Genomic DNA, 70375 nt, shown 5'->3' on the forward strand with positions numbered 1-70375 from the left:
TTAGTCCCTCTCTGGTATTTCCCTGTCCCTCTTGAACTGGGGAGCCCAGAACTGGACACAAACTCCAGCTGAGGCCTCACTAGGGCAGAGTGGAAGGGGAGGAGAACCTCCCTGGACCTGCTGGCCACACTCCTCTTAGGAGTTTGCTTTCTGAAAAACATTGTTAGCAAAATGGTCCTTTGGTCTTAAGCTGATGTGATCTTATGTGTGCTCTGCTCATAAAGGACAAGATAGTGTCTGCAACAGCCAGCCTGACAGTTTCATCTGAGCACCCAGCTTGTTCCTCCCTCTTGTACACTATCACCAGGGACAGCACTGGGACACCTTCACCAGGCTGCCTTCCCCTGCCCAGGACTGACCAAACCCCAATTAACTGTGTCTGCCCAAATTATCATTAGGAGAAATGCTGACAGTTCACTTGGCTTCTAAACCCAATGAGGGTTCCTTGACGTGATCCAGCTAAACAGTGTGAAAAATCCTCTTCTGTCTTTAAGTGGTTCAAATTCCACCACTAATTAAGTTCCTGTTAATGATGCTTTTGGCTGTTTAGTTCCTGCAGCAGGGTTAAACAGTCCCTGAGCCTCTTGGTTTAATTGACTCTGCTAGCACAGCTAAAGCAGCTAGAGAACAACCAACACACACTTTGAGCCTTCTGGTACACACTTGATCCTCTAAATGAGCCTGATGTTCACAGGATCACAGCTCACAGGATGTTAGGGGTTGAAAGGGACCTCCAGAGATCATCCAGTCCAACCCCCTGCCAGAGCAGGACCACAGAATCCAACACAGGTCACACAGGAACACATCCAGATGGGGTTGGAAAGTCTCCAGAGAAGGAGACTCCACAACCTCTCTGGGCAGCCTGCTCCAGGGCTCTGTGACCCTCACAGTGAAGAAGTTCTTCCTCATGTTGGGATGGAACCTCTTGTACTATAGTTTCCATCCATTGCCCTTTGTCCTATCCCAGGGTGCAACTGAGCAGAGCCTGTCCCTGTCCCTCTCCCCTCCCTCCTGACCCCTAGCCATCAGATATTTACAAACATTTATTAAATCCCCTCTCAGTCTTCTCTTCTCCAGACTAACCAGCCCCAGGGCTCTCAGCCTCTCCTCACCAGGCAGTAGACTCTCTCCAGCAGATCACTGTCCCTCTTGAACTGGGGATCCCAGAACTGGATGCAATATTCCAGGTGTGGCCTCACCAGGGCAGAGTAGAGGGGGAGGAGAACCTCCCTGCATCTGCTGGACACACTCCTCTTGATGCACCTCATGTTCCATGGCTCTAAGCAAGCCAGACCATGCTGCTGCCTCATGCAGAGCTCAGAAGAGTCCCCTGTGAATGCCTGGCTCCAAAAAAAAAAAAAAAAAAAAAAACAACCCTGCAATGCAATAAAATGTATGGATTGATTGTGAGCTTCCAGGCTGAGCTCTAGACAGGAAGTGGTTTTGGTTTTCTGCAATGTCAGATGGTTTTGCCAACACAAACTGAACCCAAGGTGTCCCAAAGCCTGTGATTAAGTCAGGATGGTGCTATCAATGCTGGGCTTGAGACTGACAAAAGGCTCTTTTTAGCATGCTACTGTTCCACTGTTTTTCCTTCTCTAAACTGATTTACTGATGTGAGTCTCAGAACCAATTCAGACAGACTTAAGGCTGCTCCACACACTGCTTTTTATTTATTTTGTTTTACCCCCAGTGCACAGGAGAAATGATCAGCAATTCTTTGATGTAAAGAGAGGACTGAGCTGATGATCACAACAGATGTGTTAGAGGAACTTGACCACTTTTAGAATCTCAAGGAGGTGGAGATGCTCCAGGACCTTGGAGATGTTCATTAGATTAACATGACTGGACTGGGACTGGGATTGGAAGTGTTCAAGATCAGGGTGGACAGGGCCTGAGCAACCTGGGGTACTGGAATATTCTGGAGTGTGTCCAGAGAAGGGCCACAAGGATGAGCAGAGGGCTGGAGCTGCTCTGCTCTGGAGACAGACTGAGAGAGTTGGGGTTGTGCAGTCTGGAGAGGAGAAGGCTCTGAGGAGACCTTCTTGTGGCCTTCCAGTATCTGAAGGGGGCTATAAGAAAGCTGGGGAGGGACTTTTGAGGGTGTCAGGTAGAGATAGGACTGGGGGGAATGGAACAAAACTAGAAATGGAGAGATTCAGATTGGATGTTAGGAAGAAATTCTTCCCCATGAGGGTGGTGAGACACTGGCAGAGGTTGCCCAGGGAGGTGGTGGAAGCCTCATCCCTGGAGGTTTTTGCAGCCAGGCTGGAGGTGGCTGTGAGCAACCTGCTGTAGTGTGAGGTGTCCCTGCCCATGGCAGGGGGGTTGGAACTGGGTGGTCCTTGAGGTCCCTTCTGACCTAACCCATTTTGTGATTCTATGATTTCTATTATAAGGAAAGGCTGAGAGCCCCGGGGTTGTTGAGCCTGGAGAAGAGCAGCCTGAGAGGGACTCAGCAAGAGCTGAAAGGTGGAGATCATGAGGATGGGGCTGGGCTCCTTTCAGTGGTGGCCATTGAGAGGAAAAGGGTCAACAGGTACAAACTAGAGCACAGGAGGTTCGACTTGAATTCAAGGAGATGATTTTAAGGCCAGGCTGGATGTGGCTCTGAGCAACCTGCTGTAGTATGAAGCATCCCTGCCCATAGCAGGGGGGTCAGAACTGGATGATCCTCGAGGTCCCTTCCAATCCCAAAAATTCTATGATGCTAAACTTAACTTTAAGGTGCAGGAGCCCTGGAGCAGGCTGCCCAGAGAGGTTGTAATCTCCTTCTCCGGAGAGATTCCAAACCCCCCTGGCCATTGTGATCCTGGGCAAGCTGCTGTGGGTGACACTACTTTAGCAAGGGGATTGGAACAGGTGATCTCCAGAGGTCCCTTCCAAACCCTAACATGCTGGGATAAGCAAATCTCTTGGGCAGTCCTCATGGCTGGGTGAGATGGAGCTGTGCTCTGTACCACTGCAGAGGAGTTTTTCATTACAGGACAGCCCTCCTTGAGGCTCCTTCTTTCAGCCTTGGGCTGGTCCCAGTGAGACACTGCTGCAAACCAGTTGCATGCTGGAAGTGCTCCCATACACAATTCACAGACTTTGGGATATGTTTGCTCAACCTGTCCACTGAGGGACCTGTGCTGTCTGGTGAAGGCAGCCAGGCTGCTCCAGCAACCCAGGCCTCTGCCTTTTGTAAGCCTTTGACACAGAAACTCAGCAAACCTTCTGATTCTCCAAATCCTCCTGGATGTTAAACAGCACCAAAGCTGGCAGGAAACAAGGGGCAGTGAAGGTTGGGAAGGATCAGAAGCATTTTCCTGGTGCTGGCTTCAACCAGACTTTGAAATGACATCAGGAAACATGACAGAGCTGCTAGCAGCTGGCACAAGAAATGCCTAGTGCAACAGGAGCTGCTGTGCTCAGAACCAGGCAGACTGAGATGATGGAAAGGTCTCTCACATCCCAAGGATATTCTGGTGTCCATGAGTGGGTATAAATAGAGCTTGAAGAGGGCAAAGACAGCACCTTGGCAGCATTCCCTGGCATCTCCTCCAGCTGATGTAAAGCAGTGTGCTGCCTGGCCCTGGAGCAAGGAGGGAATCCCAGGTGATGGATGTGTGGCATTCCTCCAGCAGCCTGTGACTGCAGCCTGTCCTGCCCCACATGGCTCCTGCTGCCTTGCCTGCTTTTCTTGTTGCCTTGCCTGCTTTTCTTGCTGCCTTTGGCCACAACAACCCCAAGCAGCACTACAGGCTGGGGACAGAGTGTCTGGAGAGCAGCCAGGCGGAGAGGGACCTGGGGATGCTGGTTGATAGCAGGCTGAACATGAGCCAGCAGTGTGCCCAGGTGGCCAGGAAGGCCAATGGCATCCTGGCCTGGATCAGGAATAGTGTGGCCAGCAGGTCAAGGGAGGTTATTCTTCCCTTGTGCTCAGCACTGGTCAGGCCACACCTTGAGTATTGTGTCCAGTTCTGGGCTCCTCAATTTAAGAGAGCTGTTGAGGTACTGGAAGGTGTCCAGAGAAGGGCAACAAAGCTGGTGAGGGGTCTGGAACACAAACCCTATGAGGAGAGGCTGAGGGAGCTGGGGGTGTTTAGCCTGGAGAAGAGGAGGCTCAGGGGAGACCTCATTGCTGTCTACAACTACCTGAAGGGAGGTTGTAGGCAGGTGGGGGTTGGGCTCTGCTCCCAGGCAACCAGCAGCAGAACAAGAGGACACAGTCTCAAGCTGTGCCAGGGGAGGTCTAGGCTGGATGTTAGGAGGAAGTTCTTCACAGAGAGAAAGATTGCCCATTGGAATGTGCTGCCCAGGGAGGTGGTGGAGTCACCATCACTGGAGATGTTCAAGAGAAGCCTGGATGAGGCACTTAGTGCCATGGTCTGGTTGATTGCTTAGGGATGGGTGATAGGTTGGACTGGAGGATCTTGGAGGTCTCTTCCAATCTGGTTGATTCTATCCAGTACAGAAAGCCTTGGTTCCTGCTGATTTGAATGACACCTCCAAACCTTGCAGGACTGGGAGCCTGGAGACTGGGCTAGGCACTGTTACATCTGCATAAATCAAAAGCTGGGCTGTGCTTTAGCTCTCCTGCAGACAGTCATGAAGATAATTACTCACTTGCATCAGTCCAACCAAGTCACTGCTGCTGCTGTCCCCAGTGGTGGGCCCAGAATGACAGCAATAGGCAGCATGCTCATGCATCAGCCCAGATCCTTTGGCTGCCATTTGCTTTCTGTCTGTTCTCTCCTCCATCAAGTCATGGACTCCAGCTGAGGATCGCTCTCATCCATGTCTCTGCCCAAAGGATTTCTGGAACATTTCTGCTGGTGAAAGTTATTTTACAAAGATGTTCTTCTTCTTGACCAGAGAGTCTTTGTTGGTCCTTTCCATGGAATCCTAGCATGGTTTGGGTGGGAAGGGACCTTAAAGCTCATCCAATCCAATCCTCCTGCAGTCAGCAGGGACATCTTCAACCAGAGAAGGTTGCTCAGAGCCTCAAACAGCCTGACCAGGAATGGTTCTTTTAAGCATGGTTTAATGGCCATGGTGCTCTTAGGTTGATGGTTGGACTCCATGATCTTAGACATCTTTTCCAACCAAAACAATTCTATGATTCCATGATTCTACCAACTCTCTGGGCTGTCTGAGCCTCTATATCACCACTATTTGCCTTGATCCAGCTGCTGTGTTGGCAGGAAAAGATCTGCCTGCACAGTGACCTTCATCTTTGCCAGTCATGACTCTTATACTGCTGTTTACCCACATATAACCCAGGCCAAGCTGCTGCTGCTGGTGGCACCATGCAAGTGGAGAAAGTCGAAGCATGGAGGGAGGACATAGGGCAGCAAAGTTGGTGAAGGGTCTGGAGAACAGGGCTGGTGAAGTGCAAATGAGGGAGCTGGGGATGTTCAGTCTGGAGAAGAGGAGGCTAAGGGGAGACCTTCTGTCTCTCCACAGCTCCCTGAAAGGAGGTTGCAGTGAGGTGGGGGATGGTCTCTTCTCCCTAGGATAAGGTGATAGAAGGAGAGGAAATGGCCTGAAATTGTGCCAGGGGAGGTTTAGGTTGGAGATTAGGAAAAATTTATATGCTGCAAGAGTGGTCAGAGGTTGGAACAGGTTGTCCAGGGAGGTGGTGGAGTCCCCATCCCTGGAGGGGTTCACGAAATGTGTGGCCATGGCACATGGGGCCAGGGTTTAGTGACCATGGTGGTGCTGGGTTGAAGGTTGGACTGGATGATCTTAGAGATCTCTACCAACCAAAACAATTCCATGATTCTATGATTCTATGACATGAGCTCCATAGGGTTTTGCAGGTGGTCAAAAATGAGAGAAAGGAACAATGGCTAGGAGGCAACACAGTCTGAGGGGGAACACAGGATCAGAGGATGTTAGGGGTTGGAAGGGACCTCTGGAGATCATGGAGTCCAACCCTGCTGCCAGAGCAGGACCATAGAATCCAACACAGGAAGATGTGGGCCAGGGTGAAGATGGCAAATAAAAAATAATCCCTCTGAAAGAAGTGTGACCAATAAAATACACAAACACTGCCTGGCCATAACCAGCATTTCCTATTCCCAGCAGCAGAGCAGAAGGACATTTGCCAGCCCTTTGCAGCTTCAAGGATAAACAGTAGCTCTTTGATCATGAGCTGGTGGAAGGGCTGGGTGTAAAGCCATCATCTCTCCCCACTCCTTCACCCTTTATATCATTTGGTTTATGCTTTACACTGAGCCCAATGCTGTAAATATCTTTTTCCCAGTCCAGTGCTGGGGCAGTAAATGTCTTCCTGGTGATGAAGAAGTCAGAGAGAGTCTTCTTCACTCCCAATAACACCCTGAAATAGAAGCACACTGGGGATAAAAGACCAGAACTGCAGCTCTGACTGAAGCTTTTGTCACCATTTCTCTGAGCACTTGGAAAATGGAGGCTGTGAATCCAACTCAAAAACACTCACAGGGGAAGATCAAAGGAAGCCAGAGAAAGATAAAATAAAAATTGCTGAGCATTTTGCTCCACCTTGGAGTTTTCTCTGAGACTGGAGGGCCAGAAAGTTGTGTTTACTACAGCTACCAGGTTTGTTTACAATGCAATCAACATCAACAGAAAACTACTCAGAATTTGGCTGTTTGTCCCTTCCTAGCCCTCTTCTGGCTCAAGTAGTGTGGCCAGGAGGAGTGGCTGACACCCTGTCAGGCTGTGCTGCTATTTAGCCAGACCTGGCCAGGATGGAGAGTTGGGCAGAGGAGCTCCTGAAGTTCAGCAAGGGCAAGGGTAGAGTCCTGCCCCTGGGGAGGAACAACATCCTGCAGCAGTACAGGGGAGGGCTGACCTGCTGGGAAGCAGCTCTCTGGAGAAGGATCTGGGAGTGATGGAGGACAACAAGCTCCCCATGAGCCAGCAATGTGCCCTTGTGGTCAAGAAGGCCAATGGTCTCCTGGGGTATATTAAGAAGAGTGTGGCCAGCAGGTCAAGGGAGGTTCTCCTTTCCCTTTACTCTGCCCTAGTGAGGTCAGGTCTGGTGTCCTAAGTCCAGTTCTGGGCTCCCCAGTTCAAGTGAGACAGGGAACTGCTGGAGGGAGTCCAGCAGAGGCTGTGGAGATCCTGAGGGAACTGTGAAAAGGAAAGGCTGAGAGCCCTGGGGGTGTTGAGCCGGGAGAAGAACAGCCCCAGAGGGGATCTGAGCAATGCTCAGCAAGAGCTAAAGGAGCTGTGGGGGGCAAGAGGCTGGGGCCAGACTCTTCTCAGTGGTGCCCAGTGGCAGGACAAGGAGCAATGAGCACAGACTGGAACTCAGGAGTTTCCATCTGAACAGGAGAAGAAACTTCTTTGGTGTGAAGGTGCTGGAGCCCTGGAGCAGAGGTTGTGGAGTCTCCTTCTCTGGAGAGATTCCAACCCCACCTGGCATTGTTATCCTGGACAAGGTGCTGTGGGTGTCCTGCTTTAGTAGGGGGCTTGGACTGGATGGATGTCCAGAGGTCCTTTCTACCCCCTCCCATGATGGGAATTCTGTGACATAACCACATGCCTCCATCCCTTCTAAGAATTATTTATGATCCAGGTCTAAAAGTGCTGTAGGCATTGTTTAAACAAAAATCTCCTATTTTAAATGCTCTCTGCTTGAACTTCACTGGAAGTTTGCAAATGCCTTCAGATCCCTGAAGTCTGGTTTCTTGTCTCCCACACAAAACCTTCCCATTGTTGTGGGTTGTGGCAGTTTAGGCTGGGTGCCCCCTGCCACTGCTGCATGAGATACACCTCTGGTGTCCTGGGTGCCCACCCAATAGGGGTGGACACAGGAAACGGCGTATTTCTACCCATAAATCCTGCACCCTATAAAGCCATCTTCAGAGTCATCCTCTTCCTCTTTCTTCCCTCTCTGCTCCCATGGGAGATGTCCTCTCTTATCGGGTAATGCCGGGGGAGTATCCTCAAGGCCTCTTAGGCCTGACTAGGCCTAATGCCAGGAGGAGAATGGAGGGGGGGGCAGTCTCAGACCTGGCCAGCCTGAGACTTGCCTAGCAGCAGGAGGGGGAAGAAAGAGCCCTGAGGGATTGGGTAGACCCTCAGGTGGGAGGAGGGAAGGATTGGGAAACCTCTGGGTACTATGTAAGGAACTCTGTATGTTTTAGGATGTTCTTTTCCACTATGCTTTGTAGTTTGTAGTTTTTTCTGTATTTTCACCAATCGCTTTTCCATTTAAACTTTTCCATCACTCTCCAATCCGTTTGCGTGTGTCATTCTTTTGTCCCTCTCGGGGCAAGAGATGTTCTGGCTGGCCTCAAACCAGCACATGGGTCATTTCCACGGAAGCACCTTAGGGACCAGCTTGGTTTGATTTTTTCACCCCTCTGGCTCGTTGCAGTATGAAATTTATCCAAAGATCTGAACTGCAGTAATGGTCTGCTGCTTGGCAAGCGGGAAATGGCAAACTAAAAGAGTGGCTGGCACAAGGAAAACAAAGGGGGGGAGTAAAATGCCAAATGAAAACGAAGCATGCCTGTGCCATTGAAACAAAAATGTCATCTTGCTGTTGGCTTTTCCCATCTCAGCTTCCTTTCCCTGAAATGCTTTTGCATACAGTGACAGAGAAAGAATCTACACTGATGTAGCTGATGGCAGCAGACTTGTTTGTCTTGTGGCAAATGAGAAGTTGCCACCTCTGCCAGCTCTGGTGCTGCCCAGAGGTATGTGGTTCATAGAATGACATGGAACTGGTTTTGGTTGGAGAAAACCTCTAAGATCATCAAGTCCAACTGTTAACCTAACACCACCATGGTCATTAAACCACATCCCAAAGTGCCACATCTATGCATTTTTTGGGCACCTCCAGGGATGGTGACTCCACCACCTACCTGTACAGACTCAGGTGGCTGAAGTACCTGGAACAGCAAGGACAAAAGATGCTCAGCTTTGGGTAACTTCTCCTCAGGGTTCTTCTGTGTTGAAAAGGTCTTGAAAGCTGTGGTAGGTGGCTGCTCTGTTCTCCATGCCTCTGCTTCAAGGGGTTCCCACTCCTGCTGTTGACTCTGCTCTAAGAGCCTTCAAGGGGCAGTAGAAGTGGATGTAAAATTTTGGTCCATGGATAGAATCACAGAATGGTTTGGGTTGGAAGGGACCTCCAAAGATCATCCAGGCCAACCCCTCTGCAGTCAGCAGGGACATCCTCCACTAGATCAGGTTGCCCAGAGCCTTCTCGAGCCTTACCTTGAATATCTCCATGGATGGGACCTCAACCACCTCCCTGGGCAACCTGTTCCAGAGTTCCACCACCCTCATGGTGTAGAACTTGTCCCTAACATCCAATCCAAATCTGCTCTTCTCTAGATTGAAGCCATTGTCCTTTGTCCTATCACTGTAGGCCTCTGGGAACAGCCTATCTCCATCTTTCTTGTGGTTCCCCTTCAGGTACTAAAAGGTTGTTATTATGTGTCCCTGGATCCTTCTCTTCTCCAGGCTGAACACCCCCAGCTCCCTCAGCCTGTCCTCGAAGCAGAGCTGCTCCAACCCCCTGAGCATTTCTGTGGCCCTCCTCTGGACCTGCTCCATCAGCTCCATGTCCTTTCTGTGCTGAGTACTCCAGAGCTGGATGCAGCACTCAGGTGGTTGAATCCCCATCCCTGGAGGTATTTCAAAGAGGCAGAGATGTGGTGCTGAGGGCCATGGTGTAGCAGCAGCCTTGGCAGAGTTAGGGAATGGTTGGACCGGATGATCTTGAAGGGTTCTTCCAACCCAAACGTTTCTATGATTCCAGCAGGAGCTAGGTGGAACCAGGATCTTCTGCTGACCATCCAGCAGTGTGAAGAAAGAGAGGACCTGGGAGTTAAAACAAGCACTTTTTTAGGAAGGAGACATGGAGGGGAATGTTTTGGGAGGAGATGCAGAGCCCTTCCCTGTGCCAGGACACACGAAGCCTACCACAGGGGCTCTGCAGTGCGGCCAGGCTGTTTCTGGCCATTAATGGTTTGCCTGTTGACGTTGCAAGCAAAGCTGGGGAAGAGCTTTAAATGCATATTTTCCTCTAGAAAGATTGCCCCCAGTGTTTGCATTTTCAGGAGGCCTGGGGGGGGAAAAGAAATGATGTTTCATATTTTACGAATAAACACTCTTTTTACAGAGCTACAGACACAGACCTGCAGTGCCCAGTGCAGCCTTCGCCTCTCGCCCTGTTTTCCAAGCTTTAATGTTCCTTGCCTGCCACAAGCCCTGCTAGTGAAAATATTCACCTGAAATGTATTTATCTTCCTTTGCTAATTAACAGCAAAATGACACAGAGAAACTTTATGTTTTCCTCAGCAAGAACAGCCATAGAGAGTTCATTTATGGAGGGCTCTGAATGATCCCCATTCATGGCAAGCAAGAAATGTCTTGCACCAAGAAATCCTTGTGTGCATGGCAGAGAGCAGGAGAAACCTCATCAGAGACAGGTCTGGAGGTAAAAATCTCCCAGATTTGATGCTTTTATTTTCTTTTATTCCCTAATAATCATAAATGTCTAGGTGTGGCTGTCCTACATATCTGGGGAGCAAAGGTAGTTCTGTGCCCACAAGCACAGGAGGACATCACCAAATGGTATTTATAGATATCAGCACTCATCTAAATCCAGGGACAAATAAACAGATCCATGAAAAGCAGGGATGGAGGGGAGGGAAGTGTCTGCATGGATGTGCAGACATCTGTATTTACAGACAGGGGCCTCCAACCCAAACCAGGCTGTGTTTCTGTGATCATGTTTAGAGGTGGCACTTCGGGACGTGATCTACTGGTCACAGAGGTGTGGAGTAGAAGGTTGTACTTGATGTCCTTAGAGGTTTTTTCCAACCTTAATGTTTCTATGATTCAATAAATGTGACCAGCAGAATGAGGGAGGGAATTGTCCCTCTCTGGTCTGCTCTCGTGAGACCAAACATGGAGCCCTGCATCCAGTTCCGGGGCTCCCAAGACAAAAAGGATATGGAAGTGTTGGAGTGGGTCCAGAGCAGGCCATGAAGATAATCAGAGGCTGGAGGACCTCTGCTGTGGGGACAGGCTGGAAGAGATGGGGCTGTTCAGCCTAGAAAAGAGAAGGCTCAGGGGAGACCTTAGAGCAGGCTTCCAGTACCTGAAGAGGCTAAAAGAGAGCTGGGGAGGGACTTTGGACAAGGGCTGGGAGTGACAGAATGAGAGACAATGGCTTTGAGCTGGGAGAGGGGAGATGGAGACTGGAGATGGAAGAAGAAATTCTTTAGGATGGGAGTAGTGAGACACTGGAACAGGTTGCCCAGGGAGGTTGTGGATGTCTCCTGCCTGGAGGTGTTCAAGGCCAGGCTGGATGAGGCCTTGAGCAACCTGGGCTGGTGGGAGGTGTCCCTGCCCATGGCAGGGGGTTGGAACTGGATGATCATCAGGGTCCTTTCCAACCCAAACCATTCTATGATTCTCTGTCAAAGCATTTACACATCAAGTTTTTATACCATGCTCTGCATGGCTCTTTTATATTACTCCATGAAGATAAGTCTTCAGTTTTCACATCCTGAATGGTAGTCACCAAGGTTGGGAAAAGGTCTCAATGACAGCAAGAGGGGAAATGGGAGCAGGAAAAACAAAACAAAATGAAACAAAATGAAACAAAGCAAAGCAAAACAAAACAAAGCAAAGCAAAGCAAAACAAAACAAAACAAAACAAAGCAAAGCAAAGCAAAGCAAAGCAAAGCAAAACAAAACAAAACAAAACAAAACAAAGCAAAGCAAAACAAAACAAAACAAAACAAAGCAAAGCAAAGCAAAGCAAAGCAAAGCAAAGCAAAACAAAACAAAACAAAACAAAACAAAGCAAAGCAAAACAAAACAAAACAAGACTAAACTAAACTAAACTAAACCAAACTAAACCAAACCAAACTAAACCAAACCAAACTCAAATGGGATCCCAAACTCCCTCAAGTGGGAGCAAAACAAAAAAAATCAAAGGGGAGGAAAACAAAGTCCTCAAATGGGAAGGAAAAACCAAAATCCTCTGGAGCATCTGCTCCTTCTGGCTAAAAAATTCCAGCTAGCTCCAAAGATGGTGGAAAGGCTGCAATTGAGGATGTGCACCTTGGGAGACAGCACTAGGACAAATCCATTCTGGTTTTGCATGAGGACACACCACCTTTTAATGTTTCAATTACCACTTTGAACGTTGAAAGAGTTAAGAATGGCCTGGCAGCTTCTGTGAGGACAGGTTCTTTCTTCCCTAATCAAAAAGCTTCTCTCCACAGGAGCTCTCAGGCTCTGTTGAAGCACTTTTGGAGTGGAAAAAAAAAAGAAAAAGAAAAAGAAAAAAAGAAAAAGTGGCTCTGGCTAAGGGAAGCAAAAGTAGGCTTTGAGTTAAAGGGAGTTTGCAACAACACTGCACTAACACAATACAGATTAAATGGATGAGGGCTCCAAGGGGTGTGTGGCTGGAAAGGTGAGCAAAGACTAATCCACCAGAGGTGAAGGGCTTTAACCAGCTGACTAGAGTGGAATAGCAAGTGACTAGATTGGAAAAAAAGATATCAAAAAACAGGAAAGCAAACAGATGCCCTGCTTTGTGATGAACCCAGCATTAAATTCATCTTCCTCTGGTGCCAAATCTCCCTGCAGCTCTTCCAGAGAGAGCACGCTGGCTTTCTGCTCGCTTGCAGCAGCATCAGCCTCGTTTGTTGATGTAGATGATTGGTGTTCGGTGGCAGGGGTTGCATCTCCCTCGTGTGTACAGACCTGAACGCTGCACCGGGAGGAACCGATCAAACTCCCGATCTGCCTGGCTAGCTCCAGTTTCAGGCTACGGAGTCCATCCTTTCCCTCCCTGCTCCCCTGCACGGGGGGCACAGCCTCACAGAGAGCTAACTGTTTCCTGCAGGAAGAAATTTGTTCTGCATCCTGCTCTTCCTCCTGTGCCTCTCCGAGCTTTGCTCTCCTTTTCCTCTCCTCCAGCCAAGCATTTGCCTGCAAATGAAACCAAGCAAGCAAAGTCCTCCAATCCCACAGGCTGGTTGCCAGCCCTGCCCTTGGCAGAGGTGGGGACTGAGAGGTGATTTGTGTGATGCTGCTCTCGTCCCCCCACCCTCCCCGACTTTCTCCCACCACCACCCCTCCCTGAGCTCTGCTGGAGGAAGGACACGAGGCTGACACACCGCAGAACGTTTGCTTACTGTGGCCAAGTCCAGGGTTTGCTGGTGATTGGCAGGTCAGCCCCAGTTCCCCAGGGCTGGTTTCACTGGTCCCACTGTTAAGGTCCCACATCCCCTTCATACCACAGCAGTTTGGGGCTCTTTATAGCTTCCCATCCCCTTAGCCCAGCAATGAAGCCATTGTGGAAGGGATGGGGGCTGGCAAGGCTGGACATCCTCCTCCTCCTCCTTCACACCTTCCTGCAATATTTTCTCCTGGTCCTTCTTGCTTGTCCCTCTCCCCTTGGTGCCCCCCCTGCCCTCCCCCACCCCCCCATCAGTTCACACGTGTCAGGGGCTGGCTCCATGCCTCCCTGAGGAAGGGCAGGTTAATACCTCTGGGCCAAGGCTCTTGCTGGCCACTCTGCAGCCAGCCTCCAGCTCCTCCGCAGCCATGGACAGGATTTTCTCTGCCTTGCTGCTCTCTTTGCTGCTTCTCCTCCAGAGCTATGGAGCTTATGGGGCACCTCCACAGCAGAGAGGTAAGTGTGGAGCTCGGCAGTGGGATGTACGCTGTTGGTCCTTCACCTTCTTGCCACCAAAGAGCTTGGGGACTGGGAAGGAGATGGCAGAAGAAGAAATGCCCAGCATCAGTCAGGGAAGCAAAGGAGCTTTCTGAAATGCTTTCCCAAGGCAGCAGAACCTGGAGGTTGTATTTGCTTCTGCCTCTTACACTGTGTTAGAGAATGGTGGGAGGGCTGCATGGAGGTACAGCTAAGGTGCCATCAGGTCAACCCTAGCTTCCAGCATAGCAACAGCCTTGCTGCTTTTGGCTGGAGGAAAGCCAGGCAGAAGTACTCTTCTCTGCCTTCCAGACCTGCTTCTTCCCTCCTCAGCACTTCAGAAGGCTGGTTTTGCCTGGAGCTCAAGGAGGAGCTGGCCAGACATCTCATGATCTGGTTAACCTCACTCAGACCTTCCAGGTCTGTGTCAGGCTGCTGAGGATGGACCTTTCTAAGGTTTTACTTCATCCATTCTTGAGCAAAATCCTGCTCTGTTTGCCCTTCCAAGTGGGATGGGAGACAAGCTCCCTGCTCTTTGGTCTCTCACTGCTGGTTTGCAATGCAAAGGGAAGGGCTGGAGGGTCTGGTAGCAGGCAGCATCTCTCCTGTGCCAAGGGCAGGATGATGCCAAGGGCTCCATCTAGCCTGAGGAGCTCACTGCAGGAGAGGTGGCCAAGGCACACAGTCCTGCTGAACTTTTAAAATGTTGGAATGATCTTCTGATGATGCATAATGCATCCACCTGTGCAGGCTGAGAGCTGTCAAACAGGCAGGACAGGGACTGCAGTGTTCACTCTGCTCACCAAGGGGACTTTGCTGCTGGACTGAGCAGCTTATCCTTAGCCATTTGGAAAGGGCTAGAGTTATCTTTGCTGCAGAACCACTGAGTGCTACCAAAGTCAGGAAGCTGAACAGAGCAGTTTTTCAACCCAGCCCTGCTGTGAGCAATCACTGCTTCTAAAATAAACACCTTTGAGTTCTGAGCTCCCAGGCAGGTCTCCTGATCCTTTCGTGACTGTGGCAGAGATAACCCTCAGAGATACCAAAGCCATGCCTGGAGTTCAGCTGCTCCTGAATAACTTCAAGTGTGGACATGCTTTTTAAAAACAGAGCAGGATTTTATTTCTGGGTTAATTCATCTTGCCAATAAACTCTGCTGAGTCAAGGTGGCATTCAGATCAAGCAAGCCTGACTGTCACCTCCTGGAGATAACCAAGGTCTGGCCTGCAGACCCTGATGTATGCACAGTGACTGTGACCAGGCAGGCTGAAAGCCTAAAGCTCCCACCTGAGGTCTTTTTTCTTCATTTCCTTAGAATATACTTCACACTCAGAAAACCCAGAGGTTAAAAATGTTATTCAGGGCAAAATCACACAGCTTCCAGGCAAAAAAAAAAAAAAAAAAAAAAAAAAAAAGGTGTACTTCAAAATATCTATTGGATCCTATTCTTCCTAGGGTAAAATAAAAAAAAAAAAATCACTTTTTTTCCTTGGTTTGTCACTGAATACTGAGATGATTCATTAGCTACAGTGGCAAAGGGGAATCTGCTTTAGTTCTGGAGGAACTGATTGCAGGACTTTGAGCTTTTCTCTGTTCCTTCATTTCTCACCTGTAAAATGGGCAGAACCAACTGCTGGCAAAGGGATTTGCAGTGCTGTAGGTGGCCTCCCAACTGAATTTTTCCTTCCTCTGCAATGAATTGTGGAGATAAAATGAACTCCACTCATATGGGGAAAGGTTATCACAGAACTGTAGCCTTTGGAAGGGACCTCTGAGGAGGTCCAACTCCCTTGCTAAAGCAGAGGCAATCACAGCAGCTTGCCAGGGTCACAATGTCCAAAGGGTTTTGAAAATCTCCACAGAAGGAGACTTCACAACCTCTCTGGGCAGCCTGCTCCAGGGTTCCAGCACCCTCACACCAAACAAGTTTCTCCTCCTATTCAGATGGAATCTCTTGGGTTCCATTTTGTGCCCATTGCTCCTTGTCCTGTCCCTGGGCACCACTGACAAGAGCCTGGCCCAGCCTTTTGCCCCCACCCTTTAGCTCTTGTTGAGCATTGCTCAGATCCGCTCCGGAGCTGCTCTTCTCCAGGCTCACCAGCCCCAGGGCTCTCAGCCTTTTCTCCTTACAGAGATGCTCCAGAGCCCTCAGCATCTTTGTGGCCTCTGCTGGACTAAACAACCCCAGGACTCTCTTCACAAGGGAGATGCTCAAGTCCCCTAAGCACCCTTGTGGCTGTCCCTTGGACTCTTTCCAGCGGTTCCCTGTCTCTCTTGCACTGGGGAGCCCAGAGCTGGACCCAGTCCTCCAGATATGGCCTCATCACAACATAGTAGAGGGGAAGCAGAACCTCCCTCGACCTGCTGGCCACACTATTCTTAATATACCCCAGGAGACCTTCTTGGCCACAAGAGCCACATTGCTGGCTCATAGTGATCCCACAGTCCCCCAGCACTCCCAGCTCCTTCTCACCAGAGCTGAGTTGTTTTGCATTTTGGTGGAAACCAGAGCATCTGACCCAGCATCCAGTGCCTGCTTCCCTTCTGCCCATCATTTAGAGAGACCTTTTTGGGAGCCAAAAGCAGATTCAACATTAGCATCACTCAGGAAACTAACCTGGTTATATTCTTTATGGATCTATCACAGGGTATTTGTTTTCATCTGCCTGAAAGACTGAAAGCTTCATTAGATTTCACACTGAGGAGCAGCTATAATATTTATGTCATAATTTGGAACAGATTTGTTGGCCCAAAAGCTCACATTTAAAAAAATCTATCTGAGAAAAAAAAAAAAAAAAGAAAAAAATCTCCTTTATGATCTAACCTACATCATCCCTCTCCCTGGAAATCAGATATTAACAGAGCCCCTGGTGCCCTTACAGAGACAAGCTAAATGATGGGAAAAAACATGAGAGAACAGAACACTCTGGATCTGGGGTGGAGGGGGAAGAAGTAGGACAATTCATTTAGAAAGCCATAAAAAAATATCAGCCCTTTTTATGTTTCACCACAGTTGAAAATGAAGATGGAAGCCAGCATGAAAATGGGAAATTAAACCCCAAATCACTCTGCTCTTTGCATTGTTAATGCTTCCTGTTTACAGCATTTGCTTTCTGCAGTGGCTATTCATGTCTGACTATGGGCTGCTGGAGATTAACTATCAATTACATGGTTCTACATCTCTCCATTGTCCTCCCCCCCAGCAGCTCACACAAATAAAGCAGAGCTGCTCTTTGCTGCTGGCTGTATTTCACCATTAGTGCCCCTGGCTGGAAAACATGAGAGCAGATGACGTTGTGTGGATTGGTTCAGTTGGGTATCTTGAAGCAAAACTGATTGCCTCATCCAGTCTTATTTTAAACACCTCCAGGGATGGTGAATCCACCACCTCCCTGGGCAGCACATTCCAATGGCCAATTACTCTTTTTGGAAAGAACTTTCTCCTCACCTTGAGCCTAAACTTTCCCTGGTGCAGCTTGAGACTGTGCCCTCTTGTTCTGTTGCTGGTTGCCTGGGAGAAGAGACCAACCAGTCTCCAACCTCCTTTCAGGTAGTTGTAGAGAGCAATGAGGTCTCCCCTGAGCCTCCTCTTCTCCAGGCTCCTCAGCTCCCTCAGCCTCCCTGGGCAGCCCATTCCAATGAGCAATCTCTCTGTGAAGAATTTCCTCCTAATATCCAGCCCAAGCAGCTCGAGGCTGTGTCCTCTCGTTCTGTCACTGGTTACATGGCAGAAGAGACCAACTCCTACCTGGCTATAACCCAAAACATTCTATGATTCTTTCCCTCCTAGGATACCTTTCTCTTCTTTGCCTGTTACTTTTCTCCTCCTGCCTTCCCTTTGCCAGGCACCCTGTGCAGGACCAAACCCACCGACCTGGTGTTCATCATCGACAGCTCTCGCAGCGTGCGCCCGCAGGAGTTTGAGAAGGTCAAAGTCTTCCTCTCCAGGGTGATTGAGGGGCTGGATGTGGGCCCCAACTCCACCCGGGTGGGTGTCATCAATTATGCCAGTGCTGTCAAGAATGAGTTCTCCCTCAAGACCCACCAGACCAAAGCTGGGCTGCTGCAAGCGGTACAAAGGATAGAGCCGCTCTCCACTGGCACCATGACCGGTCTGGCCATCCAGTTTGCCATCAGCCGAGCCTTCAGAGACTCTGAAGGGGCCAGGGTGAGGTCTCCCAATTTTAATAAGGTAAGGACATGGACTCTTTCTTGGATACTCCTTTCTTCCTTGTGACTCCTTGTGGAGTGGTTGGGAAAAAATCGGGAAAGGAGGAATCTCCATCCCTGGAGATATTCAGCTTGAGGCTCAATGGAGCTCTGGGTGACCTGATCTACTTGAGGATTTAGAGTGGATATCAGGAAGAAGTTCTTCACTGTGAGGGTGGTGGAACACTGGAACAGGTTGCCCAGGGAGGTGGTTGAGGCCCCATCCATGGAGATATTCAAGGTGAGGCTTGGTGAGGCTTGATGGGGCTCTGGGTGACCTGATCTAGTTGAGGATTTAGAGTGGATATCAGGAAGAAGTTCTTCACTATGAGGGTGGTGGAACACTGGAACAGGTTGCCCAGGGAGGTGGTTGAGGCCCCATCCCTGGAGATATTCAAGGTGAAGCTTGGTGAGGCCCTAGGCAACTTGATCTAGTTAGGGATGTCCCTGCTGACTGCAGGGAGGTCAGACTGGATGAGCTTTGGAGGTCCCTTCTGGCCTGAACCATTCTATGATTCTATCATTCAGTGTCCCTGCTCACTGCAAGGGGGTTGGACTGGAGGACCTTCAGAGGTCCTTTCCAACCTGAGGGATTCTATGATTCTATGAAAGGTGATTTTCTCAGTGCTTTGAGTGTGTGGGGACATGTGGGACTTTATTTGCAAAGGTGACAAACCTCTCAGAGGTGGAAACCTTCCTCCTCTCTTTGTTCTTGGGACCAAAGCTCAGCTTTGGGAAGAGCTGACTGAAAGTCATCAGGGCAAATTTCATCTGCAGCTCTTCTCTCTGCCTGGAGTGTTTGTCCTTTGGGGCACAGCTCCCTGCTTGCAGGTCTCCTGCAACAGCATGGCACCATAGATGATGCTTTCAGCCAGGTGTGCTGGGTGTGAACAGTGCTGTCCTTCCCAAAACAAGTGATAAAAATGCTTCAGAACCCACCCCAGTAAAACACAAGGCATCCTTCTGAAGGCCTGCTTTGATGTGGCCCTCTTCATTTGCAGGTATAAAGCAAAGTGCTGTTTCAGGTCCTCCTCTGCTCTTCCAGTGTTGCAGGGGTTAGCTGATGGTGATGTTCTCCATTTGGATATTGTCTTGTACACAGACTTGATTGGCCATTGAGCATTCAGGGCTGGGGTATGAGATCAGCTGAACCAGGTGGTTGCAACGAGCCTTGCTGTTCCTGGCCCATATTTGTTGTTAGTCCTGAAAAACTGATACCCCCAGAGACCTCATTCACCCTGTTGGATTTGACCATGAGCACAACCAAACCTCAGGCCAGTGACCATGATCAGGAAAACTCTCTTCTGAGCATGCAGAGAATGCATATTCTTGCCAAGCTGTGTTTTGGCTGACCATTGTGATGAGCCATCAGGACTTCATCATCACTCAAGCTTAGGTGTGACCTGGAGTAAAATAACAGAACAGGCTGCCCAGGGAGGCTGTGGATGTCCCCTCCCTCGAGGTGTTCCAGGCCAGGTTGGAGAGGCCTTCCAATGTCTGAAGGGGGCTCCAAGAAAGCTGGGGAGGGACTTTTTAGGGTGCCAGGGAGCTATAGGGGGGATGGAACAAAACTAGAAGTGGGGAGATTCAGATTGGATGTTAGGAAGAAGTTTTACACCACGAGGGTGGTGAGAGACTGGCAGAGGTTGCCCAGGGAGGTGGTGGAAGCCTCATCCCTGGAGGTTTTTGCAGCCAGGCTGGATGTGGCTGTGAGCAACCTGCTGTGGTGTGAGGAGTCCCTGCCCATGGCAGGGGGGTTGGAACTGGATGAGCCTTGAGGTCCCTTCCAACCCAAACTATTCTGTGGTTCTACGAAGAGCACAGCTCTGGCATGGGAAGTCCAAGACCTAACTGCAGTGGACTGTGTTCAAAAGGAGTAATTTTGGTTGCTTGTCAGATTCTTTGAGGCTCACTGAAAGAAATCATTGCCCAGTTGCCAGGTGTTTCCAACACAGTTATTATCACTAGTGTTTAGCAAAGAGCCTTAAGCTCCCGTAGGTGCAAGACTCATGTAGTAATAGTTCTCTGAACAACCTCAAAGAGATTAAGTGTGCAAGCAGCCTTCAGCTCACATTTCCTGTTCTATGAAGGTTCAAGCACCTGCCTCTTGCTGCCAAGGTTTGTTTTGCTTTCCCTGCCTTTCCCAGCAGCAGCAGCAGCAGCAAGTCTGCTGTAGGGTCCCAGGAGGTACAGCAGCACTGCCTGCTCCCACCAGGCTCTGGAAAAGCCTCATGGCTCAGAGAGCTCAGGGCTGCCCACTTTCTCCATGGATGACTTCACAGAGGAGCTATTTCAGATGTTGCATGGAAAGAGATGTTTCCTCCAGTGAAACTGCTCCAGGGAAGCTGGTGGGAATCACAGGATGACAGAATGTTAGGGGTTGGAAGCGACCTCTGGAGATCATCCAGTCCAACCCCCCTGCCAGAGCAGGATCACCCAGGGCAGGTCACAGAGGAACACATCCAGGCAGGTTTTGAATGTCTCCAGAGAAGGAGGCTCCACAACCTCTCTGGGCAGCCTCCAGCGCCCTCACAGGGACTAAGTTTCCCCTTCTGTTCCTGTGGCACCTCCTCTTCTCCAGCTTGCCCCCGGTGTCCTTTGTCCTCTCCTTGGACATCCCCGAGCAGAGCCTGGCTCCATCCCTACACATCTTTATCATCAGCAGTGAGGGCAGACCTCAGGCTCCTCTGCTCCAAGCTCAGCCTGGCCTCACAGGGAGATGTTCCACTGCCTTCAACATCTGTGTGGCTCTGCACTGGACTCTTTCAAGCAGTTCCCTGAGGTCCTTCTTGAACCAGGGTACCCAGGAGGTGACAGGTCTTCAACAGAGCTCTTCTGCCATCTCAACCTGGCCAGAGCACCCCACAGGGGAAAACCATGAGCTGAGTGGGAGCTGCAGGTGTCCTGTGAGCAGGATCACTCACAGCCACACACAAACAGGGCATTTCTGCCCAGAAGGAAAAATAAAAATTAAAAAACAGTAATGGGCAATGTCTGGTTTTGATGAGTGCTGTTTAGCACAAAACCAGGCAGCTGAACTGAAACCAATAACAGAATAATTAAGTGGATGATAATAATCTGTGTCTGCTTTTCAGACGTTTTTATGCTGATTGAAATGAAAAAAGAAATGTTCAATAAGAAATAAAATACCACCAAAAATGCCAGCAGCTTGGATGAGAGACAACAGAAATATTTTAGTTCTGGAGCACTGACAGGCAAAAAAAAAAAAAAAAAAAGAGAAAAAAAAAACATTTTATTTCTAAGCACTTTCAATGTGGCCTTGCAAAAGAAGTTTATTCCTTATCTCACTCCATTAATTGTGGGGATAGAAGCTCCAAGAGGGATTGAGGTTCACCTGCAACAAGTGACAGGGCAAGAGGAGGAAACAGCCTCAAGTTGCAAGGAAATCACAGAATCAATAAGGTTGGAAAAGACCTCAAGGATCATCAAAGTCCAACCTGTCACCCAAGACCTCATGACCACTAAACCATGTCACCAAGTGCCACGTCCAATCCCCTTTGAAAAGTTCAGGTGAGGAAAGATTAGAAAATTTTTCCTAATATTAGGAGAAATTTCTTGCAAGAAAGAGTCCAGAGTGGCCTTTGGGACTTGACAACTGAAGGTTGGTACTGGAGTGGAACTCTCCCCCAAGCTCCATCCCTTCTACTCTCATAGATCCAGATTTACTTGCAGGGAAAAGGAGTCAGGGGCACCATGGTGGCTGAAGATGTTCTTCTCTTCCTGAGACTTGTCCTGTGAGCAAAGGAGGGTGGCAGAAGAACAGCAAAGGGAGCTGACACTGCTCCAGGTATCTCCACCTTCAACATGAGGAGCTCACTGCTGGAAGAGTAATTTGTGCTTCTCCATGGCACCACTGATCCCACACTGAGCATAACTCACACTCTCACACTCACACTCAACTGACACAGCTCCAGAGTCCTCAGGTCTCTGAGCTGGGGGAAATCAAGAAACAGGAAACCTCCAGCCAGTGATTGCCCCTGGAATGGTACTTGGATTATGGTCATGGATCCTAGAGAAGGGCTCTGCTGCCCACTCTCATTGCATTTCACTGGGCTTCTGGCTTCACTGGGCCACATCTCAAATGGAACAAATAATGAGAACTTTTCCACCCACTGTCCTCCAGACCAGCAACTCAAGCAATTCACAGCCCTCAGACACCTCAATCTATTACTTTATTTTCTCCAGTCTTCACCTAAATCCTCTAAAGCCTATTTGAAGACAAGGTGACCATGCCTAGGTCAGGGCTGGGACACAGCCCTGATTTGCACAACGCTGTTACCACACTCCCAGCGTTGCTCTCTGTTTTTTCAGCCCAACGCAGCCTGACACCTTGCATGCAGCACTGCCCAGAGACATTTTCACTGAGCTGTCTGTGGGAATGCTGGCTCTTTAGCTAACAAATCCCTTCCACACCGTTGAAGTCACCCCTTTCCTCATGCTCTGTTTTCCTGCTCCTGTCTGCTCTGCAGCTGGGCTGCCAGACAACTCACTCAACATGCTCCTGCAGTCCTTGTGGCTTCCTGTCCTCTCAGTGCACACAAGAGCTGCTGTGTCCTTCTAGTCCACCAAACAAACCCTCAGCTTGACTATCCAAACACTTGGAAAAGAGATCCAACTGATTGATGCAGTGGCATGGCTGAAGCAGCAGTGTGTCCTGTGGACAGTGGCAGAAAGAATCACAGAGTCAGAACAGTTTGGGTTGGAAGGGACCTGTAAAGGTTGGCAAATGCAATCCACCTGCAGCCAGCAGGGAGTTCTTCAGTAGATCAGGCTGCTCAGAGCCCCAACCAACCTGACCTGGAATGGTTTCAGGGATGGGGCATCTCCCACCTCTCTGGGACAGGCTCTCACCACCCTCTGTGTAAAAAAATTTCTTCCTTCCATCTACTCTAAATCTCCTTCTTTTAGTTACTCTAAAGTTTCTTTGCCTTCCTGAAACCTTATTTCTGTTTAAAAAAAAAAAAAAATCTTCCTTCCATCTACCCTGAATCTGCCTCTTTTAGTTGCTCTAAAGTTGCTTTGCCTTCCTGAAACCTTATTTTCTGGACATCTGAAAAAGCAGAACCTTATAGGTCTTGTTCATTATTTATCTTAGGCATTAAAAGAAGAAGAAAAGAAAAATCTCTGCAGGCTTTTCCTTCTTTCCTTCCACTTTGGACCTGGTCAAAGAGACAAGAATCACACGTCAAGGTTGGAAGGGAGCTCTGGAGGTCATTTTGCCCAGGGAGGTTGTGGCTGTCCCCTCCCTGGAGGTGTTCAAGGCCAGGCTGGATGAGACCTTGAGTACTGTGGACTGGTGAGAGGTGTCTCTGCCCTTGGCAGGGGGTTGGAACTGGATGAGCTTTGAGGTCCCTTCCAGTTTGAACCATTCTGTGATTGTTTGGTTGCTCAGGACCATGTCCCTATGACTTTTGAATACCTCCAAGGTGAGAGACTCCAAAACCACCTTCATTCCTTTGTTCAATGGTTACTTTTTACTTCTTTTTTGCCTTGAAGTCCAACAAACATTTCCCTTCTGTGTCCCTCATGCTGCTCAGGGTGGCCTCTTCATCTGCCTGGGAGAACAGGTCACTCAACAGCTTAGAATCATAGAATCATAGAATCAACCAGGTTGGAAGAGAACTCCAAGACCATCCAGTCCAACCTATCACCCTGCCCTAAGCAATCAACCAGACCATGGCACTAAGTGCCCCATCCAGGCTTTTCTTGAACATCTCCAGTGACAGTGACTCCACCACCTCCCTGGCCCATCCCAATGGCAAATCTCTCTCTCTGTGAAGCTTCCACAAACACTGGTCACAGTCCTTGCTCCTGCACACAAGAGAAGTCCAGCAAGACCTTGTGCCATGATTGGCAGTGATGTGGGACTCTGCTCCAAACATCACAAGATCCTTTGGTCTGGCTGAGCTCTCTGCTGCAAATGTCACCCCAGGACAGGGGAAATCACTGTTTGTAGCTGTGGGAGCTGAGAGCAGAGTCTGTTTATACCTTTATCAAAACCTACAGGGGTGCCCAATTACTTTTATCTTTCTTTAGGAGGAACAACAAACAGACTGTCAAGTTGCTGAGAAAATCAAGGGCTGATTCAGCTCCCAGCCCAATTCCCCTTTCAGTGCTGCTACAACACTCATGTCACACACTGCATAATGAGACACCACTGCCTCATTAGCTGCTGGGTTGCCTGCACATGGCAGCCCTGGGATCCAAACACCTAGGGATGCCCATGAATCCTCTGGGGTCTTAGTTAACCACGAATAAATTGTGTCATGAGAACATGGAGGGATTTTAATGGGAGAGAAGTGGCACACAGAAGGATGCAGAAAGGAATTCACAGGGAAAATGAAAGGTGGTGGTGGTGGTGGTGGTGGTGGTTAAAAGTCAAAGTTTTGACTGATCTGGACAGGCTGAGAGCTGGGTGCAGGCAAACCTCATGGAGTTCAAATAGGACAAGTGCAGGGTCCTGCATCTGGGGAGGAATAACAACAGGCACCAGGACAGGTTAGAGGCTGCCCTGATGGAAAGCAGCTCCACAGAGAAAGACCTTGGAGTGCTGGTGGGCAGCAAGTTCTCCATGAACAGCAATGTGCTCTGGTGGACAAGAGAGCCAATGGGATCCTGGGATGCATCAAGAAAAGTGTGGCCAGCAGGGCTAGGGAGGTTCTTCTCCCCCTCTACTCTGCCTGGAGAGACCATACCTGCAATACTGTGTCCAGTTTTGGGGTCCCCAGTTCAAGAGAGACAGAGACCTGCTGGAGAGAGGGCAAGGAAAAGCCATGAGGATGCTTAGGGGACTTGAGCATCTCCCCTGTGAAGAGAGACTGAGAGCCCTGGGGCTGTTTAGTGTGGAGAAGAGAAGACTGAGAGGGATCTGATCAATGTCTATCAGTAGCTGAGGGGTTGGGGGTAAGTGGAGGGGACCAAGGGGAGTTGGACTCAATGATCTCCTGAGCTCCCTTCCCAGCTCCAATGTACTGTGATACTGTGACCTTGAGAAGCAAAACATTTCTGAGTTCTCTAGACCCTGTTCAGCTGTTTGAGAGCAGCAGAAGTGTTCAGCCCTTCTTAATTCTTCCCCCCATGTCTACCTGCTGAGCCCAGCACAAACCCTCCACAGCAGAGCCCTGCCAGCCTCTTCCAGGATGCAGAGGTTTCTCCTTTCCTCTGACCTGTCCCTTGCTCTTTACCAAACAAGGCACATCCCAGGACTCCCAGCTTTTGAAATGGGACACGGTCACAACACAGAGAATTACAGAGATCCTGGGACTGCAAATAATCTGGAGGTAGGTTTAAGAAAAAAAAACTTAAAAAAAAAAAAGAGGCCTTTTTCACTCTGGAACTCTGCCTCAGGCTGGCAGGAGGTGAAATGTCTAGAGGGAGAATCCTAGGGAGAAAAAAAAAGTAGGATTTAGTGATTATCAAGATAACTTCATATGCTAGCAGGATCATTTTGTACTTGTTCTATTTCTTGCACTCTTTCTGCAAGCTCCTGGTCCTGGTCCTGGTCACAGAGAGGTTTCTGTGCTTGGTCTGACTCGCTGCTGTGTTCCTCTCATCCATGGGTTCAATGCTTCATTCCTGATGTCTGATCCAGAATCTTTGTCCCCAGAAGTTTTGTTCTCTCCAGCAGCAGGTCAGCAGCAGCAGGAATTTTGAGTGCTCTGTAGGAAGACTTTCCCACAGATCCCTTATGAAGATCTTTCCTATCAGATCCAGATGTGGATGCTGCTACCAAACACCTCCCAGGTCATAGCCATAGATTCCTATCTGGGGCTCAGGCCTATGTGAAGGAGCCACCATGATGTGAAGAAGAAAAGGAGTTGATTAAAGGTGGAGAATCACTTCTCTGAGACAGAGCAATGCCAGGAGAACACTCAGCACCTCCATCTTGTGCCAAGCACTGCAAGAGCTGCACGCTGCTGCTGACAGAAGCCTGCTCATGGGGTGGTGTTGCTCACAGAAGCTACTTGATCATACATCGTGTTCCCTGACAGCTTGGCTTTTGAGAAGCCCTAATTGTCAGCCCCCACCTGAGAGCTGCTGGCTGTGTGCAGAGCTGAACCAAGGGCTCTCTCTCCTGGCAGAAAGCTCCATTGCATGGCTGGCTCTGCTCCCTGCCTCAGCTCTGCTCCTTGCCTCAGCTCTGCTCCAGCAGCACCAACCCAGAGTGCTCCTTTTGGGCCAGCTTCTACTCTCCTGTTCATTCCCCTTTACAGCACACACTGGCATCAGCCACAGCTGACACTTTTCCTTATTTTGGACACAAGCAGAAGAGAAATACTTGGATTGTTATTGTGTTTTTAGCTTTTTTCAGCAGCCAGGAACAGATTTGTGGTGCTGCTAGGAAGGCTGATTTTGTCGCCCTTAGGAAGTGCAGATAAAGAGCTGAACTTCCAGTCCTGAACTTCCAGACCTGAGAAACTCCACCTTTTTCCTGCAGAGAAGGAAAGCTCCCCAGGGGACAGCAGATTGCTTCAGTATTGCAGTCTGATTCTGGGGCAGAGTGCAGCATTCAGCCACCTCTCAGCTGAACGGTGGGCAGGGAGGGAAAGAGGAACTTCATCTGTGTGGCCACCAGCTCTTGGATGCATAGGACAGAGAATCCCACTCCTGACCTTATCCAAGATGAGCTTTTTCATCCTGGGATGTAAAAGACATCAGACTGTCCTAGCTGAGCAGCTGGGGGGAGTCTGACTTCATCTTCAGAAGGATGGAGAGCATGCATGGGCTAAAGGAGAAGAGTAACTCTTGCTGTATTGACCAGACGCTGGTTCATCCTGACTCACTGTTGCCAGACAGACTTTTGTGGCCTTCCAGTATCTTAAAAAGGTCTAGAAGAAAGCTACTGAGGGACTTTTTAGGTAGTGATAGGACTCGGGGGAATGGAGCAAAACTAGAAGTGGGTAGATTCAGATTGGATGTTAGGAAGAAATCTTCCCTATGAGGGTGCTGAGAGACTGGCAGAGGTTGCCCAGGGAGGTGGTGGAAGCCTCATCCCTGGAGGTTTTTGCAGCCAGGCTGGAGGTGGCTGTGAGCAACCTGCTGTGGTGTGAGGTGTCCCTGCCCATGGCAGGGGGGTTGGAACAGGCTGAGCCTTGAGGTTCCTTCCAGCCCTAACAATTCTGTGATTCTGCCTTTTTTTTGTTTGTTGTTTCTTTAATATCTGTGTTACTGAGGGTGTTTGAGTGCATTGTGGAGGGTTTTTGACAGTATACAAAATGGTAGGGGTTGGAAGGGACCTCTGGATGTCATCAAGGCCAACCCCCCCTCCAAGGCAGGTTCATATAGAGGAGGTCTCAGAGGAACACATCTAGGAAGGTTTTGAATGTCTCCAGAGATGGAGAGTCCACAACCTCTCTGGGCAGCCTGCTCCAGTGCTCTGTCACCCTGAAATTAATGAAGTTCCTCTTCATGTTTAAATGGAACTTCTTGTGTTCAAGTTTGTCCCCCTTACCCCTTGTCCTACCACTGGACACCACTGAAAAAAAAGTCTGATCACATCCTCCCAACACCCACCCTTGAAGTATTGATCAGCATTGATGAGACTCCCTTAGCCTTCTTTTCTCCAGACTAAAAAGCCCCAATTCTCTCAGCCTTTCCTCATCAGAGGTGTTCCAGTCCCCTCAGCAGCTTTTTTTCCCTGCTCAGCTGCCCCTGCTGATTCGGATTCTGTTGATTCTGTTTCTCCACACTGCATTACATCCCAGACAGTTGCTCTGGAGCTGACATTGGTGTCACAAGAGAAGAGTTGTAAGGACAAGTGGCAAGAGCAGATGAATGGGTACAGCACAAACATTTAGGGTTTGTGACAATGTCATTTAGCTGAAGAAAAACAAAAAGGAAAATGGGCAAACTAGCAACAGGAGCAGGACCCTTGGAGGCTTTCCACTGGTTGAGGGCACCTTCTAATCCAAAGTGAAATCCAGTTCCCACTTTAACCAGCTGTCATTTTAAGGCTGATGTCAGGAGGAGCAGGATTGAAACTCTGCTGCTTTTGGTGGAACAAGGACTCAGAAATCATGGCAGACACTGACACAGAGTGTGACCTCTGGTAGACCTCCCCCCCCTCTCCTTGCTTCAGCTTCTCCAGGGGAAAGTTTCCATCTCCTGATGTTTCCCAAGACTCTTCAAAGTCCTATACAGAGTTAGAGTTGTCCTGAGCAAGGCTGGGGGTTCCTGAAGGTCGTTAAGAGTTTGGTTTGAGCATCAGTTTGCATCTGAAGAGTGTAACCTTTACTTTGGTTCCCTCAGGGCCAAGATGCACCAGTTGTGCCTTAATTAAATCAATCTGCTCCCTGGCAGTTTAACTTTTCCAGCTCAGCAAGAAACAAACATTGACAGGCAGCTGATGTGAGCCAGCTTGTGCCCAGGTGGCCACCAACACCCTGGTTTGAATCAGCCACAGTGTGGCCAGCAGGACCAGGGCAGAGACTTCCCCCCTGTACTGGGCACTGGTGAGGCTACTCACCAGTGACTACTGGGTTCAGTTTTGAGCCCCTCACTTCAAGAAGGATATTGAGGTACTGAAGCAGGTCCAGAGAAGAGCAACAAAGATGGGGAAGGGTCTGGAGAAAAGGGCTGGTGAGGAGCAGCTGAGGGACTTGGGGGTGTTCAGCCTGGAGAAGAGGAGGCTGAGGGCAGACCTCATTGCTCTCTACAGCTCCCTGAGAGGAGGCTGCAGTGAGGTGGGGGTTGGGCTCTTCTCCCAAGGAAAAAGTGACAGGACAAGAGGAAGCAGCCTTAAGTTGCACCAGGGGAGGGAGCTGGAGAAGAGGAGGCTGAGGGAAGACCTTCTGGCTCTCTACAACTCTCTGAAAGGAGCTTGAGGCCAGGTGGGGATTGGTCTCTTCTCACTACTAACAAGTGAGAAAATGAGAGGAAGTGGCCTCAAATTGCCCCAGAGGATGTTTAAGTTGGACAGCAGAAGAAACTTTTTCACTGCAAGGGTTCTCAAAGCCTGGCACAGGATGCCCAGGGAGGTGGCCGAATCCCCGTCCCTGGAAGTGTTTCAAAGGCACAGAGATGTGGTGCTGAGGGCCATGGTTTAGCCCCAGCCTTGGCAGAGCTAGAGACTGGTTGGACTGGATGACCTGAAAAGTCTTTCCCAACCAGAGCGATTCCATGCTCCTACCACAAACCCCCCACCAAAGACCGGCTCAGGTGGCAGAAGGGCATTCCCTGCCAGCATTCCCTTTTCCCACCCTTCCAGACCCCTAGCATCTCCTTCACTCCCCCAGCAGCAGTGAGCCCAGCACCCCCGGGGGCTCACCGCTTCGCCCAGCACCCCTGGGGGCTCACCGCTTCGCCTGTGCTGTGTCGGTGCAGGTGGCGATCGTGGTGACGGACGGACGCCCCCAGGACGGGGTGCAGGAGGTGTCTGCCCGCGCCAGAGCCGCTGGCATCGAGCTCTTTGCCATCGGGGTGGGCAGGGTGGACATGCACACGCTCAGGCAGATGGCCAGCGAGCCCCTGGACGACCACGTGGACTACGTGGAGAGCTACAGCGTCATAGAGAAGCTGACCCACAAGTTCCAAGAGGCTTTCTGTGGTAAGTCCTGGGCCACAGCACCCCTTGGGGGTCCTAGCAGGGAGGGTTTTAAATCTGTCTTTAAGTTTCCCTCACAAAGTTCGGGCAGAGAAAGTGAAAGGATGTAAATAAGTCACTAGTGGGTTTAAGGAGGGAAAATAATGATTATTCTGAACACTGTCATTGGAGAGAGAGGAATGTTTGAGAATCACTACTCAAAACCAAGGTTGGGCAGTGGGGCAGCCTCAGCTTGCTCTGCTTCTCTATCCTTCTGCCTTGGGAAGATAACACAGCTGCATACTGCTCTGCATACTGCCCTGCATACTGCCCTGCATGCTCTCTGCTTCCCCACTCTCTGCCTTCTGCCAGGGAGGTCTGGGGGGAGTCCTTCTGGCTGGTGGGGGAGGCCCCATGGGGAAGGAAAACAGCCCCTCAAGGGGAGGGGGAAGCCAGGGAGCTTGGTTGTGTTTTTATCGAGGGGAGGGGGAAGCCAGGGGGCCTGGTTGTGTTTTTTTCTGTTGATTGCACATGTTTGTAAATGTTGTGAGCAATGTCTGTTTGTACCTAGTCACTGCATTTCATCAGAGATTGTAGTCTTGCCTGTAAATACAGCTTCCATTTGCTGCCAGCCTGAGCTAGCCTGGTTGCTGTCAGTGTGGGAGGGGTATTTCAGCTCTCACACTGTGACACTAGCCAAGAGCTACAAGTGGCTGCCAGCAAGCTTCTCATGTGGAAGTTGCAGGTGTGATTGTCCTTCATCCCTCTGCTTCCTCTTTCCAAGGGCTTGGGTCTGCAGGCTTGATCTTAGAAGTTCTTCACAGGCAGAGAGATTGCCCTTTGGAATGGGCTGCCTGGGGATGGGGTGGGGTTGGCATCCCTGGAGGTGCTTAAGAAAAGACTGAATGAGGCACTTGGTGTCATGGTCTAGTTGATTAGTTAGGGTTGGATGAGAAGCTGGACTTGGTGATTTTGGAGGTCTCTTCCAACCTGGTCGATTCTGGGATTGATTCTCTGTGGCAGAAAAATGCTCTCTGAATTTGCCTTTCAAGGATTTCAGGTTCTGGTTAGGGAATTTAAAGTTTTAGATACAGAAGTCTCCAGCCCTCTTTGGCACAGAAGAGTTTGTAAATGGGGGTCACCATGTGCTCCCTGAAGCATTGAAAAAGGATCATAGAATCAGTCAGGGTTGGAAGGGACCACAAGGCTCAGCCAGTTCCAACCCCCCTGCCATGGGCAGGGACACCTCACACTACATCAAGCTGGCCAGAGCCTCATCCAGCCTGGCTGCAAACACTTCCAGGGATGGGACCTCAACCACCTCCCTGGGCAACCCATTCCAGGCTCTCACCACTCTCATGGGGAAGAACTTCTTCCTAACATCCAATCTGAATCTCCCCATTTCTAGTTTTGTTCCATTTCTCCCCCACCCTATCACTCCTTAACACCCTAAAAAGTCCTTCCCCAGCTTTCTTGGAGCCCCCTTCAGATACTGGAAGGCCACAAGAAGGTCTCCTCAGAGCCTTCTCCTCTCCAGACTGCACAACCCCAACTCTCTCAGGCTGTCCTCAGAGCAGAGCAGCTCCAGCCCTCTGCTCATCCTCATGGCCCTTCTCTGGACACCTTCCATCATGTCCATATCTCTTTTGTAACAGAGGCTCCAGAACTGGACAGAGAGCTCCAGGAGTGGTCTCACCAGAGCTGAGCAGAGGGGGAGAATCCCCTCCCTGGCCCTGCTGGCCACACTTCTCCTGCTGCAGCCCAGGCTCTGCTTGGCTCTCTGGGCTGCAAGTGCTCACTGCTGGCTCCTGCTGAGCTTCTCCTCCCCCAGCACCCCCAAGTGCCTCTCCTCAGGGCTGCTCTCCAGCCAGTCCCTGCCCAGCCTATATCAGTGCCTGGGACTGGCCTGACCCAGCTGCAGGACCTTGCCCTTGGTCTTGTTGAACCTCATGAGGTTGTCTTGTGCCCAGCTCTCCAGCCCATCAAGGTCCCTCTGGATGGATCCCTTCCCTCCAGCTTGTCAGCTGCACCACACAGCTTGGTGTCATCAGCAGACTTGCTGAGGGTGCACAGAACCTGGAGAACACAATCTTTACATAGCCAAAATCATTCCCTTTGTGTTTAAGCCTTTCTGGTCAGTTCTGAGGAGCAGACTTGTAATTTCCTCACTATTCTTTTCTTCTGAGCTCCCAGTTAAGCAAAGGATGGCCTCACTGCCCTGATAGAGGCTGAACTGCCCATGCCTGATGTGCTGTTTTTTTGCAAGCTGGGAAGCTGTCCTGGCTGGTGCAGTATCTGCACATTTCTGCACAGCACACAAAAAGATTCATAGATTTATTGGTGCATGGAATGGGTTGAGTTGGGAGGGACCTCAAAGCTCATCCAGTTCCAACCCCCTGCCATGGGCAGGGACACCTCCCTGGGTGCTCAAGACCTCATCCAGCCTGGTCTTGAACACCTCCAAGGAGGGGACATCCACAACCTCTCTGGGCAACATGTTCCGGTGCCCCCACTGTCAAGAATTTCTTCCTAATCTCCAGTCTAAATCTGCCCTCCTCAAGCTTCAGTCCATTCCCTCTTACCCTGCTGCTCCAAACCCTTATCAAAAGTCCCTCCCCAGCTCTCCTGGAGCCCCATCAGGGACTGGAAGGCTGCTCTAAGATCTCCCCAGAGCCATCTCTTTTCCAAGCTGAACAGCCCCCACTCTCCCAGCCTGTCCCCACAGGGGAGGTTCTCCACCCCTCTGATCATCTTCATGGGCTGCTCTGGACCCAGTCCAACAGTTGCAGGTCCTTCTTATGCTGGGCACACCATAACTGGAGGCAGTGTTGCAGGTGGGGTCTCAACAGAGCAGAGCAGAAGAGAAGAATCCCCCCCCCCCCTCACCCTGCCTGCAATGTCCCCTCCTACATGAAGGGCTGAATGAAGTGAGAAAGCTTTATTGCTTTCCTCCACCAGCCTGTGGGAGGTGGTCTATAAATACCCACTTCATGTGTCAGCAGGAGGGGTCTGGGGGCTTCACACACCCATCCCATGCAAGCACAGACGTGTGGCAGCACCTCTGAAGAGCTGTGACTGAGCAGGGTGCCTGCAGCAGGGCACTGCAACCACATACTCACACAGAGGGATCTGTGAAACTCCCTGAGACCAGTTCCTTCAGGAGGTGTAAAATTTCCTGACTCAGCTCTCAGGTTGAAAATGATGAGGGGTGAGCAGCTTTTTGTCAAGGAAGATTTACTCCTCCGGAGGAAGAAGGAAAATGTTGAATATAAAGTGAGTCATAGATTATCATAGAATCACAGAATTGTCAGGGCTGGAAGAGACCTCAAGGATCAGCCAGTTCCAACCCTCCTGCCAAAAGCAGGGACACCTCACACTACAGCAGGTTGCTCACAGCCACATCCAGCCTGGCTGCAAAAACCTCCAGGGATGAGGCTTCCACCACCTCCCTGGGCAACCTGTGCCAGTCTCTCACCACCCTCATGGGGAAGATTTTCTTCCTAACATCCAGCCTGAATTTCCCCATTTCTAGTTTTGTTCTATTTGTAATGGATTGTTATCAGGTGACTCCATGCTTGAAGCACATGGGAGAAGGGAACAAATGCTTCATGCTACAGGGGGGAGATAGAGACAAAACTGGAGAAGGTGGAATCCAAGCCATGAATATTTGTGGGAGTTTGTGTTGGCTGCCCTGGAGTCAGGAGTCAGCCAGAGATGGAGAAGCCTGACAATGTTTTGGAAGCTCTGGGGTTGGTGTCATTCAAAAAGATAAAGAGGAGGAGGGGAAAAAAATCCTTTCTGTGCCTTGCTTTTCAAAATCACACCATGCAGATGACAAAGCTCTCCCCATGGCAGAGCTGCACGCAAGGGAAGTACTGTGCTGAGGATTGTGAGCAGAGGACAGCAGCACGCCAGCTGCCAAGTGAGCTGTTATTGCTCTCTGCAAGCAGCTGCACAAAACCCTCCTTGGAGCTGTAGCCAGGCACCACCTGCTCTGGCACAGCTTGGTCTGTGGCTACTGACAGCAGTGGAAGCTCTGCAGCACTGGCCAAGCTGTTCCCCATCATGCTCTGACACATACACACATGGGGGAAAGGGAAGCCCTTGGCCATCCAGCCACTAGTTAGACTGATGAGATCTCTGCAGGCTTTGGAGAACTCAACCTGAGAGCCATCTGCATGGTCAGTGATACCCCAGGGGCTACAGACCTGCTGGAAAGATCTATCAGTGCTGGCACAACATCCACACATGAACTGGGGAGAGGCCTTGGGCAGCCTGGGCTAGGGGGAGGTGACCTTGCCTGGGGCAGGGGGTTGGAACTGGATGATCTTGAAGGTCCCTTCCCACCCTACCCCTTCTGTGAATCTATGAAGTACAAAGTACACAGAACAGAGCACAAATGGCTTGAAATAATGAAGAGAAACTTCTCAACTCCAGTGCCTGAAGGGGGCTACCATCAGGCTGCAGAGGGACTGTTTGCAAGGGCTTGTAGCACTGGACAAGAGGCAATGGTTTGAAACTAGAGCAGGGGAGAACTAGATTGGATGTTAGGAACAAGTTCTGCACCATGAGGCTGGTGGAACTCTGAACAGGTTGCCCAAGGAGGTAGCTGAGGCCCCATCCTTGGAGATATTCAAGGTCAGGCCTGCTGGGACTCTGAGCAACCTGATCTAGCTGGGGATGTCCCTGCTGACTGCAGGGGGATTGGCCTGACTGACCTTTGGAGGTCCCTTCCAATCCAGTGCATTGTGTGATTTCATTCCCTGATTCTACCCTTGAAAGACTTTGCCTCAGCTCCCATTGCTGTGACAGAACTCAGTGCTCAGTTCTCTGCACAGCTTTCCCTGGTGTTTGTAAGTGGATTTGCTTCAGCCACTTCTGTTCACTGCTGAGTTTCTTCTCCACCATCATTGCTGTGGCTGTGACAGAGCTGTCAGTCACTGAATGCTGCTGGCTTGGATGGCTGCAACTCAGCTTCTGTTTGCTCAGCAGCTCACAAGTTAGATCCAGGTTCAGATCAGCAGGCAGAAATGTTTGTAGAGAGCCAGCCTGAAAGCTGCAAGTGCCAGGGTGGCTCTGAAGTGAATTCCAAGCCTGTTTTCACATGAATCCCATCCAGGGAAGACAACTGTACATGGAGCTGAGCTCAATAATCATAATTGGGGATTAGGATCTACACATCATCCACAGATCTCCATAGCTGGGAAAAAAAATGGGCACCGGCCAGCCGATATGGTGTGTTGGAAAGTGAACCTCATCCAGTAGCTTTGAAGAGTGAAGTATATTGTGATGCTCAACAGGCAGAAGGGGGTTGCCCTCAGTATAGAGACTACTTCTAGTCCTGGCTGTGCCTTGGAGTCAGGGGAGGTGAACATTTCTCCTTGTGCCTCAGTCACTATCCAAGAGTAAGGACCAAGAGTAAAGCCTGGATGAGACACTTAGTGTCATGGTTTAGTTGATTACATGGTGTTGGGTGGTAAGTTGGACTTGATGAGCTCAAAGGTCCTTTACAGAATCACAGAATCAATCAGGTTGGAAGTGAGGAAGAAGTTCTTCCCCATGAGGGTGGTGAGAGCCTGGAATGGGTTGCCCAGGGAGGTGGTTGAGGCCCCATCCCTGGAGGTGTTTGCAGCCAGGCTGGATGAGGCTGTGGCCAGCCTGCTGTAGTGTGAGGTGTCCCTGCCCATGGCAGGGGGGTTGGAACTGGCTGAGCCTTGTGGTCCCTTCCAACCCTGACTGATTTGAGAAGGGCAACGAGGCTGGAGAGAGGCCTTGAGCACAAGCCCTATGAGGAGAGGCTGAGGGAGCTGGGACTGTTTAGCCTGGAGAAGAGGAGGCTCAGGGGTGACCTCATTGCTGTCTACAACTCCCTGAAGGGAGGTTGTAGCCAGGAGGGGGTTGGTCTCTTCTCCCAGGCAACCAGCACCAGAACAAGAGGACACAGTCTCAAGCTGTGCCAGGGAAACTTTAGGCTGGAGGTGAGGAGAAAGTTCTTCACAGAGAGAGTGGTTGGCCATTGGAATGTGCTGCCCAGGGAGGTGGTGGAGTCACCATCCCTGGAGGTGTTCAAGAGGGGATTGGACGTGGCACTTGGTGCCATGGTTTAGATAGTCATGAGGTGTAGGGTGACAGGTTGGACTCGATGATCTTTGAGGTCTCTTCCAACCTTCTTGATTCTATGATTCTATGATTCTATGATTCAATGATCTCCAGGGATGGTGACTCCACCACCTCCCTGGGCAGCACATCCCATGGCCAATTACTCTTGCTGGGAAGAACTTTCTCCTCAGCTCCAGACTAAACTTCCTCTGGCGCAGCTTGGGACCGTGTCCTCTTGTTCTGGTGCTGCTTGCCTGGGAGCAGAGCCCAACCCCCACCTGGCTACAGCCTCCCTTCAGGTAGTTGTAGACAGCAATGAGGTCTCCCCTTGAGCCTCCTTTTCTCCAGGCTAAACATTCCCATATCCCTCAGCCTCTCCTCACAGGGCTGTGCTCCAGACCCCTCCCCAGCCTCATTGCCCTTCTCAGGACACATTCAAGTCTCTCAATGTCCTTCTTAAACTGAGGAGCCCAGAACTGGGCACAGGACTCAAGGTGTGGTCTAACCAGAGCTGAGCACAGGGCAGGATGACTTCCCTGCTCCTGCTGGCCACACTATTGCTGATGAAGGCCAGGATGCCATTGGCCTCTTGGCCACCTGGGCACACTGCTGGCTCATGTTCAGCTGCTGCCAACCAGTACCCCCAGGTCCCTTTCTGCCTGGCTGCCCTCGAGCCACTCTGTCCCTAGCCTGTAGCACTGCAGGGGTTGTGGCCAAAGTACAGAACCTGGCACTTGGACTTTTTGAGTGCCATACTGTTGGACTCTGCCCATTTATCCATCCATGTCCCTCTGCAGGGCCCTCCTACACTCTAACAGATCCACCCCTGTCCCCAACTTGGTGTCATCTGCAAAGTTACTGATGATGGGCTCAATCCCCTTGTCCAGATCATCAATAAAGACATTAAACAGGATTGGGCCCAGCACTGATCCCTGGGGGACACCACTAGTGACAGGCTGCCAGCTGGCAGTGGCACCATTCAGCACCACTCTCTGAGTTAATTCTGTGACTCTCTGACCTCTGCTGCTTTGTTGTTCTGCAGGGTGGATTTAGCTGTCACTGAGTGCATGTGACAAATGTCATGCTTTGTGCAGGGGCTGAGCAGGGGCTGGGTTGGGAAGCTCTGGCACAGTCTCTGATTTTAATCTGCACCTTCTCTTGCAGTGATGTCAGACCTGTGTGCCACTGGAGACCACGACTGTGAGCAGATCTGCATCAGCAGCCCAGGAGCCTACAAGTGTGGGTGCAAAGAGGGCTTCACACTGAACAGTGATGGGAAGACCTGCAGTGGTATGTCAGGGTCTGCATCTGCAGTGCTGGGGTGGGGATAGGACTGGGACAGGGGAGGCAGAACCAAGAGTTGTTGTGAAAGCATCAGTGGCAACTGTTGTTGAGTTTTGATTGACAAGGGACCTTGACAGGCTGGAGAGCTGGGCACAAGCCAACCTCAGGAGGTTCAACAAGAACAAGGGCAAGGTCCTGCAGCTGGGTCAGGCCAGTCTCAGGCACTGATATAGGCTGGGCAGGGACTGGCTGGAGAGCAGCCCTGAGGAGAGGGACTTGGGGGTGCTGGGGGAGGAGAAGCTCAGCAGGAGCCAGCAGTGAGCACTTGCAGCCCAGAGAGCCAAGCAGAGCCTGGGCTGCAGCAGGAGAAGTGTGGCCAGCAGGGCCAGGGAGGGGATTCTCCCCCTCTGCTCCACTCTGCTGAGACCACTCCTGGAGCTTTGTGTCCACTTCTGGAGCCTCTGTTCCAGGAAGGATCTGGAGGTGCTGGAAGGTGTCCAGAGAAGGGCCCTGAGGATGAGCAGAGGGCTGGAGCTGCTCTGCTCTGAGGACAGACTGAGAGAGTTGGGGTTGTGCAGTCTGGAGAGGAGAAGGCTCCAAGGAGACCTTCTTGTGGCCTTCCAGTATCTGAAGAGGGCTACAAGAAAGCTGGGGAGGGACTTTTTAGGGTGTTAAGGAGTGATAGGGTGGGGGAGAAATGGAACAAAACTAGAAATGGGAAGATTCAGATTGGATGTTAGGAAGAAATTCTTCCCCATGAGGGTGGTGAGACACTGGCACAGGTTGCCCAGGGAGGTGGTGGAAGCCTCATCCCTGGAGGTTTTTGCAGCCAGGCTGGATGTGGCTGTGAGCAACCTGCTGTAGTGTGAGGTGTCCCTGCCCATGGCAGGGGGGTTGGAGCTGGATGATCCTTGAGGTCCCTTCCAACCCTAACAATTCTATGATTAAACCTTTTTCAGTGGGCATAAAATGACAGCAGGGTGATGCTTTCCCACCTAATTAACTGGGGGCTTAAGTGGATGTCTTGTGTTGCCCTCTTCTCATCTTTTGCTTCAGCTTGCAGTGGTGGCTTAGGATCTGCCCTGGACCTTGTGTTCCTGATTGATGGCTCCAAGAGTGTGAGGCCTGAGAACTTTGAGCTGGTGAAGAAATTCATCAACCAAATCGTGGACTCTCTGGAGGTATCAGAGAAACAAGCCCAGGTTGGCCTGGTTCAGTACTCCAGCTCTGTCAGACAGGAGTTTCCACTGGGGCAGTTCAAGAACAAGAAGGACATCAAAGCAGCAGTCAAGAAAATGTCCTACATGGAGAAAGGAACAATGACAGGGCAGGCTCTGAAGTACCTGGTTGACAGTTCCTTTTCCAACATCAATGGAGCCAGGCCTGGGGTCCCCAAGGTGGGAATTGTCTTCACTGATGGCCGCTCACAAGATTACATCACTGATGCTGCTAAGAGAGCCAAAGACTTAGGTAGGTCTCCTGAATTCCCCCTTGGAGCAGGCACTGCATCTAGTGTCAGCCCAGGTGTGACTCTGTGTGGTGGGTTGAAATTTCACAGTATCATGATCATCAGAGGTTGGAAGGGGCCTCAAGAGATCGTCAGGTCCAACCCCCCTGCCAGAGCAGCATCACCCAGGGGAGTCTGCACAGGAATGCATCCAGGTGGGGTTGGAAATTTTCCAGAGAAGGAGACTCCACAATCCCCCTTGGCAGCCTTTTCCAGGGCTCTGTCACCCTCACTGTAAAGAACTGCTAAATCCTTCATTCCTGACTTCAGTCTCCACCACTAGATGGGACTAAGGGCTAGCACATAACAATAGAGGTCAGGAAGGAGCTCCTCAGAAGCTGATCTTCACAAAGTGAGTTGTGATGCTCAGCTCTTCTAAAACTAAAGGTCTTTAGAGCCTGCAGCTAGAGAATTTATTCCTCTCTGAGGACAAAACTTTCTGCCTTGTTTCTTCCTTCTCTTTTGTCCCTGCATAGAGATCTCCAACACCTGCTCCTAAGTAATGGCAGAAGGATAAATAACAAGATGCTTATAAAAGTCAACTCCAGACATGTTCCTGGAGTTGAACTTTGGAAACAACAAATATTGGATCATAGAACTGTTTTAGTTGGAAGGGAAATTCATACTGGAGACAAGGAAGAAATCCCTTAGAGTGAGTCCAGTTCTGGTGACCTCAACACAAGAAGGACATGGAACTGCTGGAGTGGGTCCAGAGGAGGCCATGAAGATGATCAGAGGGTTGGAGAACCTCTCCTATAGGGACAGGCTGAGGGAGTTGGGGCTGTTCAGCCTGGAGAAGAGAAGGCTCCAGGGAGACCTCAGAGCAGCCTTCCAGTTCCTGAAGGGGCTCCAGGAGAGCTGGGGAGGGACTTGTGACAAGGGCTGGGAGTGCCAGGATGAGGGACAATGGCTTTGAGCTGGGAGAAAGGAGACTGAGAGTGGAGATTAGGAAGAAATTCTTAAAGTGAGGGTGGGGAGACACTGGCACAGGTTGTCCAGGGAGGTTGTGGCTGTCTCCTCCCTGGAGGTGTTCAAGGCCAGGCTGGATGAGTCCTGAGCAAGCTGGGCTGGTGGGAGGTGTCCCTGCCCATGGCAGGGGGTTGGCACTGGATGACTTTTAAGGCCTTTTCCAACCCAAACCATTCTATGAGTCTATGAATCATCGACTCCCACTCTCAATCCAGCCCCACCACAGCCACTAAAACATGTCCCAAAGTGCCATGGCCTGAGGTTTTCTGAACACCTCCAGGGATGGGGAATCCACCACTTCTTCGAGCAACCTCTCCCAGAGGTAGAAAGACAATGCAGAAAGGGAAGGAGGAGAAAGCATTAGCAGTGTCTAGCCATGCACCAGCACTGACAGACACTGGGGAGCAGGAGTTACCTGGTGTCCCCATTCCAGCTAACAGGAGAACATCAGTTCAGCCCAACAGGAGCAGGGTGAAGCCAGAGGTGGCCAATCAATCTCTTGGCAGTGAAGCAGAGTACCTGGGCACTCCTTAGCTCACAGCAGGGCTTGCTCTTGACAGATTGTGTGAGCTGCAATTTCAAAAAGAGATTCAGCTACAGTTTTGCTGAACCACAGGTCTGCCTGGCACTGGGGTTCTGCCTGGCACTGGGGCTTTGCCACCACATGGGTTGATGAATGCTGGCTCCAGGCTGCTGTGAAGCTTGGAATCATAGAACCGTAGAATTGTCAGGGTTGAAGGGACCTCAATGTTCAGCCAGTTCCAACCCCCATGCCATGGGCAGGGACACCTCACACCACAGCAGGTTGCTCACAGCCACATCCAGCCTGGCTGCAAAAACCTCCAGGGATGAGGCTTCCACCACCTCCCTGGGCAACCTGTGCCAGGCTCTCACCACCCTCATGGGGAAGAATTTCTTCCTAACATCCAATCTGAATCTCCCCATTTCTAGTTTTGTTCCATTCCCCCCAGTCCTGTCATTCCCTGATAGCCTAAAAAGTCCCTCCCCAGCTTTCTTGGAGCCCCCTTCAGTTCCTGGAAGGCCACAAGAAGGTCTCCTCAGATTCTTCTCTTCTCCAGACTGCACAACCCCAACTCTCTCAGTCTGTCCTCATAGCAGAGCAGCTCCAGCCCTCTGCTCATCCTGGTGGCCCTTCTCTGGACACCTTCCAGCATGTCCAGATCCCTTTTGTAACAGAGGCTCCAGAACTGGATGCAGTACTCCAGGTGTGGCCTCACCAGAGCTGAGCAAAGGGGGAGAATCCCCTCCCTCTCCTGCTGTGCCACACTTCTCTTGCTGCAGCCCAGGATGTGATTGGCTTTCCAGGCTTCCACTATTTGCTGTTGCTCTTTGTAGCTCTCCTGTTAGTGGGCTGCATGCTCCTGTCAGAGGATTGTGATGATCTCTCCTTTCTTGTGTCTCCAAACCACTCTCCTCGTGCTGCTAGTGTCACTGTCTGGATAATTCTAGTAAGGCTTCACCTGCAAAAATATTTTTGCTCCCCCCTTGTTTGACCTGGCTGAAAGAAGTCTCTAACAGTAGAGGGTATGGGGATTAATTTCCCTGTGAACACAGAATCAGAGAATGGTTTGGGTTGGAATGGACCTTAAAGATCCTCCAGTTCCAACCCCCTGCCATGGGCAGGGACACCTTCCACTAGCCTAGGTTGCTCAAAGCCTCACCCAGCCTGGTCTTCAACATTTCCAGGCTTGGAGTCCCCTCAACTTCTCTGTGTGACCTGTTCCAACCTCTGCAGAGCTTGGTGAGGATGGGGATGGTCCAGAAGATGAGCAAACTGTTTGGGGGTTGGTATGACAGCAGCAAAATGCTTCCTGGCTGCCCAGCTGACAGATTCCTGTTGCTCACAGGCTTTAAGATGTTTGCTGTGGGAGTTGGCAATGCAGTTGAGGATGAGCTGAGAGAAATTGCTTCAGAACCAGTAGCTGAGCACTACTTCTACACAGCTGACTTCAGAACCATCAGCAAGATTGGGAAGAAGCTGCAAATGAAAATCTGCATTGGTGAGAGTGGGGACTTGGGGGAAGGGGTTTGGGGGGGAGTTGGTCACTGCATTTGAAAGTTGAAGGACAAAAATGTCCATTCAGGTGGATGTCACAAAAAGCTTTCTGTTCTCAGTGGATTGAGCTGGCAGAGCACATGGAAGGAGCATGAGACATCAATATTTTGGGTGGTTACCTGCTCTGCCCCCTCAGCCATCTCCCCCTCTCATAAACTGCCTTCTCCTTCCCTTTTTCTCCACCTTTCTCCCTTTCTCTACCTTCCTCTTCCAAAATTATTAAATCAGGCCCTGAGAAGAGTCAGAAGTGACATAAGGACAGAAGAGATGCTCCTGAGAGAAGCTAAGGGTTGATTCATTTGGCTTAATCTGACAATCATCACAAAACTGGAGAGCTGACTGGAAGCTGGCTAACCACTAGCTGCTCCCACAGCCAAAGAGGCAGCAGAGAGGAGACACATTTCAAGTGGAAATAAGCATCTGGTACCTTCTGCAGGACTTGTAGGTGTCTACATTTGTGCACCATGAAAGCTGAGTTGCTCCTGTTTTGATAGCCTAGTGAAGGAAAGGCCTCAGTGGGAGGCAGGCACGAGGAGAAGGGGTAAAGAATAAGACCAAATGCAAAGAATATTGATCTGTAAATAACCTGAGTCTAAAATAGAACTAACACAGGCAATTTAGATTTTTCTTTGGAAGGAATCATATCCCTCCTGTGAAATGTTGGCTCATCTGCTTGATCAGGCTGATCACAGTGAATCCCAAACTCTCAGGCTTCATTTAAGATCCTGAATACCTTGCAGAGCTTCTGAGAGCTTCACTGCCAGGCTCATCAGGAGCCTGGCACTCTCTTGGCAAGTCCAGGTGCTCAGGCTCCTTCATCCTGCCAGGCAAATGTTTGTTTCTTTCCAGCTCCCAGTAAGAGCACACAGCTCTGATGGGGCTCATTTAGTTCCCTAGAGAGCTCTGCCAAGCTCAGCTCTACTTCCCATGAGTGTGCAGACATGCTCTTGAGTGTCCCCTGGCCCCACAGGATGCTCTCATGGCATGTGGAGATGCTCCAAAGCATCAGCTGGATGAAACAATACACACTGGCAAATGTCAGTCTCCTTCTTCCCTTCCTTTGCAATTTCTAACACTGTTATTTGTGGCAATCCCAAGTGGGTTGGTAGTAGGTGACCTCAGCTGGTATTCTCCTTGAGTCTAAATTCATAGACTCATAGAATGGGTTGGGTGGGAAGGGACCTTGCAGATCATTCAGCTCCAACCCCCCTGCCATGGGCAGGGACATCTTCAAAGCCTCATCCAGCCTGGTCTTGAACACCTCCAGGGAGGGGATGTCCACAACCAGTCCCTGGGCAACCTGTGCCATTATTCATATTAGAAGTACTTGGGAAGTTAGAGACTTTGCCTCAGGGAAATCAGATTCAGTTCCTTGCATGATGTCCTGGTCTGGGCAAGTGCCTTGGTCTCAGATTGCTAAAGATGGGACCTTCCTTTCTTCCTGAGGAAGACTCAGAGGGACAACCCCATTCAGGGTCCTGTGTCTACAGGACTGAGTTGCCAGGAGTTGGAGACAGAGCCTCTCTCTGCCATGGATACTTCAACAAGCAGGAAATGATGGGAAAAAGATGATGGGAGCTGGATGAAACCCCCCAACATATTGTACTTGAATATCTCTCAAGAATACAAACACATTTAGGCTACAGTTTTCAAAACAAGTGAAAACACAACTTGGAGAAATTATTGGCTTACAAAATGATCAATTGGGGTTAAAATCTTTATATCTGAGATGACCAAAAAAAAAAAAATTGGGAAGGAATTATTTGTATTTCATTTCCAATGCCTGCTTTTATTGATCAACAGAGAGCTAAAAATCTTCTCTTAATATCCAGCTTTAGCTTACTCATGACTGGTTTTATCCCCTCGTGGTTTTGTGCAAGTGATTGTCCTTTCCCTTAATCTTTACTCTATTAGTTTGCCTGGCAGCTGAGCTGAGTCAGTGAGGTCTTCTGAACACCTCCTTTCTTTCCTCAGCCTTCACAGTACCCCTTCTTTGCTCCTGCTCCAGTTTCAGTTCATGTTTCTTGAGGAACAAATCACAGAATCATAGAATCATAGAATCAGTCAGGGTTGGAAAGGACCACAAGGCTCAGCCAGTTCCAACCCCCTGCCATGGGCAGGGACACCTCACACTACAGCAGGCTGGCCAGAGCCTCATCCAGCCTGGCCTTAAACACCTCCAGGGATGGGGCCTCAACCACCTCCCTGGGCAACCCATTCCAGGCTCTCACCACTCTCATGGGGAAGAACTTCTTCCACACATCCAGTCTGAGTCTCCCCACTTCCAGCTTTGTTCCATTCCCCCCAGTCCTGTCACTCCCTGATAGCCTAAAAAGTCCCTTCCCAACTTTCTTGGAGCCCCCTGCAGATCCTGGAAGGCCACAAGAAGGTCACCTCAGAGCCTTCTCCTCTCCAGACTGCACAACCCCAACTCTCTCAGTCTTTCCTCATAGCAGAGCAGCTCCAGCCCTCTGCTCATCCTTGTGGCCCTTCTCTGGACACCTTCCAGCACCTCCAGATCCCTCTTGTAACAGAGGCTCCAGAACTGGACACAGAGCTCCAGGAGTGGTCTCAGCAGAGTGGAGCAGAGAGGGAGAATCCCCTTCCTGGCCCTGCTGGCCACACTTCTCTTGCTGCAGCCAGGCTCTGCTTGGCTCTCTGGGCTGCAAGTGCTCACTGCTGGCTCCTGCTGAGCTTCTCCTCCCCCAGCACCCCCAAGTCCCTCTCCTCAGGGCTGCTTTCCAGCCAGTCCCTGCCCAGCCTGGATTTGTGCTTGGGATTGCCTCGACCCAGCTGCAGGACCCTGCACTTGCTCTTGTTGAAGCTCTGCAAATGATTGACAGAGCTCAGCAAACTGAGTGATGCTCATCACTTGGCCTGCTCAGGCAATAGAACGCCAATGCCAAAGGGGTCTTAGACTCTCACGTGGCAACCAGTGCCTCCTGTGCCACAGGAGTATGACCACCATGGTGATGCTGTTGGGAAGACAGAGGCTGTTCTGAGCTCTGTCTTTGGTCAGGTGCACATCTCTGGGTGCAAGTTTTAAGCAGCAGCATCAGAGCTCAGCAGGTTTTGTGGAAACTGGGAATCCAGGAAAGCCTTTTTGTGCACAGCCTGTGCAACAAGCAGCACATGTGAGCTCCTCCAGTCTTTTGAGGTTAAAGCCAGAAGTGATCAGTCAGCTAATTAGAAGCAATGATATTTTTATTTCCTCCCTGTTTCTGATAAAAAAAATCAGAATTGCTTCATTTCACTTGTCTCATTAGTTTTGATTTAATCCCTTTTTCTGTGCCACTTAATTCATCTTCTTCCTATCCTAATCCACAGAGGAAGATCCCTGTGAATGCAAAGCTATTGTGAAGTTCCAGACAAAAGTGGAAGACCTGATAAATGCACTGCAGAGGAAATATATCCTTTAGAAGCTGGGTTTGCTCAGAACTCAGTGGCTCGGGTTATGCTTTCTGAAGGGACCAGTGGGGAAATCTTCCTGGTGGGTGAAAGAGGGTGGGTGGGTGTCAGGAAGCTGGGGAACAGGACTTTTGGGTTATGAAGGTATGGAGGAAGAAGAGGCCCTGTACCAGAGTGAATAGCTGCTGGGCTGACACAGATTGAGCAGACCAACACCAACAGAGCCAAAGCAGAATGTGCCAGACCGTTGCAGGGCAGCAATCAGCTGTAGGCACCAAGCCCTGGAGCGCTTTGTAGACAGATGCTTAAATGATGCCAGTGGGACCTGTGTGGGACCATGGGGCAAGTGTAGGCTGATGCCACTCCCTCTGCAAGCTGCAGGTCCCATGAAACAGGGCAGAAAGGGAAGGCTGAAAGCAGCAGTGACTGCTCCTGGAGCAGACAAGACCCATGCATACATGAAGCTAAGTCACTCAGAGCTCCATGCATGGGATTGTATTTGTGATGGTAAATGTCTGCAATGCACATGTGAGCTGGCTGCCCATATTCCTTCACAGCTTTGGAAGGAAAGAGGCTCTTCTACAGCAAACCTCCTCTGACTGTATGGTTGGTGGTCTGGATAAATTCAGCTGGATAGGTCCAGTAGTCAGATGGGTTGGTCCAAACTCTCCCAGCTGGCTAAAAGGCGGTTCTGGGAGACTAACTCCCATGTGAGGTGTCCCTGCCCATGGCAGGGGGGTTGGAACTAGATGATCCTTGTGGTGCCTTCCAACCCTGACTGACTCTATGATTCTATGTCACTGCTCACTGTAAGTATCTCCAGGGACCTGAGGTAGTTTCCAGCTGAACTGAGCCTGTGGGACTCTGTTTTGCCATAGAATCATAGAATGGCTGGAAGGGATTTCCAAAGGTCATCCAGTCCAAATCCTGGGCAGTCAGCAAAGACATCCTCAACCAGATCAGGTTTCCCAGGGCCTCATAGAGCCTCACCTTGAATATCTCCAGGGAAGGAGCCTCAACCACCTCCCTGTTCCAGGGTTGCACCACCCTCATAGTAAAGAACTTGTTCCTAACATCCAATCTAAGTCTTCCCTTCTCCAGCTTAAAGCCATTCCCCCTTGCCCTGTCCCTCCAGGCCTTTGCAAGCAATCTCTCTCCAGCCTTCTTGTACCCCCCTCAGGTCCTGGCAGGCTGCTATTAGGTCTCCCTGGAGCCTCCTCTTCTCCAGGCTGAACACCCCCAGCTCCCTCAGCCTGTCCACCTAGCAGAGGTGCTCCAACCCCTGATCGTTTTCATGGCCCTCCTCTGGACCCTCTCCATCAGCTCCATGTCCTTCCTGTATTGAGGGCTCCAGACCTGCACACAGACTCCAGGTGAGGTCTCACCAGAGCAGACTAAAGTGGCATGCTAGGTCCTATCACATTGCAGGCAGCCCATGAAAAAGGGGCTGAAAGAGAAACAAGAGAATGAAAACACTTCTGAAGGAGATTCCAAGTTCTGGTGGGGACAGGAATCAGGGAAACTTGAGGTGGCTCACCCAGGGCTGGGGAGATTTGTTAGCTAGCAAGCAATGCCCTAATTTAGTCACACCTTTCAGGGCTTTTTGTGTTCCTCTTGCACTCACATGGAGTGAAATCCACGACTTACATTAGGCAAAGGCACTGAGTACCTCAGCAGTTCTCACCCGGTGGGTTGCTGCTCCCAAGCACATCGGGAAAAGCAATTAGTGAAATGAGCAGCAAATTGCAACACACCACACAGCTCCGGGAAGAGCTCTCAGGCAGCACAGACTGCTCCAGGTCAGGGAGGGCCGTCAGGTGCTCAAGAGCACACTCCAGTCCATGTCTCCCCTTTCACAGCACGGGTAGAGCTGCACACCAGCCTGGGCTCACATGCCTGAGCATTTGCTCCCTCCAGTAGAAGTGCATCAACCTGAAGAGTCCTGCAAATGCCAGAGCAGATGATGACAGCATTCTGCTGCTCCCAGCAAGTTAGCTCCAGTCTGCAAGACGGGGGAGGGCCTGAGTAATGAATCACTGATTCATTGCCATTTACTGTTCTGCACAGATGCCCTCTCAGTCATTAATTATTTTTCCTCCCTTAACTCTTCCTCACTGGATGCTGTGGCAAAGAGGATCGAAGCCCTGGAGAACAAGATCATCTAAGAGCCCCAAACCAGCAGCAACTTCCCTCCTTCCCCAAGAGAACCACAGCTCCTTCACTTGTAAGGGAGGGTGGCTTGGCCCCAGTGCTGTGAGCCAGCTTCTATTTGTACAGTGTCTAATCTACCTGCATTTGTTTAAAAGAGAAGAAGTATAAAGTAGAGCAGGCCTTGTAGAGAGGGCAGAGCACTGTGTGTGTGACCAGCAGCTAGACCATGCTAATGTTTGTTGCATGCATTAAAAAGAAAATAAGTAAAAGGGGGAGGGATGGGGGGGTGGGGAAGATGTGGGTTTGATTTAAAGCTTAATATATATATGTGTGTGTGAGAGAGTGTGTGTGAGAGTGTGTGTGTGTGTGTGTGTGTGTGTTAAGAAGCACTTGGTTATGAGTTCTGTGAATCCTTGCTGTGTTCTCCTGCATCTTTTGTTTCTGGGCCTGAGATAATTTAAGTGAAAAGTCAGAGTGACTCAAAATCAACTCAGCTGCTGAGTGTCAAAAGGGCAGAGCTGCTGATCAGCTTCTGACTGGGAGCTATTCCTGCCAGCATGGAGCCTTTGTCAGTAAGTAGGTGAAGCAGGGCAATGATCTCCCAGACCAGCTAGGATAGGGTGCTGCTGCTGCTAGTTTATAGAATCATAGAATTATTTGGGTTGGAAAAGACCTTTAAAGTCATGCAGCCCAACCTTTCTCTGACTCTACCAAGTCTGGTGCTAAACCATGGCCCTCAGCACCACATCTCTGCCTCAACACCTTCAGGGATGGGGATTCAACCACCTCCCTGGGCAACCTGTTCCAGTGTTCCACTACCCTCGTGGTGCAGAACTTGTTCCTCACATCCAATCTCAATCTGCTCTGCTCTAGTTTCAAACTATTGCCCCTCGTCCTGTCCCTGCAGGCCTTAGCAAACAGTTCCTCTGCAGCCTTCTTGTATCCCCCTTCAGCTACTGGAAGGCTGCTCCAAGGTCTCCCTGGAGCCTTCTCTTCTCCAGGCTGAACAACCCCAGATCCCTCAGCCTATCTTCACAGGAGAGGTGCTCCAGCCCCCTCATCATTACCATGGCCTCCTCTGGGCTGCCTTTATGGCTGTGTCAACCAGAAGCTCACTACCTCCTTCCTTATCCCACACCTGGAAGCACCTTCAAAAGCAGTAAGTTCATCTCAACACCTTTCAGACAACTCTTCTTCTGTCCCTGGATTCCCAGCACTGGCAAGACAACAGAACAAGGTGGACTGGAAGCATCCAAAGCTGCCTGTCTCCCACAGCTGTAGTCTGGCTGGGTGTGGAGGGAGGAGGCCACCACTGGGTGTGAGCACAAGGGCTTGGGTTCAGGGGGGGAGGGAGTGGGGTGGGGATGTTTATTTTTTGTATCAAAATATTTATAGTTGAGACTATGTGAGAAGCTTTTCAGAACAGCCTGGCCTGGGCAGAGATGTCACCACCATGTAGCAGGCATGTTTGGGGTGAATAATAAAAGTTTGCTGAAAGTTCTAGAAACTAATTTCACTTTTTTTTTTTTTTGTTTGCTTTTCCTTCATGTAAGCTTTGAGGTAGTTGTCTGACAACACCATAGCCCCAGGGCTCTCAGCCTTTCTTCACAGCAGAGAGGTTCCAATCCCTTCATCATCCTCATAGCCTCTGTTGGACTCTCTCCAGCAGGTCTTGAATTGGGGAGCCCCAAACTGGACACAGTATTCCAGGTGTGGTCTCATCAGGGCAGAGCAAAGGAGCAGGAGAACCTCCCGAGCCCTGCTGGCTACAGGGAGGAACCCCAGGATGCCATTGGCCCTCTTGGCCACAAGGGCACATTGGTGTCCCATGGAGAACTTGCTGTCCACTAGGACTCCAAAGTCTTTCTCCATGGAGCTGCTTTCCAGCAGGACAACCCCTGCTCTGAACTGGTTACTCCCCCCACAGAATCATAGAATCAGACCACAAGGATCTGTTCCAACCCCCCTGCCATGGGCAGGGGCACCTCACACTACATCAGGCTGGCCAGAGCCTCATCCAGCCTGGCTGCAAACACCTCCAGGGATGGGATGCAGGTGCAGGACTTTGCACTTGTCCTCACTGGACTTCATGAACACCATTCCAACTCATTACCTGGGCAAACTCATTATCTAGAAAGGTTGGAGCAGATGATCCTGGAGGTCCCTTCCAACCTGGCATCCTGTGTTTCTGTGATTCATTTCTCCTTCAAACTTCTGCAAGCCACCTTGAGGAAGGGCCTAGGAGACAGAGTATCTTCCTAAATCACCAACTTCCTTGTTTCAGAGCAATATTCCTGGATGCTACAAAGAAAAGGCCCTACATGGAGACAGAGCAGCTCTTCAAATTTTATGGAGAATATACCATTAGATCTGCCTCTCCCTAGCTATCTTTCCTAGAGTTTATTCAACCATCCATCCATCCATCCATTCATCCATCCATCCATCCATTCATCCATCCATCCACCCATCCATCTATTCATCCATCCATCTATTCATCCATCCATCTATTCATCCATCCATCTATTCATCCATCCATCTATTCATCCATCCATTCACCCATCCATCCATCCATCTATCCACCCATCTGTTCATCCATCCATCCCTCCACCCAGCCATCCCCCCAGCCAAGGAGCAATCTTCATGTTTCTCCATACTATGCTCCTTACTCAATGAAAACTCTCAATCCAGAGTCACCTTTTTGGTCTCACCAGACCTCCTTCAGGCAGCAAACCCCTCCCTAGGGAACACCAGAGAGCAGTGAGCCACAAACAGCTGCAGATGCAGGAGGAGAGAATGCTGCAGGAGGGCCAACATCTATTATCAGGCAGAGAATTGCTTCGGTAACTAATATTTTGTTTTGTGTTCCAGATAAAGCAGAACTAAACTAATTAACAATTATTTTCCCCTCCCTTCTCGCTTTCCCCTGGCTTAAAACAACAAAAGAGCTCTTGCATCTCCAAAGTCAATTAGTCACTGGGCTAGAACACAGCCTTCTGACATTGTAATTAGACCTCATTAATGGATTGCCAACGGCAGCAAGATGGAAACCTGCTGGAGGAGTCTCCCTCTCTCTCCCTCTCCCTCTCTGCATTTTCTCACAGCTAATTACATGCTTAGCTTGGAAACAAAAGATGCTGCACACAATGGGAAGAAACAAAGCAAAAACCCAAACAAAACAGCCCACACTCATCCGTCCCAAATTCTGGAGTGCTGAGTGCTGAGATAACAGCGAAAACCTCCCTGCTGGAGGGTATGAAATGAGCTTTCTGCAGATTCTCTTCATAGAATGGTTTGAGTTGGAAGGGCCCTTAAAGATCATCCAGTCCCAACCCCCCTGCCCTGTGCAGGGACACCTCCCACCAGCCCAGCTTGCTCAAGGCCTCATCCAACCTGGCTTTGGATGCATATAGGAAGGAGACATCCACAACCTCCCTGGATAACCTGTTCCAGTGTCTCACCTCCCTCACTGTAAAAAAAAAGTCTTCTTATTCAGAGGTCTCTTCCAAGAGGGATTCTGGGATTCTGTGAGGGCCAGCTACAGATCATCCCCACCAGTGCAGAGATGGCTGCAGGATGCAGATCCAAGCACAGCATGTGATGATTCCCAGGTAGCAAGGCTTCCAGTGCTGGACAGAGTTGCTGCTGGAGGTTGTGAAATGAGCCTTCTGCAGACGTGGAGATTCTCTTCATAGAATGGTTTGAGTTGGAAGGGACCCTCAAGATCATCCAGTTCCAACCCCCCTGCCCTGGGCAGGGACACCTCCCACTAGGGCAGGTTGCTGAAGGCCTCACCCAGCCTGGTTTGAAACACTTCCAGGGGTGAGGTGTCCACAGCTTCTCTGGCCAACCTGTTTCAACGTTTTCCCACCCTCAGAGTAAAGAACTGCTTCCCACTCACAGAATCACACAATCAGCCAGGTTGCAAAAGACCTTTGAGATCCAACCTCTCACCCAACACCATCTAATCAACTAAACCATGGCATCAAGTTCCTCATCCAGCCTTATTTTAAACACTTCTAGGGATGGTGACTAATGTCCAATCTAAACCTACCCTGCTCTAGTCCAAATCCATAGCTCCCCACCCTGTCACCCCAAGCCCTCCCCAGCACTCCTGGAGCCACTTCAGGTACTGGAAGGCTGCTCTAAGGTCTCCCTGGAGCCTTCTTTAGGCTGAACAACCCCAGCTCCCTCATCCTGTCCCCATACGGGAGGTTCTCCAGCTCTCTGATCATCTCTGTGGCCTCCTCTGGATGCTCTCCAACAGTTCCATGTCCTCTTTGTGCTGGGGACTTCAGAGCTGGACACAGTGCTCCAGGTGGTGTCTCAAGAGAGAAGAGAGGCAGAACCTCCTCCTTTGCCCTGCTGGCCACACTGCTTTGGATGCAGCCCAGCACACAGGTGGCTCTTTGGGCTGCCAGCACACATTGCCAGCTTGTCTTAAGTGCCTCATCAACCAGCAGCCCCAAGTCCTTCTCTTCAGGGCTATTCTTCCCTTTCCTTTTGTTGTATCCGCCATATAGAATCACAAAATTGTCAGGGTTGGAAGGCACCTCAAGGATCAGCCAGTTCCAACCCCCCTGCCATGGGCAGGGACACCTCACACCACAGCAGGTTGCTCACAGCCACATCCAGCCTGGCTGCAAAAACCCTCCAGGGATGAGGCTTCCACCACCTCCCTGGGCAACCTGTGCCAGTCTCTCACCACCCTGATGGGGAAGAATTTCTTCCTAACATCCAATCTGAATCTCCCCATTTCTAGTTTTGCTCCATTTCCCCCAGTCCTATCACTACCTAAAAAGTCCCTCAGCAACTTTCTTGTAGACCCTTTTAAGATACTGGAAGGCCACAAAAGTCTGTCTGGCAACAGTGAGTCAGGACGAACCAGCGTCTGGTCAATATAGCAGAAGTCCCTTGTAACAGAGGCTCCAGAACTGGAGCCAGAGCTCCAGGAGTGGTCTGAGCAGAGTTGAGCAGAGGGGGAGAATCCCCTCCCTGGCCCTGCTGGCCACACTTCTCCTGCTGCAGCCCAGGCTCTGCTTGGCTCTCTGGGCTGCAAGTGCTCACTGCTGGCTCCTGTTGAGCTTCACATCCCCCAGCACCCCCAAGACCTTTTCTTCAGAGCTGCTCTCAAGCCACTCCCTGCCCAGCCTATTGTCCTGACCCAGCTGCAGGACCTTGCCCTTGGTCTTGTTGAACCTCATGAGGATGGCTTGGGAAAAGGAGAGGTGCTCAACTCCAGCCAGTCCTTCACTCCACGTTGCCACCAAGTCCCAAGTTCCTTTAGATCCTAAAATAAAGTATAAATTGCTGTCCTTTAGGTATGGCCTAAAAATAAAAGAAAAAATAAATCCTTGCTCACATTTTCCTTATCTCCACTCAAGTGCTGAGCCTGCCATGGGAAACCTGACCCTCCACTGCTCCCAAAGGCAGGAGGAAAGCTCAGCCTTCCAGCAGAGCTCTTTTGCCAACAAGGCCTCCTCTGGGGAAGCAATTTTCTCATGCAGGTCATTGATATTATAACACAGGGCCATTAGTAATCAAGTGAGAAAAAAAAAAAACCAAAGTGCTTTCAATTAAACTGAGGCCTTCCAACTTGGTAACATCTTTCAATAGCAATTTGTAACACTAATACAGAGTAATTGCTGCTAATGAATGGGTAGGTAGCAGAGCAGCAGTTATGATGATGATGATTCTTTTTTTTTTTTTCTTTTTCTCCAAGCAACAGCAGGCTGCAAAACCTGTCCCAGGATGCAGGAATTTTATGTTCCTCAGGAAAAAAAGGAAAGGAAAGGGGAAAAGAAAAGAAAATAAAAGAAAAGGAAAAAAGAAAATAAAAGGAAAAAAGAAAAGGAAAGAAAGAAAAGAAAAGGAAAAGAAAAGGAAAAGAAAGGAAAGGAAAGGAAAAGGAAAGGAAAAGAAAAGGAAAAGAAAAGAAAAGAAAAGGAAAAGAAAAGGAAAGAAAAGGAAAAGAAAGGAAAGAAAAGGAGAAAAGAAAAGAAAAAAGAAAAGAAAAAGGAAAAGGAGAAAAGATGAAATGAAACAAAACAAAAAAATCACAACCAGTGAGCTTCTTTCATAGAATCATAGAATCCTCATAGGAGAGGAGCTCCAGCCCTCTGCTCATCCTTGTGGCCCTCTTTGTTTCTTTCTCTCAGTCCTCTGAGGGAACTCAGGGAGCAGACAGTTTAAGGTGGTAGGGAATTTATGTTGTGCAAATTATTATTTGTCGTTTTATGCTCAATTTGGGAAGAGGCTTCAAGAGGCCAAGAATGCCACAGCCTTTAGTACACTCCCTGTGTAATTCCTTTAATGAGGAACTTGCTCAGGGTCAGAGCTCTGGCAATAAATCCTAAGTGGCTTTTCTCCTTCAGCTGCTCCTTTAAGGTTTGTTGATTTTTTTTAATCACCAGTCATGGCAGGAACTCTTTTTGCAGCTGCTGTGGTATTTCATTGTCTCATGGCCTGTTCCCACTGTTCTGTACTGTGTGGGTTAAACTAGAGGCAAGGATGAATGCTGAAGATCTCTCTCCTCAGCTAATCCTCTGTTCCTGGGGGAACATCAGACTATTGTCTGGGCAGCCTGATCTAGTTGGGGATGTCCCTGCTTACTGCAGAGGGAGTTGGGCTTGATGGCCTTTGGATCTCCCTTCCTGCCCAGACCATTCCATGATCCCTCTCTGTGGAGAAAGTGAACCTAAGGATGCAGGACAAGAGCATTGTAAAGGGCTTGAGGCAATCCTAGAAGGCACTGCAGGGATGGGTAGGAAGGCAGAGTCCTTCTCTCCAGGCAGACAAAGCACAACTGAGCTACTGAGATGAAAGACATTGAGGAACTGAAGCAGGTCCAGAGAAGAGCAACAGAGATGGGAAAGGGTCTGGAGAACAGGGCTGGGGAGGAGCAGCTGAGGGAGCTGGGGGTGTTTAGTGTGGAGAAAAGGAGGCTGAGGGGAGACCTCATTGCTCTCTACAGCTCCCTGAAAGGAGGCTGCAGTGAGGTGGGGGTTGGGCTCTTCTCTCTAATCTCAGGTGATAGAAGGAGAGGAAATGGCCTGAAATTGTGCCAGGGGAGGATTAGGTTGGAGGTTAGGAACAATTTCTTTCCTGCAAGAGTGGTCAGGGATTGGCACAGGCTGTCCAGGGTGGTGGTGGAGTCCCCATCCCTGGAGGTGTTCATGAAATGGTGGCCATGGCACCTGGGGACAGGGTTTGGTGGCCATGGTGGGGTTGGGTTGCTGGCTGGACTGGATGATCTTAGATGTCTCTTCCAACTGAAACAATTCTGTGATCTAGGACAAGGCACACAGACAGTGTGACAGCTGAACAATGAGGAGTGTCTCTTCCTACACCTCTGAGCACACTTACCCCCTCTGATTTTCCATCCTGGATGATGGAGACCTGCCCACAACTGACAGACAGCAGCTCTTGGCACAGCCTGGGATGGAAGTGATGTCTCTGGGGTCACACAGGCTGTCCCCCACACCCTGCCCTCACACTGCCCTGATCTGCTGTGGCCTTCTCTTGATGCAAACCTCCTTGTTTTGGACAGAGAGAGAAGGATCAAAGCCTGCTCCTATTCACTGCAGCACAGAACACTGCAGGTTCATTCCACAGCCAGTTCTTTCTCAGGGCCTTACCAGGGGACACAGCAAGGGAAGAGGTCCCAGATACCCCCAGATACCCCAGGAGGAAAGATTCCATCCTGTGAGGGTGCTGGAGCCCTGAAGCAGGTTGTCTGGAGGGGCTGTGGAGTCTCTTCTGCCAGGATTCCAACCCCCCCTGGCCGTTGAGACCCTGGGCAAGCTGCTGTGGGTGCCCTGCTTTAGCAGTGGGTTGGACTGGATGATCCCCAGAAATCCCTTCCAACCCCTTCCATATTGGGAGTGTGGGATTCAGTGGGTGTAGGAACTGGAAAAGGGCAACTTCTCTACATCCATCAGTCTGGAAACTGGTGCAGGAGTTTTAAGAGGGCAACTTCTTCACACCCAGCCCTGAAAACAGAGACTTTGGCACCATGGCACAACCCACCAGGGGTCAAGTTGCCAACAGGTAGCAGGGAGCTGGTGTGGGCAGGTCCTGTCCCAGAGCTCCTGGTGAACTGCTGACTGCAGAGCTGTCTGTGCACAGTGGGGAACACAAAGGGATGCCTGCAGTCAGGCTGTGTGGCAGAGCTCCCTGGGGGCTCAGAAACTCTGTTGCAAGACCTTTCAGGAAGACATCAAATTAATAAAGCTGCTATATGGGGGAAATCATGTTCTGCAGTAAAACTTTGGTGTAATCAGCTGACACTTGAGGGTTTTTATCAGTGTAGCCACAAATTAGCCACAGAGTCTCACCAGCTAATAGGAGGAAAGCAATTACTGGTGCCAGGGCTGGAGCTGATAGCAAAGGCTGCTCTGGGAAATAAAGGATTCATTTCAAATGGATATGCAGGAGATTGTGAGAGCAGCCAGGTGTAAGGGGAAAAGAAAATTGAAGGTAGACATAAATGTGGGAAAGAGAAGGGAATCATGGAATGGCTCAGGTTGGAAGGGACCTCTGAGATCACCTACTCCAACCTCCCCACCATGCCCAGGGACTCCTCTCAACTAGACTCAGCTGCTCAAAACCTCATCCAGCCTGGCCTTGAACACCCCCAGGCAGGAGGCATCCACAGCCTCCCTGGGCAGCCCGTGCCAAAGTCTCACCACCCTCACACTGGAGAACTTCTTCCTCAGCTCCAGTCTAAACCTGCTCTGCCTCAGCTTCAAACCATTCCCCCTTGGCCTGTCTCTACATACCCTCAGCAAAAGTCTCTCTGCAGCCTTCCTGTAGGATGCCTTCAGGTACTGGAGGGCAGCTCTAAGGTCCCCCTGGAGTCTTCTCCTCCCCAGGCTGAACACCCCCAGCTCCCTCAGCCTGTCCTCACAGCAGAGCTGCTCCAGCCCTTGGGTCATCTTTGTGGCCTCCTCTGGACACACTCCAACAGCTCTGTGTCCTTCTTATGCTGGAGACACCACAACTGGAGGCAGGATTGGTGGTGGGGTCTCACCAGAGCAGAATCAAGGGGCAGAATCCCCTCTCTTGCCCTGCTGCCCACACTTGATGCAGCCTGGGACACGATTTGCCTCCTGGGTGATCTGTTTAGTGTGCAGGACAGTGAGGGAAGCTTCCCAGCCCCACTGAGCACTTCCTTCTGGCAATGGCTGAGCAAAGTGAGCAAGCTCAGAGAAGGGAGTGACAGCAAGATGGATGTTTCCATGTGCCAAGGGCCTGTCCCCAAAATCAGAACTGGAAGGAGGGAAGGCTGGGATGAGACTGGCATTAAGCCACCTGCTTCAAATGGACCTCGTGAGATGCTGACACACTGCAGCTCCCCAGCTGCTGTGCTGGGGTGCAAGGGCTGGTGGCAATTTGGCTGAAACAGGATCAAGGCTGTGTCCTGGTGGTCAGCAGGGTGCAGTGAGGGGGCTGGGATGCTTTCTCCTCTCACCACACTGGCCCCTTGCAGGGGCTGGGCTCAGAGAGCCAAGAGCTCTTCCCGATGGGCAGTGGGGGCTTGGAAGGTGGCTCTGGCTCACACCCTCACACTGTAGGATCATACTGGGCCACACCTTTTACCAAGCCCTCCAGTTTCTCCATGTCCTCAACCTGTTCTGGAAAGCCTCAGAACACCAGCTGCTCCGAAAGGAGGGAGAGAGCTGGCTGGGTGTGTGAAAAGGCAGTGGAGAGAAAGGATCTTTGGTTTAAAGCACACAGGGCTGCTGGCTGGGGTGAGGCTGTCTGCTTGGAGCATGAATAAAAGAGAAAAGCTGGGCTTGCACTTCCCAGGTAAGTTTTCCTGAGCAGAGGACATTTGGGACAAGAGCTGTAACAGAGAAGGAGTTGGAGACAGCCCCTGAGCAGAGCAGGTGGTGGGATCAAAGCTGCATGCACGTGGCCAGGTGGTCAGCAGCAGACCTGCCCTGCAGGGAACCTGGCTCCAGGTGACCACACACAGCCTTGGCCATGCACTGAATGAAGAAACAGCTCTGCATGGAGGAGGCAGAGCAGGAGCCAGGCTGGCTTTCCTGACAGTCTGTTGGACAATGGGATGTATCCAGAAATGGCTGTACTGGGAGCAGCCACTGCCCAGTGCCACATGAACTGGGGCCCCACAGCTTCTCTGCCCCATGCTACAGCCTGGTGTGTGGGCACCACAGAGCCCCTGGCAGACAGAGCCATCCCTGGTCACCAGCTTTGCTGGGGGATCTGAGCAATGCTCAGCAAGAGCTAAAGGGTGGGGGGAAAGAGGCTGGGGCTAGACTCTTGTCAGTGGTGCCCAGGGACAGGACAAGTGGCAATGGGCACAAACTGGAACCCAAGAGGTTCCATCTGACTATGAGGGGAAACTTGTTTGATGTGAGGGTGCTGGGGGCCTGGAGCAGGCTGCCCAGAGAGGTTGTGGAGTCTCCTACTCTGCAGAGATTCCAACCTCCCCTGGCCTTTGTGATCCTGGGCAAGCTGCTGTGGGTGCCCTGCTGGAGCAGAGGGGTTGGACTGGATGAGCTCCAGAAGTTCCTTCCAACCTACACCACACTGGGATTCTGTACATCCCTGGGAACTAAGAGGAGCCAATGCTTGTGCCAAGGTCTGCTCACAGGACCCATCCCCTGCACCACACAGCACTGGACAGAGCCCAGGTGAGAACCCATGCTGCTGAATTGGCTTTTGGGAAGCCTTGCACCATGGCAAGACACAAAACACCCCTGAAGAGGCAGCAGGATTAGGCCAGTGGGATGTCTCTGGGGGCATCCCACCCCTGGGGACAATTTCTCTATGCCAACCTCAACATGAGGAGAAACTTCTTTCCAGTGAGGGTGACAGAGCCCTGGAGCAGGCTGCCCAGGGAGGTTGTGGAGTCTCCTTCTCTGGACACACTGAAAACCCACTTGGATGCATTCTTGTGCAGACTCTCCTGGGTGATGCTGCTTTGGCAGGGGGTTGGGCTGGATGATCTCTGGAGGTCCCTTCCAACCTCTAACATCCTGTGAGACTGTGGTACTGTGACACCTGCCTTAGGGGGAGGCTGGGGTTGGATGACCTCACAGAACACAGCAGCTTGGAAGGGGCCCTCAAAGATCATCCTGTCCAAACCCTGTGCAGTGAGCAGGAACACCTCCATCTAGGCTGATCAAACTAGATCTCCAGAGGTCCCTTCCGACTGACACCATTCTGCGATCCCCCTGCTGGATGCCCTTTGCAGCAGCAGATGAAGGTGAGGTGGGAGGAGCAGCATCGGCAAGGCAAAAGCTGCTCGCAAGAGGGTGAGGAAGCCTCGAACCAGGCTTTCCAGCTCCTGCTCTGTGTCATCACAGTCACTAGATGTCCCCATCTGAATGCAAATCACCACCTGCCAACCCCCCCCCCCCCCAACAACCCTGCCCAGCACCAGACCTACAGCTCCTGCTTGTTCTCCTTGACACTGACAGTAATTAAAGCTAACACCACTTAGCCTCCTGTCATTTGCACTGAATCGCTAATGTTTGATTTGTTTAACCTTTGCATCACAAATAAAGCAGGCAAATAAATAAATAAGCATCCCCTCAGGGTGTGGGACACCAAGCATGGGATCCACAGCAGCCATGGGCTTCAGGAAAAGGGCATCCAGGCTGTGCTGATTGCTTGGCCCCAGGTGGAGGCACCCTGATTGTATCCTGCATCTTCTGTGCACCACCAGGCTGAAGGGAATTGTCCTCAGTGCTGCCTTCTCACCCTTGTCCCTGGAAGGAACAGAAGGAAGAGATGCTGGTTCCTTCCCAAAAGGCTGCTACACTGAGCCAGAACTGGCCATAAGGACAACTCAGAGTCACAGAATTGTTTTGGCTGGAAAGGAGCTTCAAGATCACCAAGTCCAGCTGTTGACCTCACACCCCCATGGCCATTAAGCCATGTCCCCCAGTGCCATATCTACGGGTTTTTCAAACACCCCCCCCCGGGATGTGACTCCACCACCTCCCTGGGCAGCCTGTTCCGATCCCTGACCACTCCTACAGGAAAGAAATTCTTCCCAAGATCCAACCTAAACCTCCTCTGAGACAACTTGAGGCCATTTGCTCTTGTTCTATCACTTGTTACTACAGAGAAGAGGTCAACTCCCACCTGGCTCCAACCTCCTTTCAAGGAGTTGAGAGCAATGAGGTCTCCCCTCAGGCAACTTTTCTCCAGGCTGAACACCCCCAGCTCCCTCAGCTGCTCCTCCCCAGCCCTGTTCTCCAGACCCTTCCCCAGCCTTGTTGCCCTTCTCTGGACCTACTCCGGCCTCTCAATGTCCTTCTTGGAGTAAGGAACCCAAAACTGAACCCAGCAGTGGAGATGTGGCCTCAGCAGTACTGAGCAAAGGGAGACATTCCCTTCTCTGCTGCTGCTGGCCACTATTCCTGATATAGGCTAGGATGCTGGTGGCCTTCTTGGCCACCTCAGCACACAGCTGACTCAGTTGGCCGTCTGGATGGCCAGAGGGAGAATGAATCTGTCCTAGGGAAGGAGGGAGCCAAACCAAAGAGCACGAATTGGCCACAGGTAAAGGTTGGAGGTGAGATTTTCAGTCCTTAGACTTTCAACAATAGGAGTCAAGGTAGTAACACTTCTGTTCTGAGCTCTCCTGGACACAGCCTTGAACAACCTGCTCTGCAATTGCCCTGCTCCAGAGGTCCCTTCTCATTAGTACAATGTGTCCTAACATCTCTTCTCCAGCCCCCTTCCCTGGCTTCTGTTCACATCAGCCTGTAGTTTGGCCACGACTGTTTGGCTCCTGATGTGCCCCAGCTGGCTGCCACCACTCTGCACTGCTGCAGAAGCCCTCACAAGAAGATCCATGGCATTACAGCATCCCTGCAACCACTGTGTCCTGACCTCCAGCTTAGGCCAGCAGCATTTTGGTCCCAACTCTCCTCTCACTCTTCAAGAGGGTTCAGAAACCTGCAATCTCTCCTTGCTCCCCTGGCTGCATCCCTCATTGCAGTGCAGGAGCAAAACCTCATGGGTAGAGGTTGGACGCTTTGCTGGACTCTTTCCTCCATAGGGACAACCTCCTCCTCTGATCTGCTGCTGAGGGCAGTCAGGACATCTTTGCCTGTGCTGAGCTGCCTGCCACACAAGGCTGCTGCTGCAGGAGGCTGGGCTGCTCCTCCAGCGGGACCTGCCTGTGGACAGTCCTCATGGCAGCTGGAAGCCATCCCCTGCTGTCCATGCTGCTCTTTCCAGCCTCTCTGTCTTGTTTTACCTGCCTGCTTATCTCAGACTTAATATTTCCAGGTCATTCAAGCTGCTTTATTTCCTTAAGGAGAGGCAAGTGGAGATGGTAACCAGAGTTGATAAATCCTTAGACTCTGACCTCAACATTTATCTGCTTAGGCTGATGCTCTCCACTTCTCCAGGCTGTGCAGAGGAGGACAAGAAGCTCTATTTCCCTTGGAGACAGACTTTTGTTTAAAGGCAGAGGGTGACTTCATGGCAGAGCTCCCCACAGGCTCCTGCGGTGCCCTGCTTGGAGATGCTGATCTTCAAGCTCAGTTTATTCAGCTTGGGATCAGCTCTTCCCTCTCGAGTGGCCTGATTTTTGTCATGCTGCCACACAACCATCTCAGGAGGACATTTTTAATCCTTTCTTTCTTTCTCAAAAAAAAAAAAAAAAAAAAAAAAAAAAGGAGAGAAAAGAGAGATCACAGAACTGATTGGGCTGTGTGACAAGGCTGATCCACATAATATGTCCAGGAACTGCAAGACATTTCTCACATCAGAGGAAAATGGCCCACAGCCATCAGAAGGAGAGGGGAAAGAAAAAAAAAAAAAAGAAAGGAAAAAGAAAGGAAAAAAAAGGGAGAAAAAGAAAAAAAAGGGAAGAGAAAAGAGCTGCTCTAATAGCAGGCCATTATCTCATGACAATGGCTCTGTTAACACATGCTAACCCTTCCGATGTGCTTAGAAAGCTGAGACATGAAATGAAAGGTGCTGTCGCTAAGGAGAGCTTGTATTTAGCCTGCTCCTGCCCGAGGGGAGAGATGGGAAGTGGAATTGGAGACAGCAGTCCTGCAGGCTTAAGGAAATAGACTGGGGGAGAAAAAAAAAAAAAAAGAAAGAAAGAAAAAAAAATGCATTTGGGGCAGGGAAACAGCATAAAGCATGTTGCAGTTGGGCTCATTTGGGATTCCAGGCAGCCAGGCAGCAAGGCTGGGCAGGATTTAGCTTGCCAATCAACATCTTATTTATTTCCTCTGAAGAGGAGATCTTTATTCCGTGCCCACCTCAGCCTCTGACGTCTGTGGAGATGGCAACACTCAGGCAGCCTGGCTCTTTTGGATCTGGTTGCTGGTGTGTTTTGGCCACTGCAGCACAACAAGGAGGAAAACAGCAGCAGTAAGGAGGGAGTTCCATGGCACTGGGAGATGTGTGCAGGCTCAGCCACCTCCGGGGCACCCAGCTGTGGCTGGCTCCCAACCAGGAGGGCCACAAAGATGAGCCCCCACTGCCCATCGGGAAGAGCTCTTGGCTCTCTGAGCCCAGCCCCTGCAAGGGGCCAGTGTGGTGAGAGGAGAAAGCATCCCAGCCCCCTCACTGCACCCTGCTGACCACCAGGACACAGCCTTGATCCTGTTTCAGCCAAATTGCCACCAGCCCTTGCACCCCAGCACAGCAGCTGGGGAGCTGCAGTGTGTCAGCATCTCACGAGGTCCATTTGAAGCAGGTGGCTTAATGCCAGTCTCATCCCAGCCTTCCCTCCTTCCAGTTCTGATTTTGGGGACAGGCCCTTGGCACATGGAAACATCCATCTTGCTGTCACTCCCTTCTCTGAGCTTGCTCACTTTGCTCAGCCATTGCCAGAAGGAAGTGCTCAGTGGGGCTGGGAAGCTTCCCTCACTGTCCTGCACACTAAACAGATCACCCAGGAGGCAAATCGTGTCCCAGGCTGCATCAAGTGTGGGCAGCAGGGCAAGAGAGGGGATTCTGCCCCTTGATTCTGCTCTGGTGAGACCCCACCACCAATCCTGCCTCCAGTTGTGGTGTCTCCAGCATAAGAAGGACACAGAGCTGTTGGAGTGTGTCCAGAGGAGGCCACAAAGATGACCCAAGGGCTGGAGCAGCTCTGCTGTGAGGACAGGCTGAGGGAGCTGGGGGTGTTCAGTCTGGCGAGGAGAAGACTCCAGGGGGACCTTAGAGCTGCCCTCCAGTACCTGAAGGCATCCTACAGGAAGGCTGCAGAGAGACTTTTGCTGAGGGTATGTAGAGATAGGCCAAGGGGGAATGGTTTGAAGCTGAGGCAGAACAGGTTTAGACTGGAGCTGAGGAAGAAGTTCTCCAGTGTGAGGGTGGTGAGACTTTGGCACGGGCTGCCCAGGGAGGCTGTGGATGCCATTGGGCCAGCACCCCCAGGATTTCCAGCCCCTCTGAGCTGGAGCAAGAGTGTCCCTTCTCTCTTCTCCACAACCTCTAGGACATCCTCATGGTCTTCCCAGGTTCCTAGAGCTCTCAAAAGCCAGAGGCAGAGTGGTCTTTTGTTAAGATGAGGACTGTCCCAGCACTCCAGGTGACCAGAAGCTTGCTCTTGCCTCAGGGGAGGGAACAAAACCAACCCAACCCCCTGCAAAACCAAAACAAATGTTCTGACCTTAGCTCTTTGGGTTTTCTTTTGGTTTAGGGGTTTTGTTTTGTTTTAGGGGGTTGTGTTTTGTTTTAGGGGGTTGTGTTTTGGTTTAGGGACTTTTGTTTTAGGGGTTTTTGTTTTCTTTTAGGGGTTTTTGTTTTCTTTTAGAGGTTTGTGTTTTGTCTTAGGGATTTTGGTTTTGTTTTAGGGGTTGTGTTCTGTCTTAGGGACTTTTGCTTTATTTTAGGGGTTTGTGTTTTGGTTTAGGGGGTTGTGTTTTGTCTTAGGGTGTTGTGTTTTGGTTTAGAGGCTTTTGTTTAGGTTTAAGGTTTTCATTTTGTTTTAGGGCTTTGTGTTTTCTCTTACACGATTTTCTTTTGCCTTAGGGGTTTGTGATTTGGTTTAAGGCTTTCTGTTTTGGCTTAGGGGTTTCTGTTTTGGCTTAGGGGTTTCTGTTTTGTCTTAAGGGTTTGTGTTTTGTTTTAGCAGGGATTTTTGGTTTGTTTTAGGGTTTTTTTTTCCAAGTACTTCCAGAATGGCAGCCAGCATTCAAATTCTCATTTTCATTCTGCTCAAGAAGGAAACTTTTTCCTGCAGTTATTCCATCAAAAAAAAAAAAATCTGATTATTTTATTATTTTTTTCCTACTAACCCTCTCTGCCTAAAATAAAGCAAACAGGGTCATTTAAATGAAAGCCAGTGCACAGGAGGTTTAATACAGTAAATTAGATGCAATGAAATAAAAGCACACTAGATGTGTTTCTTCATTTGAAGTACTTAGATAAAAGATCTCCCTATTAAAAATGAATGTTTGCCATTGTTGTTGGTTGGTTGTTTTTTTTTCTTTTTTTTTCCCCTGAAAATAGCTGAGTTCTGCTACTAAAGGATGAAAAAGAAAAAACTTTCCAAAAAAGCAGCAGCAGGGAATAACTCTGGATGCAAAATTCATGTAGCATTAGCATGGAAGCATAAAATCATTTTGGTTGGAAAAGAGCCTCAAGATCATTGAGTCCAACCACTACCATGTCTGGAGCTAAACCAGGCTTAGCTGGGAGTTTGGAGCTGGGAAAACAGACTTTAATACAGAGAATGCAAGGCAGTAAGGAGGAAGGCCACACACCACAACATGACCATGGAAAGATCACAGAACCATAGAGTTGGTTTGGTTGGAAGAGATCTCTAACATCATCCAGGGTGGATGTAGGTTGGACATTAGGAAGAAGATCTCTACTAGGAGGCTGGTGGAACACTGGAATCAGTTTGCGTAGGGAGGTGGTGGACCCTAGAAACATTCAAGGTCAGGCATGATAGGGTTCTGAGCAAGCTGATCCAGTTGGGGATGTCCCTTCTGGCTGCAGGGGGGGGGGGGTTGGACTAGAAGATCCTTAAAAGATCCCTTCCAACCCAATCCATTCTAGGGATCTAAGCTTCTGAAAGAAAAAGTCCTCTCTGCTTTTACTAAAGGAGTGACAGCCAGCACAGGGCATGTCACAGCTGAAACCTAAGCAACAAGCTCTTTACTATGAGGGTGGTGAAACACTGCAACAGGTTGCCCAGGGAGGTGGCTGAAGCCCCATCCCTGGAGACATTCAAGGTGAGGCTGGGCAGGGCTCTGGGTGACCTGATCCAGTGGAGGATGTCCCTGCTGACTACAGAGGGGGTTGGACTGGATGAGCTTGGGAGGTCCCTTCCAACCCAGGCCATTCTGTGATTCTATGACCACACTGATGTTGCCCAGCAGAGTTAGTGTCTAGGCTCCACTGGAAGCCTCATTCATCTTCTCTGGCCCACCCAGAACAGATCCATTTTCCTGCTTTGCTTTCACTAATTTATTTCATCCTTCTGAGGGGTGGGGGGGAAAAAAACAAACAAAAGCACAAAAAAACAAAGCAAGCTAAAATATCAGTCCCAATTTAGTGTGGGGCAGAAGGGAAGGAGGCTTATTGATAATGCTAAGTGCTGATGAAGAGGAAACACATCTGCAGAGGATCCTTCCCAACAGATCATTGTCTGCTGGGTGTCACCAGCCCATTTCCTCCCAGCTGAATTCTGCTGGTGGAAGCACTCCTGAGAGACAACAGTTTCACATCTGTAGCCAACACCAGAACCTGGAAGAAATGTGAATCCTGCCTTCCAAATGCCAGTAATGAGAGGAGGGAGTGAGGATGGCTTCTTTTAATAATCAAATCTTCCCCCCTCCCACCTGCACCTCCTGCCATCATCCATAGAATCATAGAATTGTTAGGGTTGGAAGGGACCTCAAGGACCATCCAGGGCCAACCCCCCCTTGCCATGGGCAGGGACACCTCACACTACAGCAGGTTGCTCACAGCCACCTCCAGTCTGGCTGCAAAATCCTCCAGGGATGAGGCTTCCACCACCTCCATGGGCAACCTCTGCCAGTGTCTCACCACCCTCATGGGGAAGAATTTCTTCCTAACATCCAATCTGAATCTCCCCATTTCTAGTTTTGTTCCATCCCCCCAGTCCTATCACTCCCTGACACCCTAAAATTCCCAGAGAGCACCTCCAAAGGGAGGGCTTTGCCTGCCCAGCCCTTTGTGATGTCTATCAGCAGAGCAGCCTCAGATACCAGCACTGCCTTTGACAGGGCTCCCGCGGCCGGGGCTGGGGCAGCTAATGGAGGACTTTGTTCAGCTGCCTGGAGGGATGATCCATCAAGGGGAAGAGGAGGAGTGATAGCTACCAGGGTATCCAGGGTGAGGACAAGGGAAAAGAAGTGTCGGTACTGATCTGCTAATCATCAGCCACTCCTCACCCATCAGCTCTCAGCACTGCAGCGCTGCGGTGCCGGAGGGGAGAAGGCAGCCTAGGGCAGGAGCTGCCTCACAAAGAGGAAGCTGTCAGGAAATACAAGAGAAGAGCAAATCATCCAGGCATGGGCAAGGGCAGAAATCAAAGATCTCCTAATGTGCCCCGGCAGAGGAGGTTAATCAGCTTCAGTTTACTGCCAGTGGAGTGGATAAAGTGAAGTTTGTCTTTGCAGGAGGAAATTACTGGAGGTGGGTCCCGGATGGGTTTCCAGTGATGCTGCTCTGGGTGACTGGTGGCTGAGACCAGGGATCAGTCATTGCCAGGAACTGAGGCAGCCAGCACAGGCATTCATTCCTCATGGGCCATAGTTGTCTAGCTGGGACCAGCAAGGACCAGTTTCAAATTTTCAACTTCTTATCAGAACCAGAGTAACTCAGAGGCTGCTGGGCTAGGAGGCCACCAGCAGCAGCCCTGGCCCAGGCTTTCATGCACTGCTGGCCCACAGAGCCCTGAGCACAAGCTAAGGGCAGGAGAGGCTGTCCAGGCTCCTGGGCTGGTTTAGGATGAGGTCCCTACTCTCAAGCACAGACCAAACTCTTGCCAGCAGTGAAGGTGTCTCCTGCAGACTGCAGCTCAGGCTCCCAGCTCAGCCATTTGGCTGCCATGTGCCACTCTCACTGTGACCACCTGAGTCTGCAGATGGTGCTGACTCCTCAGTGACCACAGTAAGTGACCTCTGGACACCTCAGGGGCACTGTCCACCTGCCTCAGATGTCCTCAGGCCATCAGCTTTCTTGACAGTGCTGGCCAGCACCAGCTGCTGTTGTTCCCAGGCTGGCAGCCTCACAACTCCCACCTTTTGTTTTGTTTTGCTTTGTTTTTTTTTAATCCTTCTTTTGGGTTGGTGGTGGTGGCTGTTTTGGGTTTGTTGTGGGGCTGGTTGGGATTTTTTTGAGATTTCTTTGTCAAGCCAGTGAGCTCAGCTGCAAAGTGGCAGCTTCTCCCTAGCCCACCAGGGATATAATTTACACCCTCAAAGTAAAGAAGGGTTCTCAGGCACTGCAACAGGCTGCCCAAGGAGGTGGTGGAGTTCCCATCCTTGGAGGTATTTAAAAGAGGTATGGATGTGGTGCTGAGGGCCATGGTTTAGCGGTGCTGGTTTACCAGTAGTGGTGGGATGGTGTGCTCCAGGAGAGTGCTTGGACTGCATGACCTCAAAGGTCTCTTCCAGCCTCAACAGTTCTATGGTGCTGGGATGAAGATAACACAAGATAACACTGGTATGGGCTAATTCCAATTAGGTGGATCACCTCCTGACCAGACCGGGATGGCAAAGGGGGGAGTGAGACCACCTAAAGGTAATCTAAAGTCACCTAAGACTAATTAGCATGGCAAAAAAATCACACCTCTGGGAGGAGACTCCACATGCTAATTTCACAGAATCACAGAATCAATAAGGGTGGAAAAGACCTCAAGGATCATCAAAGTCCAACCTGTCACCCAAGACCTCATGACCACTAAACCACGGCACCGAGTGCCACGTCCAATCCCCTCTTGAACACCTCCCTCTGTATAATGAACAAGCCACTCCTGGGAGCTTGTGCACAAGGGCCCTGTTTAGGTGACAGAAAATGACCAACAATGAATTGCTGTGCAGCTTTTCAATGTACTAACCCCCTCCCAGCCCCTCTGAAGAGGGGTGCTGGCTTTCTGAGCTGTCTCCTGCACCCGTTGCTGTAAACAGCTGCAGTAAAGGCTGGAAGGTGGCTCTCCACTCTGTGCTCATCAGCTCCTGTGCAGCAGGCAGAGACTTAAACCTCAAGTGAAGGACAACAAAGACCAAGGGGTTTTTGTCCTGCTTTTCCAGAAAAAAAAACCCTTGCAATTCAAAAGGTAAATGACTCACTCCAAATCTCACTCTTCAGCACAGCTCCAACCTACTGCAAGACCCTCTTGAGACTGGGACACTTCCTGACGCACACACACACTCTCCATTACTTTGCATGAAGCCATCTCCAACTTCACTTGAAGGTAAAAGGATTTGTGCAAGGTTCTGTGGCCCCATTGCCAGCACAGAACCTGTGATTTCCATTAGCAGCAGCAGAAGTGATGAAGCTGCACCTGTGAGGAGAGAGAAGAAAAAAACCCCAAAAGCATCTCCCTCACCCAGATCAAAGTGACCCCGCGGAGGGGAGGATACCTTCAAAGCTTTTAATCAATGCCATTAAGGAGAAGTGGTACCTGCACTCCTGTCATCAAAATCCTGCCTGCAACACTGCCAGCCTGGCTTAGCTAAGCTTGTTCCTCCTCAAAGCCCTTTTCAGACAGAGAGATTGCCTTGTGCTCAGGTGATATTGGATTGATTCAAAACAAGTATGAGGATGTTTCAGGCATTAAAGTTCTTCAGGAAGGTCACTGCTTATGCAGTACAAGCTGCTGCTTTTCAATCTGCTCTTTAGTTTCGATTTATAGCTCTGCAGAGAAACAGAGAGCTATGGCTCCTGGACTTAGAAGAAAATAAAGCAAACCCATGTGGTGAGCATGGGCAAAAGGCTTTGAATGGGAGTGCAGCAGCTCCTCTGTGTCCAGGTAGCTGGACTTTAGGCCTCTAAGAATCACAGAATCATAGAATTGTTTAGTTGGAAAAGGCCTCTATCATCAGATCCAAACAGAAACCCAACACCACCATGGCCACCAAACCCTGGCCCCAAGTGCCATGGCCAAAGGTTTCTGGAACACCTCCAGGGATGGGGACTCCACCACCTCCCTGGGCAGCCTCTTCCAATCCCTGACCACTCTTGCAGCAAAGAAATTGTTCCTCATCTCCCACCTAATCCTCCCCTGGCACAATTTCAGGCTGGTTCCTCTCTGTTTATCTGGTCTAAAAGCACATTGTTTGGTGGTATGAGATTTGCCCAGGGAGATGGTGGAATCACCATCCCTGGAGGTGTTCAAGAAGCCTATGGCCATGGCACTTGGGGCCATGGTTTCATGGCCATGGTGGAGTTGGGTCAACAGCTGGACTTGATGATCTCTGAAATGATTCTGTAATTCTGTGATCAGGAAAAGTGCAAATCCAAAGAAACATTGCCACACCTGGGACTCAGGTGTAGAGACTGCAGCATGCTCACTTACCTCTGGGCATGTGACAGGCCACCAGAGACCTCGTGAGATCCAAGAGGAGAAGGCAGGGAGGGTACAGAAGGAAGGTCAGAGGCTGCAGGCATGGCAGTGGAGTTGTGCAGTGTTATGTTGCAGGTTATGTTGGAGTGTTATGTTGGGGGTTGGAACTGGATGATCCTTGTGGTCCCTTCCAACCCTGACTATGATTCTATGATTCTATGATTCTATGATTCTATGACTCTATGATTCTATGATTCTATGATTCTATGATTCTATGACTCTATGATTCTATGATTCTATGATTCTACAATTCTATGACAAACTGCCCTGTTCCAGAATCCCAGCCTGCAGTCCCGGGCATCCTCACACCTGCCTCTACACTCCCTCCACTGCCATGGACTACTCCAGGAAGCTTGAGCAGCTTGTTCCAGTGTTGAAACCCAACTTTTCCCTTCATCTTTGGCCCACTTTAAGAAAGGTCCCTCCCCACTTGCTGCATTGCTTTCAACTCTGGCTGTTTATTGGCTTCCCCTCTGACCTCCTTGGTCTTTTGCTTTCTGTCTTTGCCAGCTTGTTTGCAAACTGAACCTCTCCTTTCACTCCTGAAAAGGGCTAAGGACCTCTCTGTAGTAGGGTACCTTGGACGCTCTGGCCGGGCTGCAGGTTGTTTAGCATTTCAATGCCAGCACACAGTGTTAAAACAGCTCTTTTGTTCACCAGCAGTCCTTCAGGCAGCTGATTTGTTTCAAGGCCTTTTTTTTACCTCTTTTCTTTTTCTTTTTTTTTTTTTTTCTTTTCCCCTTTTTAATATATTCAGATTAAATTAAAAGCTAACAGGAGAAATTTCAACTTATTAGTTATCCTTTGCTTAAAATGGATCAGCTAAGAGAAAAAGGCATAGCAAGTGTTCACCAGACAATGCCACAGTTGCTGAGTGGATTCCCAGGGACCTCTGGAGATCATCCAGTCTAAGCAGGGCACCCACAGCAGCTTGCCCAAGATCACAGTGGCCAGGTGGGTTTGGAATCTCTGCAGAGTAGGAGGCTCCACAACTTCTCTGGGCAGCCTGCTCCAGGCCTCCAGCACCCTCACACCAAACAAGTTTCTTCTCCTGTTCAGATGAAACCTCCTGGGTTCCAGTTTGTGCCCATTGCCACTTGTCCTGTTCCTGGGCACTACTGACAAGAGTCTGGCCCCAGCCTTTTGCCCTTTACCCTTTAGCTCTTGCTGAGCATTGCTCAGATCCCCTTTCAAGCTGCTCAGCACCCCCAGGACTCTCAGTCTTTCCTCCTCACAGAGATGCTCCCAGGCCCTTTGACATCTTTATAGCCTTCCTTGGACTCTCTCCAGTAGCTCCCTGTTACTCTTGAACTGGGGAGCTCAGAACTGGAGCCAGGACACCAGACCTGACCTCACTAGGGCAGAGCAGAGGGAGAGGAGAACCTCCCTCAACCTGCTGCCCACAGTCTTCTTCACACACCCCAGGAGACCATTGCCCTTCTTGGCCATGAGGGCACACTGCTGGCTGATGGGGAACTTGTTGTCCATCAGGATTCACAGGTCCTTCTCCATGGAAGCAGAGAGAATTCTGTCCACCTCACTTGTGGGCAGAGAAAGCAGGAGCCATGCATCAGATGGAAATGGCTTTAATCTTGCTGTGTATTAATAATCCTCTCTTTCAGTTATTGTGAGTGAGAGGAATGCAGACCTCCCCTGCCTCCTGCTACCTTCATAATTTATCCCCAGCCTATTAACTTCTGCTGCTGCTGAATTAATAAACTATTACATTATGGGTGCCAAAAAGTGGCTGTGACACTCTCTGTCTTTCTGACAGTGTTGTGAAAAGTTGGGTAGAGCATTGCTCCAAGGAGAGGTTTTCTGAACTCCCTTCTGTACCAGGCTGGGGGAGGTGATAGCCTGGGAATCACTTCTTCATTTGTAATCCTTTACTAACTCCTTGCCTACCC

General features: G+C 50.3%; 1 protein-coding gene across 1 annotated transcript; it reads left to right on the forward strand.

Annotated features, from left to right (window-relative positions):
- Positions 1-13557: 13557 nt before the first annotated feature.
- Positions 13558-47030, forward strand: MATN1 (matrilin 1). The gene is made up of 8 exons (XM_054395358.1): positions 13558-13645; positions 17512-17858; positions 29219-29441; positions 36681-36806; positions 37857-38270; positions 41145-41297; positions 44681-44761; positions 46877-47030. Exons 1-8 carry the CDS (start codon positions 13558-13560, stop codon positions 46924-46926), a joined length of 1482 nt encoding a protein of 493 aa, XP_054251333.1. The 3' UTR covers positions 46927-47030.
- Positions 47031-70375: the final 23345 nt, after the last annotated feature.

The sequence above is a fragment of the Indicator indicator genome, chromosome 33 (assembly GCF_027791375.1).
Source record: "Indicator indicator isolate 239-I01 chromosome 33, UM_Iind_1.1, whole genome shotgun sequence".
In the NCBI taxonomy this organism is placed as follows: Eukaryota; Metazoa; Chordata; class Aves; order Piciformes; family Indicatoridae; genus Indicator; species Indicator indicator.

Excerpts from the sequence above, each read along its gene's own strand:
- MATN1 (XM_054395358.1), top strand. The coding sequence starts at position 13,558 with ATGGACAGGATTTTCTCTGCCTTGCTGCTCTCTTTGCTGCTTCTCCTC. Across the intron at positions 29,442-36,680 it reads GTTCCAAGAGGCTTTCTGTG|TGATGTCAGACCTGTGTGCC; the intron begins GTAAGTCCTGGG and ends CTTCTCTTGCAG. Across the intron at positions 41,298-44,680 it reads GCAAATGAAAATCTGCATTG|AGGAAGATCCCTGTGAATGC; the intron begins GTGAGAGTGGGG and ends CCTAATCCACAG.